Genomic DNA, 55,589 nt, shown 5'->3' on the forward strand with positions numbered 1-55,589 from the left:
GACAGATGTCAGAGGTAGGTTCTTTACTCAGAGAGTAGTAAGGGCGTGGAATGCCCTGCCTGCAACAGTAGTAGACTCGCCAACTTTAAGGGCATTTAAATGGTCATTGGATAAACATAATGGAATAGTGTAGGTTAGATGGGCTTCAGATTGGTTTCACAGGTCGGCGCAACATCGAGGGCCGAAGGGCCTGTACTGCGCTGTAATGTTCTATGTTCTATGTTCTATGTTCTACTACTGTATCAAACATCTTTTGACCATCCACGTACACCACAATAACAGTCTTGTCCTCATCTGGTCTCTCTGTTACTTTTTCAACAAAACTGCAACAATTTGAATAGACATGATTTTTCCTTTACAAATCCATGCTGACTCTTCCAAATTATCACACATTTTTGATGTGACTGTTAATTCTATACTAAATAACCATTTCTAGAAGTTTTCTCATCACCAACATTATACTGACAGGCCTGAAATTGCTTGGCTTATCTTTTCAGACTTTCTTGAACAAGGGAGTTATATTTGAAATTCTCCACTCCTCTGGCACCAACCCTGAATCCAGAGAAGATTGAAAGATAATTTACCAGGACCTCTGCAATTTTCACTTTCTTCAATGTCTTTGGATGTATCTCATCTGGTCCCTGTGTCTGTAAGCATTAACTGCTTATCCAATACCTTCTAGTGAAAGAGTTTCCTTCTCTGTCACTTTGGCTTGGGTGAGATTTGCCTCATATGTAAAAACAAATACAAAGTATTCACTTAACATCTCCTCCATGCCTTTTACCTCTTTCTGTAAATCTCTATTTATGCCCTGAATTGGCCCCACTCCTCCTTTTGCCACGCTTTATAAATAATGTGGTTATAGTAGACTTTGGGATTTCATTTCATGCTACCTGCAACATTTTTTTTCATGTGTTTCTCTGTTTCTCTTATTTGCTATTTAACCTCCCCTGTTGAACCATCTGTATTCAGCCTGGTTCACAGTTGTAACGACTATGTCACGTCTACCAATAAATCAATAAATATTTGAATATGTAAAATAATCAAATTCATAAGAATGGTTCCAAGGAGAAGAACATCTATAATATGAGTAGATTGGAGAAGCTGGGACTATTCTCTTTGGAGGAGAGAAGGGGAATTTGATGGAAATGTTCAAAATCATGATGGGCCTAGACAAAGTAAACAGGGAGAAGCTGTTCCCTTTGGTGGAATGGTTGGGAACCAGATAACATTGATTTAAAGTTTTTGAGAAAATTTGTAGCTCGGGTTGTGGACGAGCTTGTAGACTTGCTCGCCGAGCCGGTGTGTTTGATTGCATTCCTTTAAAAAACTCTTTATAAGTGTATCTGTTCTGCTTTGCGCAGTTCCAGGTTGCTGCAGCGTGTTGTAGCTTGTTTGAATAAATATCCTGATGCAGCTCTGTTTATGGGTGTTGGGGTGGTTTCTGGTGTAATTAAGAATCTGGTCCGTATGTGTGGTCTTTCTGTATACGCTGGTCTGGAAATCCCCATTGTTCTTACATTCCACCATTATGTCTAGGAAGAGTAGTTGGTTATTGTTTTCTTCTTCTTTTGTGAATTTTATTGCAATGAGGATGTTGTTTATTTGTCAGTGGTTTCTTCCAGTCTTGTGCATTTAATAAACATGAAGGTGTCATCTACATAGTAGACCCAGAGTTTGGGTTGTTCAGTGGGGAGCGCTGTCCGTTCTAATCTTTGCATTACCACTTCTGCTATCAGTCCTGATATCGGGGCTCCCATTGATGTTCTGTTGATTTGTTTGAATATACGGTTTTTGAAGGTGAAGTGAGTTGTGAGGAATGGATACCCAAAAAGGACAATCCGCTGTTACCTCTGTGACAGACCACAACAAGAAGACACAACACAGCCAGATACGCTAGTCACCCAGCCATACATCAGAGACATTTCGGAGATGACAACAAGACTACTCAGACCCCTATGTATCAGGGTAGCCCACAAACCAACAACCATCTTATGGCAGCTACTGACAAACGTAAAGGATCCCATACCCACAACCAATAAAACCAATGTAGTATACAAGATACCATGCAAGGACTGTGAGAAACATTGCATAGGCCAAACTGGAAGAAAACTGACAATAAGGATACATGAACACCAACTAGCCACCAAGAGACATGACCAGTTCTCACTGGTCTCAGTATACACGGACAAAGAAGGACATAGATTCGATGGGGACAACACATCTGTAATAGCACAAGCCAAACAGAGACATACCAGGCAATTCCTGGAGACCTGGCATTCCAACCACAACTCTGTCAACAAACACATTGAACTAGACTCGAAATACAAACCACCAAGAAACAAAACCGGAAGTGATGCCAACCACCCCAGCAAACCGAGGCATATAAATAGCAAGTGGGACAGCACACCAACGCTTCACCAGAGGCGCACTGATGATGTTACCTAACAGGGTGATGAAACGTCTGCAACCAAACACACCTGCTTGGTGACCAAGTCTACAACAATATTGATTTAAGGTGATTGCAAAAGAATCAACAGTGATACAAGGAAAAATGTTTTTATTTGTCAGTGTCAGGGACATACAGCCTGAGACTATAGTGGAGGCAGATTCAATTGGCTTTCAAATGGGAGTTGGATCATTTTGTAAAGATTGCAGAAACTTTATTTTCACTTCAGGTAACTTATGTACCTCATACTTCAATGTCCTTCATCTCGGGTGGTGGTTTGGGTAATTTTCTCTAGATTGTGCAGCACACACTTATAAAAGTTACTGCAACATTAGATAATTGAATCTAAACAGGTTCGGGAATGAGGAAACTATGGTCTAATGGACCAAAGCCTATCTACTTTTATTTAGCTGCTGTTGTACAAGGCTAGGCACTGTTATTGGCCATCAGTTCCCTTGGCAAGTGTGAAGGTTGGCCAGGATTTCTGCTCGTGGTTCTTATTGACTTTCACCTAGAAATAAGAGCCACAATGTCAAAATTAGGTGGCAGCCAATTAAGACAGAGATAAGGAGTTTCTTTGCTCAAAGAGCAGTGATTTACAAAAAGGTGTTACTCAGAGAGCTGTGCTCAACATGGAGATTGATTAAGATAACACATTGTGGAGCTGAAGGAACACAGCAGGCCAGGCAGCATCAGAGAAGCAGGAAAGCTGGCGTTTCGGGTCGGGACCCTTCTTCAGAAATGGGGGAGGGGGAAGGGGGCTCTGAAATAAATAGAGAGGGGGGAGCAAGGCTGGGGAAGGTAGGTGGGATGGCGATAGGTGAGTGCAGGTATGCAGTGATGGGGATTGGTCAGTGAGGTGGGAGGAGCGGATAGGTGGGAGAGAAGATGGACAGGTCAGGAGGCGGGGATGAGAGGGAGCATTGGTCACGGGATGAGGCCGGGGATGGGGAGATTTTTAAGCTCGTAAAGTCCACATTGAGACCATTGGGTTGCAGGGTCCCAAGGCAGAATATGAGGTGCTGCTCTTCCAGTTTCCGGGTGGCGTCGTTGTGATACTCGAGGAGGCCTAGGATGGACATGTCGTCCAGGGAGTGGGAGGGGGAGTTGAAGTGGTTCGCAACTGGAAGGTGTTGTCGTTTGTCGTGAACCGAGCACAGGTGCTCTACAAAGCGGTCTCCAAGCTTCCGCTTGGTCTCACCAATGTAGAGGAGGCCACATCGGGAACAGCGAATGATTTTTTTTTTTGGATGCAGAGGGAACCGAGGGATATGAGGATGGTGTAGGAAGGTAGGATTCAGACGTGGGATCATACATAAGCTCATTGATTGGCAGAACAGGGTATAATAGTCCGCTCTTGCTCCTATTTCTTCTGTTATTATATTTCAATAGAAAACAGTGGAATGAGCCTCAACCCATTACAGAAAGCTATAAATCTTATCTAGTCTGAAACTTTTGCCCAGGAAGAAGAAGCAAGAGGTTCTTAGGCAAGGCCTGAGAATGCATCATAAAGGAAACAATAAGACCAAGAGAATGTGCGTGGGATTGATCACATTTGTAAGACATTAAGCATGATTGAAAACGTCAGTCTTGGTCGCAATTCTACACAGCAGCCTTATACAAACATCCTGCTGATGGGAGTCCATTTTAGCATCACAAACGTCATTTCTGATCACTATCCCTCTTTTCTAATTTCTTCCTGGCCCATTCAAATGTTATTTTTAATTTATTAGACTTTGACTTTATTTTTAGGCGACCACTGTGAATCTCATTACTACTTTTATGAGTTTCAGGTCACAGCTGCTGATGATGCTGCCTCTGACAGAACTGAAACTACTGTGGGGTTTTTTTAAGAAGACTTAAAATTAAATAATTAAAATCTGGCTGAGAAATAATTTCTATGATGTGGTATTTGTTTCGAAATCACAGTCAACTTCCTGGGATTACCAGTGAACAGAAACTGAACTGAACCAGCCAAAAAAACATTAGCCTAGGGTTTCCAATTGGGTTCAGAATCCTGATTAAACAAATAAAAGTCTCCTCTAAAGGAGTTTCCGTGGAGAACTTCCAGCAGGTAGTGTTCCACGGAGTCCAGGATTCTACACAACCATCAGTGAAGGGGATAAAAATTGAAACTACACCCTTTTTTAATGGCAATTCCTACCACATTCCAGGGTTTAAATATCCTGAAGCCTTTCACAGTTACACAGAGAAGACAAATTTGTCAGGTAAATAACTCAGTCAACTAAGTGAGGGGATGGGTGCCTGTTGGGCGATAAAATAGGGCAGCACTGAAGTGGGCGAATGCTTAGAATAGATCAAGGGGTTGAGAGTCAGGTCAAGGGGAGGCAGTGCTTAATGGTCACTAGACACGTGATCCAGAGACCTAACTAATTCTTACAGCACATGGGTTCAAATCCTACCATGGTGTAAAGACGCAACCGTTTTTGGTTTTCTGCAATTTTGATTGTGGACTGAATTGGGGTAAGGACTGTTTTTAAAGCAAAGTTTGGGGAAATAATTGCAGAGCTTTTAAAAAGACAAGTTACTAAACAAATTGTAAGTCATGTTTACATTGTTGCTTTGTTCAAGCAGTTTGGGAGGTTGGTTGTAGACAGGCTGTTACCATGTGTTTGGGTCTGTGTAGGGTGCACAGGTTTCAGATCAGACTGGGTCCTGTGGAGGATAATCAGTGATGAGTTATCTTAATAGTTATCCAAGACAGGTTTTAATCCTCTAATGGTTTCTGGATAACTCTTTAGCCAAGTCCATCGGAACCCTTTGAAGTGTCCAAGTTGGAGTTAGGAACATTTTCCATGGGCTCAGGAAGCCAGGTAATTTCCCACTGAGTTCTGCATAATCCTGACACCCAACCTAGAGGCACTGATGTGACAACTGTCTTCCCTTAAAAGGATCCGGGTCACAGAGGCTTCAAGAAAAGATCAGTGGCCAGGTGTTCTGCAATGAATAACTCACCTTTTGGGCTGAATCTTAGAGTTTTTTGGATAAGTCCAGGTTGCGCTGAATTATTTGGAGAGACTTCCACCAAAGGCTGAGAGGGTTTTCTCACCATATCTTACTAAACTTGCCCTATTAACCACCTATCCAACACCTGTGACATCCATCATTTCCAATTCTAACCCCATCTTACCAGGTGTCATTCCCAGGACATCTCATCTCTCAGTGAAATCCCAATGTTCTGCATCATCCCTTGCACTTCAAGCCAACTTTAGAAGTACCAAGACAAGCACTGTCAGTGTCGAGCTGCCTTGCACAGTTCCTGACATATGTCCTGGACATGACAGACAGGGAGAAGTCAGAACCCCGCTTTGTGGGCAAGGATCTGGAGGTCCTGCTGGATGGGGGCAGGGGACTACATCAGCCTAGTCCTAGATTAAAGTAGTCTCAGCAATTTAGAGGGATACCCAATACCGTAGGAAGAAGCTCAATACCCCTTTCCACTCTGCCACCATCTTATTTCCAATATCTTACAATCACTCTATCTCTGTAACTGTGCTCACGTCCCCCACAAGGCTAATCCTCTACCACTCTCATTATTGTCTACAACATCTTCTCCACTCACCCTCATCCACAGCAACACCCCAACACCACTAAGGCTGCATGCCCCACGCAGCTAATCAGGCACTCAAGACACTTTCCCAACTGTGCCAAAAGTAACAGCTGTGCCACCCACTTTCATCTCCCTTAATACCTGCCTTTCTTTCTCTTTCATCATCATCTGGAATTATAGTGCCATTCCTTCAGTGTTGCTGGATCAAAATCCAGGTACTCTTTCCTAACAGCATTACGGGTGTTCTGACATCTCACGAGCTGTAACAGTTCAAGAAGGAGGCTTATCATCACCTTGGGCAATGAATGCTGCCCTTCTCATGAACACGCACATCCTGTGAATGAGAAAAAAACAAATTACTGCACACATTTAAAAAGTCCTCCTTTATCTTAATGAGCGCTATATATGCTTGAAATGTGTTCACCTTCCCAAAAAGACAAAAAAAATTGCTGAATCCACTCAACATGTTTAAATCTGTTTAATTAGGAAAATTACTGCCACATTAATATGTTATAGCCCTAAACTATCTCTTTCCCAAAAGGCAAATGTTAAATTTTCCCTAAACAATAAAACTTATGGAGTTAAAAAATGCAAATGTAATTTTCAGAAACTATCAAAATGATTTCTTTAATGAAATACCCTGATATAATTCCATCTAGTGCATTTATATGTGTTTTTCACCCATTTCAACACATTTATTATAATTTAATGGCTCATGCAATGTTTAATGGACCATTTTCCTTACATTGCAATTAACTGTTAATCATCATAAAAATACAATACACTTATGTGTCAAAAATGAAACGATTCATCTTTTAAATATTCTTTTGGGAATATTCTTGATTCAAAAACATGTTGTAATGATTATCACTATCACTTATCAACAAGCAGTTCATTAAACAATGTATGATTATCTTGTTGCCCAGAGTATGTTGCCTGCAAGATCGGGGCAAAGAGACAATCATTGAGTTTTAAAGGAAATTAGATAGATCCTTGCAATGCTGTGGAGTTAGAGCAGGCTTGTTCTACAGAGAGCTGGCATGAACTGAATGCCGATATCTGTGCTCTGATGAATGTATGACTCTAAGCTTAAATGTTCACAGAGGTATGGAGGCTCCTAACTTCATTCAAAATGTTGACAGAAACCTTGTTTCAGATGTCTCATGCCCATTTCCAACAGATCCTATTTTGTTCTGGGTGAAGGGTGATGGGAGAGGGATATGATTCACCAATGGCAGAGACTGAACACACCCGTGCCACTGCCTTTTAGTTATAGTGAGACTTGTTTATCAGCCATGGCAATGTTGCATTTCAGTCACAAGATTTCAGATTCACATCCCAGTCTAGGGCTTGTGCACAAATATAGACTAACATTACAACTTCGTACTGAATGAGTGCTGCGCTGGCAGGGATTCTGTCTTTCAGATGAATTGTTAAACCAAAGACATAGCTAGTGCCTGGTTGGACAGATGCAAAAGGATTTCTGGAGAGTCAGGGTTGGCAGTATGAGAAATGGTGGGGTATGTGAGGGGTGACAGCTATCAGGCCTATCTGCTTTTATTACAACTGGGACCATATTACTCTCTAGGCAGTCTTTCTCTCACTGTATTTTAAATAAATTCACCATGGTTATGGCGTACTTACAAGTTCATCATCAAATCCATTCAGGAACAGAAAACATAAATGCCACTCATTCAAATTTAGAAATCCAAGCTGTAAATAAATAACATTAAATTCTGATAATATATATAAATCACATCTTACAACACAAGAGGTAATTCCCAATGGTTTTCTTCGAACGCCTTTTACTTAGGAAGGTTAGGCCATTATGAGGTGGGAAGACATCTTTCACATCTTTACTGTATCACTGTGTTTTCACTTTTTTTGACATAGAATATGTCTGTGGGCAAGGTGACTGAACAAGTGGCTTCATCAGCTATCTCGAAGCTCTGCTTAACAAATTTGTGGGCAGGATCCCCACAACTCAGCAAGAGGGCATGATGCCACGGTGATTTTACCTGTGTTGCTTACTACATTACCAACACAGAATCTGAATGAATAGAAACGTGTGCCACCAATCCAATGTATTTTTGTGACCATGGACGGCAAGTGGATCATGCAGGTTTATGCCTTGTTTTCTAGAAGCCAGCATGATTTATTTATCTTGTGGGAGTCCTTTGTGCTACCTTAATTGCAACCAGATAATAAAGATTACAGTATGCTTCTGTGCATTTGGCCTACCCCCTTCATTCGTGGCTCACAATTCACTTACAGAACTCAGGCAGAACAAATGCAAAGCTGACATATAACTAGAAATATCATCACACAAACTGTCAACATACACAAACAATATTTCTGCTGCTTGGACAGTTTAGACAGCTTTTTCGGTACACCCTATTTTGTTGATTTGTGGCCATCCATTTCTCTTGAATACTATCAAGAACCTTGGGCCACTTCTTCAAATGTAGGTATGCTATCAACATGAACAATTACTAGAGAAAAATAGAATGGATACTAATGCACAGAACAGGCATAATTGCCATCAATAGTCTTCAGTCAATATACTTCATGCTATTTTTATATATGCAGGGTTGCACTGACAATAGATCAGACAGAGGTATCTTGCAGGAACTTAAACTCAATAATATTGTTGAAGCAGATGCTGGCTGGATCAGGTTGCAGCACGATATATTACTCTGAAGAAAATAAAATCCAAGTACCTAGAGAGGATAATTTATTTGAATTTGTTCATGGCATGCAGGCTGTGCAACATTTGTTGTCCGCTGTTAACTACCCTGGACAAGTGGTGGTGAGCTGCCTTATTGAACCTCTGCAATTCTTGTGAAGTAGGGATAGACGCAGTGCTGTTAGGAAGGGAATTCCAGCATTCGTGCCCAGGGACAATAAAGGAACAATGGTATAGTTCCAAGTCAGGATTCTGTGTGACTTGAAGAGTAACTTGCAGCTGGTGGTGTTCCCATGAATCTGCTGCCCTTCTCCTTCTATGTATTGGAGGTCATGAGTTTGGAAGCTGCTGTCGAATAAGTACTGGTGAGTTACTGCTGTGGATGGAACGTATTGCTGTTGCTTTACATTGGTGGTGGAGGGAGTGAAGGTTGAAAATTTTTAGATGGCTGTCAATCAAGCAGGCTACTTTGTTTTGGATGGTGTCAAACTTCTTGACTGCTGTTAGAACTGCAGTCATCCAGTCAAGTGAAGACTATTCCATCAACAGTCCTGACTTGTTCCCTTGTAAGTAGTAGACAGATATTTGGCAGGCAGGAGTAATTTACTCACCACTGAATTCCTAGTTTCCATAGGACTCCTGGCTGCAGAATTTGTACGAATGGTTCAGTTCAACTTCTGGTCAATGGTCACCCCCAGATGTTGATAGGGAAGGGATACAGAGATAGGGATGTCAGTGACCATCAAGGTGAGAGGGGTAATTTTTCTCTTGTTGAAAATGGCCAATTCCTGGCACTTGTGTGGCACTAATGTTTCTTTTCACTGATCACTCCAAACCTAATGTTGTCTATGTTTTACTGTAGATGGACACAAAATGCTTCAATATCTGAGGAGTAGTGAATGGTGCTGAACATGTGCAATCATCAGCGAACATCCCTACTTTGACTTTTTTATAGAGCAAAAGTCATTGATTTTATTTGAAACCACCCAACCTCGTCCACTCACCGCAGGAATATGTTAATGACAGGAAACCACAGCATTCTGTCACAGATATGATGGAGCCTGGTTTTCATGACATCTACTGCCTTATTTGCATTCAGACATTGAGCAAAAGCATTTAGAAAATAATCCCCATCTCATCTATCTTTGCTAAATTTAGGTGTGTCTGCTTTTCCAGTAGGTATAATTCCCACTGTTCAGAACTCACATCTGAAACAGACAGGAGCCTGAGAAATATAGAAGTCAAATGACATGATTTAGAGATTGACACCTATTTCTGCATTTGGTAACAACTGCTAGTTTATGCTCCTGCTCCCCAACCATGGGTTGTATGTGAAAGGCAGTCATTTACCAGCTGCTCCACAATAAAGTGGCATGGTTAGTACTGCTGCCTCACAGAGCCAGGGACCCTGGTTAGATTCCACCCTCAGGTGACTGGCTGTGTGGGGTTTGCACGTTCTTCCCGTATCTGCGTGGTTTTCTGCCGGGTCTTCCACTTTCCTCCCACAGCCCAAAGATGCACAGGGTCGATGGATTGGCCATGCTAAATTGCCTGTAGTGTCCAAGGATGTGCAGGCTAGGTGGGTTAGACATCGGGAAACACAGGTTTACAGCGACAGGGTTTTGATGGTGGTGGTTGTGGGGGCGTGGGGGATGGGACTGTCTGGGATGCTCTTCAAAGGCTCAGCATGGACATGATAGACCAAATGGCCTGCTTCCATGTTGTAGCTATTCTATGAAAACTAGATAAGGAGAAAATGCAAAAATTAAAGACATGCATTAAAAGGAACATGGAAAGTAGGAACAGGAGTAGGCCATTCAGCCCTTTGAGCCTGCTCCACCATTCAGTTTGATTATGGCTGATCATTGAACTAAGTACCCTGCACCCTATACCCTTTCTTCCTATACCCTTTGACCCCTTTGGCCCTAAGAAATACCTCTAACACTTTCTTGAAAACATTCAACATTTTGGCCTCAACCCCTTTCTGTGCCAGAAAATTCCACAGGTTAACTACTCTCTGGGTGAAGAAATTTCTCCTCAAATCAGTCTTAAATGTATCCTTAGACCATGATCCTTGGTTCTAGATTATCTGGTTATGAGCAACATCGTTCCTGTATGTATCCAGTCTAATCCTGTTAGAATTTTAAAGGTTTCCAGAAGATTCTCCCACCATTGTTCTAAATTCCAATGAATATAATCCTAATTGATTCAGTCTATCTTGATACATCAGTCCTGCCATCCCAGGAATCAGTCTGGTAGACATTTGCTGAACTCCCTCCAAAGACAGAACATCCATCCTCAGATAAGGAGACCAAAACTGCACACAATACTCCATGTGTGATGCCACCAAGGCCCTGTGCAATTGCGGTAATCATCCCTACTTCTGTACTTGTTGCACCTTTCCCTTTCCAAATCTATAATCTTATATAGTGTCTTCCACAGCCAGGTGACATCACATGAGAAGTGTAGTTGCTGTTGCAATGTAGAAAGCATAACAGTCAAAAACGCACAAATGCCCATGGAGAACAGTTTGATAACAACCAGATTCTCTGCTTGTATGATGTTAATTGAGAGAATAAATATTGCCAAGGACACTCGGGATGATCTAGCAGCTCTTCTTCAAGATAGTACCACGACTTCTTTTGCATCTGTCCAACCAGGCACTAGCTAGGTCTCTGGTTTAACAATTCATCTGAAAGACAGAACCCCTGCCAGTGCAGCACTCATTCAGTACAAAGTTGTAATGTTAGTTAATATTTGTGCACAAGCCCTAGACTGGGATGTGAATCTGAAATCTTGTGACTGAAATGCAACATTGCCATGGCTGATAAACAAGTCTTTGTTCTTGCAGAAGCATATGACTTTATTCACCTGAGGAATTTATAAGTCAGTTTCAGCTGTTGGCTTTGAGGTGTTTTACTGTTGTTTTGCAACAACGACTCTCAGTCATAAGAAACATGTTTGGTGCTGGATGAAGCTTTAGTCAAGGTGAAATTCACCATCTGTAAAAAGTTTCACTTAGTGTCGAGAAGAAGTTCATTACATGATTGTCTTTGGGCAGTTCAAATATTAGTCCGTATTAAAACCTGAGCCAAGGCAGCAGTCATGCAAAGAAACGTTATTTAAATGTTAATAGGTAATTTTTGTGCTCATTGATTTGAAAAATAATCATACAGCAGAGTCTGTATTTAAATGTAGTGTAAAAGTGAGAAATCGTGATGACTGATAGCTATAAAGCACACTAAATTATATGAATACATATATTATCAACGTAGTCCTTGTCATAGTTCAGAACACACATTGTAAGCCTGAGCTATTTGCAGAATTAGCAATTGTTACTGATATGCCAAGCTGCTCAAGAAACCTGTCTCTCTTACTAATCCTCAGAATAGAAATAGGAGCTAGTCTGTTTTCTTCAGATTTGCTGCACTGGTATGTCATTCGGAAAATGATCTGGTTAAGCATAGAATAGAAAGTAAGGTCAGACCAACCCCTCAACATCCACCTACCCACTGACCCCACTCCCCTATTCCCAACACCACCCCACTATAACAAAAGTTCGCTCCAGACTAACCAGTTTTATATTTTAAAAGAAGCTGCCTCACATCAACAACACTCTGGCAGTGATCCAAATAAGCAGTGAATGGGACTCCTTTGCCCTCAGCAAGAGGACGTCACACCCTTGCAAGCTGCCAGCCAATCTGAATTGGGCAGCAGCACCAGAACCCAGTAGTGCCCACTGCTGGGACTGCAAGATGTAACCAGGATAAAGATAGCACGTCAGGGGTTTTTAGTGAGAAGGTTTTGATCAGGATTGTAGGAAGATGAAGGGGTGGGGTTGGCACGTTTTAGAGGCCATGTGCAGAGTGGGTGAATGCTTCATAGCAGGGGGAAGGGGAGCATGGAGTATTGGCAGGACTGCCTCTGCTGAGCACAGGGCACTACCTGAATTATGAAATCCCTATCCTTTCCTGCCTTTTCAATGAATTTGGGCAAGAAAAACTTTCATCTTGTTGTCTGCCTCTCCGTGCCAACTGCACTATGGTGTGGGCAGTATAATATTTGGGCTTGTTAACAAGCTCAATTGCCCATTAATCTTTTTCAAAATGACAAATGGTCTGCTGATTTTGAAGCCTGCCCGCCAACATATTCTGGTAGCCATCGTGGTGGAGGGGAATGCAATGTGCAAGCATTTTAAAGTTTATATTTTAAACAGCCCCTGCTAAAAATACATCCATCATCCAATCATAAGTCCTGAAATGGGATGCAATCAAATTTCAAAAGGGTGTTCTACGTGCGATAAATACATTACTGTACTGTAACAGAGAATTTTATGAAACATCTGATGATTGGAATACATGACATTACTGGCTCAACAAAAAGGAGGACAAATACAGGGTAAAGTTCTGAATTACAAATCAGCAATTCATTCTGGAATGTGGATATTGAGTCAGAAAAGGAGTAGACATTTCAGTGATTATGCCTGCTAATGCTCACGAGATAAAGAACGGCCATTTGAAACAGGTGTTGTTGGTGCATATGCTTCATATCCATGGGCCAAAGATTAAAATAAAGGACAGGAGAGAAAACAGTAGCAATAAAACTGAAAAGCCCAGCAATGTGCTAATTTGAGGAGCCTGAACAGCAAGTGATTAAGTTGGATTTATTGCTAAAGTACAACTTTGACGTCAGAATTCAGTTGGCAGGGGCCTTGGATCTCAGTTTTCTCAAAGCCTCCCTTTATTGCTCTGCCCACAGCTGTCTGGCTTCATAAGGAAGACACAGCTTTATAAACAATTGCCAAGGTATCACAATTATGTAACCTGCCTCTTCGTAGGATACATGGAACAGTTCCTCTTCCGCAGCTACGCTGGCACTATCCCCCACCTCTTCCACCACTACATCGATGACTGTATCGGCGCTGCCTCATGCTCCCATGAGGAGTTTGAACAGTTCGTCAACTTTACTAACACCTTTCACCCCAACCTCAAATTCACCTGGACCATCTCTGACACCTCCCTCTCCTTCCTGGACCTCTCTGTCTCCGTCTCTGGTGACCGCCTCGAAACCGACATCTATTTCAAGCCCACCTACTCCCACAGCTACCTCGACTACACCTCCTCTCACCCACCTTCCTGCAAGAATGCGATCCTCTACTCCCAATTCCTCCGCCTCCGCCTGGTCCCAAGATGGGGCGTTCCACTCCCGCACATCCCAGATGTCCTCTTATTTCAAGGACCGCAACTTTCTCCCTCTGGTGATCGAAAATGCTCTCGACTGTATCTCTTGCATTTCCCGCACCTCTGCCCTCACATCCCCTCCCCACAACAAAAACAAAGACAGAATCCTCCTTGTCCTCACATATCACCGCACCAACCTTTGTATTCAACATATCATTCTCCTCTACTTCTGCCACCCGCAATCCGACCCCACAACCAAAGATATATTTCCCTCCCCGCCCTTACCTGCCTTCCGTAGGGACCGCTCTCTCCGCGACTCCTTCGTCTGCTCCACATTCCCCACTAGCCCCACCACCCCCGGCACCTTTCACTGCAACCACAGGAAGTGTTACACCTGCCCCTACACCTCCCCCCTCACCTCCATCCAAGGCAGCAAATAAACCTTCCACATTAGACAGAGGTTCACCTGCACATCCACCAATGTGGTCTACTGCATCTGCTGCTCCCGATGTGGCCTCCTCCACATTGGTGAGACCAAGTGAACCGCTTTGTAGAGCACCTGCGCTCTGTTCGCAACAAACGACAACACCTTCCAGCCATGAACCATTTCAACTCCCTCTCCCACTCCTTGGGCAACATGTCCATCCTGGGCCTCCTCCAGTGTCACAATGATGCTACCCAGAAACTGGAGGAGCAGTACCTCATATTCTGCCTTGGGAGCCCACAACCCAATGGTCTCAATGTGGACTTTACCAGTTTCAAAATCTCCCCACCCCCGGCCTCATCCCATGACCAACCCTCCCTCTCATCCCCACCTCCTTGACCTGTCCGTCTTCTCTCCCACCTATCTGCTCCTCCCACCTCACTGACTAATCCCACCACTGCCTACCTGCACTCACCTATCATCATCCCACCTACCTTCCCCAGGCCCACCCCTCCTCTCTCTATTTATTTTGGAGCTCCCTTCCCCCTCCCCCATTTCTGAAGAAGGGTCCCGACCCGAAATGTCAATTTTCCTGTTCCTCTGATGCTGCCTGGCCTGCTGTGTTCCTCCAGGTCCACACTGTGTTATCTCTGACTTCAGCATTGGCAGTTCTTATTATCTCTATGTAACCCATCTTGATCTGCAGAAAAGGATGTGCAGGTAGCTGTGGTTACAGATTAGGGAGCATTTACAAGACCTTTCTGTCTGACATCTCTGAAGTTGAACGCTTTGTATTCCTGGCTCCTCCTTGTAATAGAGGAACAGAAGGTGTTTACATGAAGCTGGTTTAAACTCCACCCACCCTGAATGTCACACAGTCTTTAGGTAGAAAATCAGCAGTCTGGCATGATGTTCCACTGGAAACAGACATTTCTGGTTCCTTGGTAGTCCTAAGTAATAATGGACCTAGCATTATATTTCTATTGTACAATAAATCTCTTTTTAAATTGTGTAAAGTGAGTCTCTTGTTAATACTCATCAGTGGTCTGCCCTCTCCCACTAATAATTATACAAGTCTTGACACTCAACACAGAAAGGAAGATTGATGGTAGCACAACACCCCAACAACAAGCTGACATCACTCCTAATACTTTCTTACACACCCATGGCCCCTGCCCATACAATCACAGAAGGTGTAACACTTGCTTATTCACCTCCTCCTTCCTCACTGTCCAACAGCCGAGACACACCCACCCCAGCACTTCTTTCAATCTAGCCTGATGCATTCACTGCTCGCAATGTGGTCTCCCTTATGTGCAGGTGCCAGTATTGGACTAGGGTGGACAAAGTCAGAAGTCACGTGACACCAGATTATAGTCAAACAAGTTATAGTTCAACCAGAAATTAGACCTCTGTCCCCATTGGGATGTCATGCCAGGCAGGGTGGGTGAAGTTTAAAGCAGCTTCACGTGAACTCTTACACTCAGTCTGTGTTTGATCTTGTCAATGTAAAGGAGACTAAATCAGATGTCATACGACACCAGGTTATAGTCCAACAGATTTATTTAAAGTCACAAGCTTTCACAGCGTAGCCCTTTTGTTAGGAAGCTTGTGATTTTTAATAAACTTGTTGGACTACAACCTGGTGTCGTGTGACTTCTGACTTGGTCTCCTGTACATTGACAAGTCTAAACGCAGACTGAGTGACTGCTTTGCAGAACGCATCCACACTATCTGTAGGAATGACCCCAGCCTCTCAGTTGCTTGCCATTTCAACAAACCAACTTTGCTCCTATTTTAACATTTCTGTTCTTGGTCTGCTGCAATGTCCCAACAAAGAACAATGCAGACTCAAGGAACAGCACCTCATTTTTTCCTTGGGTACTTTACAGCTTCAAGGTCTCGATATTGAATCCAATAACTTCAGAAACTGACCACATTAAGTCTGTTCTCCAATTTTCTTACATTCTTTCACAACCCCACACCCCCAAAACCTCAGCCAAAATGTGTTTGTGTCTTTGCACTTTATAGCAAGGACCACTTCACTCCCTTTCACACCTTAATTTACACTTTTTACGTCTGTTTTTCTTTCTGCACTATTAACAACTCCTTTTGTCTTTTGCACTGGATTTTTATACTATCTGTCCTCTGGTTCCTCTTCTGCCTCTGTAAAAACAAATCTATTTTCCAGTACCTTTCAGTTCTGAAGAAGTCATACTGGACTGAAAATGTTAACTCTATTCCTCTCTCCACAGATGCTACGAGACCTGCTGAGTTTCTCCAGCATTCTCTGTGTTGATCACAACTGCTCAGTGATAGGCAACCCACAGCCCAGAACGACAAAAGGAGGAATCCATCCATTATAGGAGTAAGTGAGATCCTATTGATTGAGAAGGTCCTGTATGCAATATTAAGTTTAAACCAAAACAAATAAACATTTTAGCACTTAAAGAAACTTTAAGAAAACATACAATTATAATTTAAAAACCATTTAAAAGTCCCCTACGAAATGTATTCACCTCATCTGCCAGCTGCTGCAAGTATCTTGAGGCCTTCAGCTCTGCAATGTCTCTGGCCCATAGCAAGCTGACATCACCATCTGCATTGAAATGTTCTTTTAAAGAGGCAGACCTGATGAAATTAACCATCCCAGTACAAACTGCTTTACAGTGTCATTTACATAGATTAGGCCAGGAAAGTGACAGCAAATGATATCTTAAATAATAGGCCTGCATTGTCTCCTCAGTTCCACACAAATTAAATTCTAGGTGAGGAGGCCCAAGCTGTCTTCCTGTTTCTGACATTAATTGAGGCCTCTAAATGCTTGATTAATGATAACTTTAAGACCTATTCCTGTCTCGATGGCAACTATCTCCATATCGATTGAAACAAAGGAGGGTTTGCCAATCTGATTGATAAACCAGTATTGGTAGTTGAGTTGGGTTGCGAGGCTGGAGAAGGTTCCTCAATCTGCATTGATTTGTACATGATCAAGGAACTGGTATATGCACAGGATAGCCACTCAGGGCCACCATCCACTCCCTTGCTTCTGAACCTCCGGCCCTCCTATGACTCAAAACCCCAGAAAGATATCAGAATGGTGTGTTGCCTCTCTTGTGCCAGGATCAAGGATATCTTGGAGATGGTGCAGAATATTCTCAAAAGGAAGAGGGACCAGCAGGAGGTCATTGTACACGTTGGAACTAATGACATAGGATGAGAAATGGACAATGTTCTGAGGAGAGAATATAGGAAATTAGGCAGGAATTTAGAATGTAGGTCTTCAAGAGTAGTAATATCTGGATTACTCCTGGTGCCACAAACTAGGGACGGTAGGAATAGGAGGATAGAGTAGTTGAATGTGTGGCTGAGGAGCTGCTGCAGGGGAGAAGGATTCATATTTTTGAATCATTAGAATCTCTTCTGGGGTAGAAGTGACCTGTATAAGAAGTGGAAAGTGTGTAACTGTACTGGCAGGGAGATTTGCTAGAGTTGTTTGGAAGGATTTGAACTAACAGGGGAGAGTGTTCATGTCTCGGGAGATAGTGAGAAAAGAGATCAATTTGAGACTGGTGCAGTTGGGAAAATGAGCAAGTCAAACAGTCAGGCAGGCAGGGACAAGGTAGAAAACAAAAACAGAAGTTGCTGGAATATCTCAGCATCTGCAAAGAAAAAAAATCAGAGTTAACATTTCAAGTCCGGTGACCCTTCCTCAGAACAGATTTTTTCTTCACAGATGCTGCCAGACCTGCTGAGCTTTTCCAGCAACTTCTGCTTTTGTTCCTGATTAACAGCATCCGCAGTTCTTTCATTTTTTAATAGAGAACAGGGTAGGACTGATAAATTAAACTGCATTTTTTTCAATGCAAGAGGCCTAACAGGGTAAGCAGATGAACTCAGAGCATGGTTGGGAACATGGGACTGGGATATCATAGTGATTACAGAAATGTTGCTCAGGGATGGACAGGACTGGCGGCTTAATGTTCCAGGGTAGAGATGCTGTGGGAAGGATAGAAAGGGGGGGCAAGAGAGGAGGGGGAGTGGTGGTTCTGATCAGGGATAACATTATAGCTGTACTTAGGGAGGATATTCCTAGAAGTACTTTCAGGGAAGTTATTTGGGTGGAACTGAGAAATACGAAAGGGATGATCATCATGTTGGGATTGTACTATAGATGCCCCCAATAGTCAGCAAGAAATTGAGAAACAACTTTATAAGGAGATCTCAGTTATCTGTAAGAATAATAGGGTGGTAATGGTAGAGGATTTTAACTTTCCAAAGATAGACTGGGACTGCCATAGTGTTAAGGGCTTGGATGGAAAGGAATTTGTTAAGGGTGTGCAAGAAAATTTTCTGATTCAGTATGTGGATGTACCTACTTGAGAAGGTGCAAAACCTGATCTACTCTTGGGAAATAAGGCAGGACAGTAATTGGGGTGTCAGTGTGGTGCATAATTCTATTAGGTTCAAAATAGTGATGGAAAAGGATAGACCAGATCTAAATGTTAAAGTTCTAAATTGGAGGTAGGCCAATTTTGACGGTATTAGGCAAAAATTTTCAAAAGTGAATTTGGGGCAGATATTCTCAGGTAAAGGGGTTCATTGAAAGCGAGAAGCCTTCAAAAATGAGAGAACCATTAGAACAGTCCTGAGGAAGGGTCACCAGACCCAAAACTTTAACTCTGACTTTTTTTCACACATGCTGCCAGGCCTGCTGAGCTTTTCTAGCAACGACTGTTTTCATTTCTGATTTACAGCATCCTCAGTTCTTCCGGTTTTTGTAGAGTAATGGACGTGATTTATATGGACTTCAGTAAGGTGTTCGACAAGGTTCCACGTGGTAGACTGGTTAGCAAGGTTAGATCACATGGAATACAGGGAGAACTAGTCATTTGGATACAGAACTGGCTCAAAGTTAGGAGGCAGAGGGTGGTGGTGGAGGGTTGCTTTTCAGACTGGAGGCCTGTGATCAGCGGTGTGCCTCAAGGGTCGGTGCTGGGTCCACTGATTTTTGTCATTTACATAAATGATCTGGATGTGAACATAGATGGTATGGTTAGTAAGTTTGCAGATGACACCAAAATTGGTGGTATAGTGGACAGCCAAGAAGGTTACTTCAGAGTACAATGGGATCTTGAACAGATGGGCCCCTGGGCCGAGTGGCAGATGGACTAGATAAATGTGAAGTGTTGCATTTTGGAAAGGCATATCAGGGCAGAACTCATTCACTTAATAGTAAGGTCCTGGGGAGTGTTGCTGATCAAAGAGACCTTGGAGTGCAGGTTCATAGTTCCTTGAAAGTAGAGTCACAGGTAGATAGGATAATGAAGAAAGCGCTTGATATGCTTGCCTTTATTAGTCAGTGCATTGAGTATAGGAGTTGGGAGGTCACGTTGTGGCTATACAGGACATTGGTTTGGCCACTTTTAGAATACTGCATTCAATTCTGATCTTCCTACTATAGGAAGGATGTTGTAAAACTTGGAAGGGTTCAGAAAAGATTTACAATGATGTTGCCAGAGTTGGAGCGTTTGAGCTGTAGGGAGAGGCTGAATAGACTGGGGGTGTTTTCGCTGGAGTGTCAGAGGCTGAGGGGTGACCTTGTAGAAGTTTATAAAATCATGAGGGACATGGATAGGGTGAATAGGCAAGGTCTTTTCCTGGGGTAGCAGCATCCAACTAGAAGGTATAGGTTTAAGGTGAGAGGGAAAAGATTTAAAAGGGACCTAAGGAGCAACATTTTCACACAGAGGGTGGTGCATATATGGAATGAGCTGCCAGAGGACGTGGTGGAGGCTGGTACAATTAAACATCTAAAAGGCATCTGGATGGGTATATGAATAGAAGGGGTTTAAGAGGGGTCTGGGCCAAATGCTGGCAAATGGGACTAATTTAATTTAGCATATCTGTTCAGCAAGGATGAATTAGACCAAAAGATCAGTTTCCCAGCTGTACAGCTCTATGACTCTATAACTCTCCATGTCCAAGATGGTGGAATGTTGGATATCTTCCCAGCAGCAGCTGTCATCCTCTTCAGTAGTGTTCACTGCGTCCAATTTCCATTTCCAAGGACTTGGATTTCAGACAATGGCCCACCACTGCCCCTCCAAACTGCCTGATTGGAGGAAGATACAGTTAGCTTTTTGCTTCTGGTTGGTGTTTTGCCACCTTTTCGGCAAGCGTGTGAGACACTTGATGTAATTAGTCGATTTCACCATTATTCTTTGTTTTAGTCATTCATTCCATACTTCAAGCAAACTACCTAGTTAGATGTTCATTTTAAGAAAAATGCTTTATTATAACTCAAGAAGGCAGTGCTGGATCTAGTCAAATTGCTCTGAATTGTGTACTGTGGGAAAGTCCAAGATGTGAGTAAATGTTTTACTGAGGACAAGGACAGCAAAAGAGAAAGTGAGGGTAATGTTGAGCTGATCAATGGATGGAAAGTATCAGGATGGAAGGCCAAAGACTAACCAGTAGAACACTTGGAAATGCTACTGGTAGTGAATTGAAGAAAAATGGTCTGTGATTAAGACTATGGGAACTGAGAAGCGGTGACATGACAGAGTTAAGCAATGCGTCCATGAACAGGAGTGGGAAGAGATCTAGTTTCAATGGACAGGTTAAGAGAGGGCATTAAACTCAATACAAGGAAAAGTGTGCTGAAATAGAGTTTGAAATCAATAAGAAGCCATTTAATGCAGAAACATTTCAATGGGATATTTCAATGAAAAACTTGGTCCGGTGTTCATGTTGGTGGTAGAATACAAGAATTCTAATGCAGTGGTGAAAGGATTGAAGCAAGGCCAGGAGCTAAAAACATAGGCAGAACACGCCAAAAGAATTAGAAGGACATAGGATTGACTTAAGAAATCATGACTGTCTCCCAGAGGGCTGTGGAAGCTCAGTCATTAACTAAAATTCAAGACAGTGATTAATAGGTATCTTAGTTACTGATTACACCAAGTGATACAGGGATAGTATGGGAATATGTTGAGATAGATAATCAGCCATGATACAGTGTGATGTGCAAGCTCAAGGACCTGAATGGCCTTCCTCCATGAACCCATGCTGACCAATAGAACATAGAACATAGAATACAGAACATTACAGCGCAGTACAGGCCCTTCGGCCCTCGATGTTGCGCCGACCTGTGAAACCAATCTGAAGCCCATCTAACCTAAACTATTCCATTATCATCCATATGTTTTTCCAATGACCATTTAAATGCCCTTAAAGTTGGCGAGTCTACTATTTTTGCAGGCAGGGCATTCCACGCCCTTACTACTCTCTGAGTAAAGAACCTACCTCTGACATCTGTCCTATATTTATCACCCCTCAACTAAAAGCTATGTCCCCTCGTGCTAGCCATCACCATCCGAGGAAAAAGGCTCTCGCTGTCCACCCTATCTAATCCTCTGATCATCTTGTATGTCTCTATTAAGTCACCTCTTAACCTTCTTCTCTCTAACGAAAACAGCCTCAAGTCCGTCAGCCTTTCCTCATAAGACCTTCCCTCCATACCAGGCAACATCCTGGTAAATCTCCTCTGCACCCTTTCCAATGCTTCCACATCCTTCCTATAATGTGATACTTCCTATAATTCCAATACTTACTATAGATGCAATATTTGTAACAGCATATTGATTATTCTTTCATTGTTAAAGAAACAGACGGAAAGATTATCAGAAATGTAACTTTATTTAGCACATCAAATCCAAGTTTCTTCAGTAACAAACTTGGAAGCATTTTTCCAGTTCCTGTATTTTATGCAATCTTTATTAAAACAGAGTGTTTAAAATCAAGTAATAGCAATATAGCTTTTATCTTGTTACAAATAAGGTAGACCTGTGTCTATTTAACAAACTGAGAGCTGTTTACAGTAAAGAACCACTTATTTATTAATTCAACACTTCAAGGATCTTAGAACAAAATGAACAAGTTTTGTTATGCTGCCTTTTCAAAAATGTCACACAGCTGCAGATGTTCACATATGCAGCCAGCTTTAATCAAAGAATTAAATACAAAGGATAATAAAAACCTGGCATCTGAGTATAGGATGAAGTTTATCTTTTAAGAAGTTTCTCAGATTCAATATTGAGATTTCAGATTAAATAATTTTGACTGTCAAAATTAAAAAGAATTAAAAGCAGATATTATTTTAATGTACAAGGAAGACATTTTTCATATGTATTGTAATGCTTTATCTGGTTCAGTCATTGAGTATTTCCAAAGTGGGTATGGCTCATTTGAGGATACTAATAATATATCAGTCGCATTTTGAGAAAGGGTCACTTGTCCTGAAATGTTAACTGATTTCTCTCCATGGATGCTGCCAGACTTGCTGAGCTTTTCCAGCAATTTCTAATTTTGTTTCTGATTTAAAGCATCTGCAGTTCTTTCAGTTTTTATTTATGATATCAGTTGGTTTGGGCTGAACAGGAACATGTGTAATCAGACATGAACAAAGAGAAAATCACACAACAGTGTTGAAAAGACTCATTCTGTTTATGTAGCCATGACTGGGAATGCCATTCCATTGCTTAGTTAAGTCAATGTTTCAATACATACAATTGAAGACTTGCCTACAGGGAGGTGTCATCCTTCACAAATATGCTCAAGTGTTTAAGCACCCACAAGATATCTCACCAGGGGAGCAGCTTTCCAAATATCAAGTATTTCATGACCAACCCATACTACAACTGAATGGATGAGAATTTGCATATTATAATTTTTTGGAAACAATATAAATTCCAACATGTGCCTCATGGACGCGATGTAATATGTCTGTGTGTATGTGTATATATATGTAGGTACGTACGTATGTATGTACATGTTCAGCATGCCATTCCTTTAAAATGGCAGTAAGACAAAACCCGTATACATTCCACACAAATATTTCATATAGAACAATGTAGATATTGTTTACATTTAAGCATCTGTAAAAAAGAGCCCTGCCTCAGTCTTTACAAATATAAATATCTCTACTAAGTAAGATTACGTTAATCGTGTTTGCCTATACAAAGTAGAAATGACTGAAACAAGGAAATAGTAATTACATGCTATGCATTAGAAAGATTCAGTGGTTACATCAAACAAACAGTCTTGTACTATTGGCAGTGCAGACACAATGGTAAACTAACAGGTTCCAGAAATCACAATAATGTTAAAAAAAAACCTGTATGCAGTTACAGACACCATGAATGGTTTCTGTTTTGGTTGTCATCGGGAGAGGGCCGAAGCAATCTTGACTGAAATTGTGTTTTAAAAAACAGCTTTGAAAACTGTTTAAAATACAACAGCATAACAATGGAACATAAAGCACACAGTTAGCAATGACTGTTTCTGTGCTACATAATATCCAGGTAAGTTGTATCAGTGCTTGACTTATACAATGACTTGTAAATGACTAGAGAAGAGACAATATCCTGAAACCATTAACAACATGAAAGTCTGACCAGATCATTTCTTAGCAACAAAGGTTGCACACTTTTAGCAATTTCAAACTGCGCATCGCAAGAAAATGGCAGCACAATTCAGGAATCCAGCATACAATCTGACAAGTGAGCACAAAATTTGACCCTTGGTAGTCTTTCATTATTTGAAGCGATAATCTGCAGCAATTTAATAAAATTTAACGTTAACTACTTCGACTGTAAAGAAAAATGCTCCTATTCACACACAGCATTACACAGCCATAATCACAAAGTTAGAAGTGGAACTATTTCATTATTTTTATATGCAGCTAGTTGTCATGTGTCTCACACTTCAGCTGAACAGTACAAAACTTTGCAATACATTTTGCTATACAATAAAATTAGAACAATTCATTGTGAAATATCTTTGTAATGCCATAGTAAAAGCAGAGTTAGTATTCCCTCATGCTGAATAAGTGATTATTAATAACAAATCCTTCATTACCCCTCATTTAAGTCAAGATATGGAAAATCATCAACTGAAAACAAAAGAGATATACCCACACAAATAAAATTCCAAGTCAATTTCAATTATATACCATTATACAAAGTATAGTCAGCTAAAAAAGAGTGAGATTTATCATAAATATTCTCCAGAACCAACTGAAAATTCACATGATACTTCAAAATAAAATACCAAATGATGCCCCAAAGTGTCCTGAAAACCAAAGAAAAGTTGCAGTGGTTATGCTCAATGTAAGATGTTAATTGATCCTTCCAGTTAAAGCAAGCATGAAAATTTTAACAATTCTTTAAAATGTTTAACATGTTTGTTTTCTTATGGATGACACGAACAAAAATTAAAGCATAAAATATGGTAGCTTTATAATCTACTAATGCCAAAGATAGTAAACCACTGTTTCATTTAGATAGGTTTATTTTTTTAAAAAAGCAATTAGTAAGGAATGCTTGCTGAAATTACAACCCTGCACAAGGTGAGGATAATAAATGAGACAGTTATTGGATATGATTCATACTCAGAAGGGTTTATCGACTTGGAATATTTTGCAGACGTGCACTAATCTATTATGTAGTGGTTTATACCATTGCTAAGTCTAAGTCAGCAGCTACACACAATTCGTTTTCTCAAAAATATCACCTCTGAGACTTGAGATTTACAACATTCAAAACACAAACATCTTTTGTAGAAAATTGAGAAAGTCATATCCCGTAGCTCCCTAATGCTAAATACAAATAACGTAAAATTGGATAGGTTTACAAGCTCAGAACATTCCATTACTTCACAGTAGTCTTGGAGTTAACTGAGCATAAGTGGTGTTGCTCAACATGACTATTAAAAAGCTCTTTAGTATTCATTCCAGGTACTAGAATATCCACCTTCATACAATTTCATATTTCATAAAGTACTTTGCAGCTTTGGTATCAATATTTTCTATTATGGCTTTTTCTTTGGTTAAAAAAGGCTACATTTCCTGTGATTTTTGTTGTAAAATTACCTTAAGAATTATGAATCTTAAATTGTCAGAATGATTCCTCCTAAGATTATTTGATTGTTGTAATGTGAATAAATGTGTAAAAATAGCAGTAATCTGAAGTCAACCCAGATAATGAATGAACTCTACTAGCAGAGATTGCAGTAAACATAACTGAACCTCACTTCACTTCAAATCCCCGTATCAAGAGATTTGTTGAAATAAAATATTTCCCTGAGCCCCAGATAAAAATCTCCCCTTAATTACAAAGTCTATTTTGTTGTAACAGCAGAGGTTGCACAAAATATGAAATATACAATTAGTTCAGTAATTGAATACTTGCCTGATCAAATAATCCGATACCCTGCACACTATCTAAATGCTACTCCATCCTGGTTAAATATGTATATTGCATAGGAATATTTCATGTTCCACTGAGCAGGGCACAATTTTTGCAGATTGTGGAGTGGAAAGTGCTAAGTTGTACATTTTCTTCAGGCCATACAACAGGGCAACACTAAAACAATTTTTGCAGCAGAATGGCCCATGTTGAACCTTTATGAGCATTTTGGCCACTGCTAATTCCACTGTGTTTTTTGTTTGCAAGGCCCCTTACAAAATAAGTACTGGCCCCTTGCACATGTTGATCAGAGGCCTAGCAATTATTTTATGGCCCTTCTGGGACATTGCTTCACTCATCGTGAACCAGATACTGGGCCTGCTTCACTCAGGCTTTTTTACTGGCCACTGGAACCATGGCAGAGGCAAGTTTTCAAATAAAATGCTACAATAAACATTGGCTGAGGCTTCCCTAATTCTGTAATCCATATAACTGTTTCCCCACTTCTCTCCACCAGAATTAAGTTTTGAACTACTGGCTGTGAGGTAAGTGTGTTTCTTTCAAATGCAACAGCTACCTATGGAGTCTATGTTGCAGGCAGCCATCACAAACAATGTTAATGATGCCCAAGGTTGGGATGGTCTTAAGCCTCCCACTCATACAGCTGTTGATTACGCGACTGACAATCAGACATAACCAACTTCTATACTTGTGTCCATTAGCCGATAGAATAGGTAATTGCCCAGTCCAGACTCAGAAGACTCTTCTAGCCTATTTTAATTTTAACAATGATTGTCGTTTTATGAACAGCAAGATTCATTGTGTGGTTTACTGCTTCACAGTACCACCTTCATTACTGAAGGTCAGTCAGCATGTGTAATATGTTCAGTGTTTATCTTTATCTTAACTGAAAACTGAAAAGATATAAAGTGCCTAAGAGGCTGACTGCCCTACTGTATTTCCAACTGTACTTTTTTCAAAACTGTTTGGTCATTGCTGAATATTGCTGAAAAAAATACATTTTGTTGGAACTTTGTATCTTGCACTCAATAGGATATTTCACAAGAGTACAAATAATGGGATTACTCAAGTTAAGCACTTGATGACAGAAGAGTGCTGATTAATTGCAAGTGGACTTTGATTGGTAGAGGACTTACCATGGAGCATGCAGCAGTTAATGATGACTGACTGTTAACTACCATGCTTTGTTTAGATGTCAAACCAGTTAACTTGACTCTGATTGGTTACGGCATTGTCCTAAGAAATGAACTAGAGTCAAGTTAACTGGTTTGACATCTAAACAAAGCTAGGCAGTTTAACAGTTAATCATCAACTGCTGCCTTCTCCATAGGAATGCCTAAAACAATTAGAGTCCACTTGCCAACCGTTTTGTACTCTCAATTCAGTATATAAATGTTGGATGTCCCTTTAAATTTCTATTCTTGTGAATTATTCTGAAGAGTGCAAGATGATAAACATTGATAAAATGTGTCTTTTATCAACAATATTCAAGTTTGTTGCCTTAATTGTCCATAGTACTCAGTAGTGTAATCAATTAATTATTGATTTCTTGTCTGTTTTAGCAATTCCTAACAAATTGGATCTGCTTATTTCAATCACATCAGAAACTGCATACAGAAGCTAATTCCAGGTCCCAACCCCATACAGCACGTTGGGGGCACATTCAGGAAATTTCAAATCTTCAGCCAATTAAAATTTGTGGACAGGTTTGTGTGTAGTCAGGCGCTGCAGCAAGTTCTGATGCTGGACAACCAAAGTCATGCCCCTTCAGCACCCTATGATTAATAATCCTACAGGCTGAGTCAGGAGCTGCCCATCTGAATGTCGAGACTGTGTGGGGCCGGTAAATGCAAGTTTACTTTAAAGTTTTAAAAAGCCAATCCCTTGAGTGTATGGCCAGAGACCACAGCTATGGCTCAGCAACTATTACAAGAGGGGGAGGAAGAATTGGTGGCTCGTGTTTTATTTCTCATGCCCCTCACTCCTTCCAACTTCTACCTTGAGCTCACAACATTGGCCTGGATATGCCCAGCAGGTAGCTAATACTATCCCACCAAGTGCAAATTGGTCAGGGTTGGGATCATGGTGTTGAATTGGCATGGAGGCCAGCAGTGCCAAATTGTGAATGTACGCATCTTTGATTCATATTCTGATCCATTTAAAAATCCACTCTCCTTGAGGATCAATACATTGTGTAACAGCACTCATTTTTACACTATGCAATTTTCAATTCACACTGCACCAAATGCATAAAAGTGTGTTAAGTATGTTGTACTTCATATTTTAAGTATACGTTACGAAATTTAAAAGATAATCATTTGCCAGTACAGAATCTCGGCATTGGTGAAAAAAAAGGATATATTTGGTCTAAGCTTTCCATCTTGCACTCAGCAGGACAATTTGCAAGGAATACCACAGTAAAGGGAAAATAAGACCATAAGATATAGGAGAGAATTAGGTCATTCAGCCAATCGGGACTGCTCTGCCATTTGAGCATGGCTGATATGTTTCTGAATCCCATTCTCCTGCCTTCCCCCTGTAACCCTTGATCCACTTACTAACCAAGGGCCTGTCTATCTCTGTCTTAAATACACTCAATGACTTGGCCTCCAGAGCTTTTTGCAGCAATGAGTTCCACAGATTAACCACCCACTGAATGAAGAAATGTCCTCTCATCTCAGTTCTATAGGATCGTCCCTTCACTCTGAGGCTGTGCCTTGGATCTTAGTCTTTTATACTTGTGGTAACATCTTCTCAACACCCACCCTATGCAGGGCATTCATTATTCTGTAAGTTTCAATCAGATTCCCCCCTTCATCCTTCTAAACTCCATCAAGTACACACCTAGAGTCCACAACCACTCCTCACATGACAAACCCTTCATTCTGGGGACCCTTCTCATAAAACTCCTCTGGACCCTCTCCAAGACCAGCACATCCTTCCTTAGATACAGGGCGAAAAAAGGCTCGCAATATTCCAAATAAGGTCTAACCAAAGCCTTATACAGCCTCAACAGTACTCCTGTTTTCTAGCCCCATTGAAATGAATGTTAACTCTGCATTTGCCTTCCTAACTGAACCGCACGCTAACATTAAGAGAATCCTGAACTAAGACTCTCAAGACCCTTTGTACTTCAGATTTCCAAAGCCTTTCCCTGTAGATTTCTGAAGCCTTTTCCTATTGGAAAGTATTCCAATGAAAAGTATTCAGCTTGGAGCTCGGGGACCAGTGGTGTTCCGCAGGGATCTGTTCTGGGACCTCTGCTCTTTGTGATCTTTATAAATGATTTGGATGAGGAAGTGGAAGGGTGGGTTAATAAGTTTGTCGATGACACCAAGGTTGGTGGAGTTGTGGACAGTGTGGAGGGCTGTTGTAGGTTGCAACCAAACATTGACAGGATGCAAAGCTGGGCAAAGAAGTGGCAGATGGAATTCAACCCAGAAAAGTGTGAAGTGATTCATTTTGGAAGGTCAAATTTGAATGCAGAATACAGAGTTAATGGCAGGATTCTTGGTAGTGTGGAAGAACAGAGGGATCTTGGGGTCCACGTCTATAGATCCCTCGAAGTTGCTACCCAAGTTGATAGGGTTATAAAGAAGGCATATGGTGTGCTGGCTTTCACTGGCAGGGGAACTGAGTTTAAGAGCCGCGAGGTTATGCTGCAGCTCTATAAAACCCTGGTTAGACCACTCTTGGAATATTGTGTTCAGTTCTGGTCTCCTCATTATAGGAAGGATGTGGAAGCTTTAGAGAGGGTGCAGAGGAGATTTACCAGGATGCTCCCTGGAAGGGAGGGCAGGTCTTATAAGGAAAGGTTGAGGGAGCTAGGGCTTTTCTCGTTGGGGCGAAGAAAGATAAGAGGTGACTTGATAGAGATGTACAAGATGAAGACAGGCATAGATAGAGTGGATAGCCAGAGACTTTTTCCCCAGGGTGGAAATGACTATTACAAGGGGGCATAATTTTAAGGTGATTGGAGGAAGGTATAGGGGAGATGTTAGAGGTAGGTTCTTTACACAGAGTTGTGGGTGCGTGGAACGCGCTGCCGGCGGTGGTAGTGGAGTCAAATACATTAGGGACATTCAAGCGGCTCTTGGATAAGCACATGGATGATAGTAAAATGTAGGGTATGCACGTTAGATCTTAGAGTAGGATAATAGGTCGGCACAACATTGTGGGCTGAAGGGCTTGTATTGTGCTGTACTGTTCTACGTTCTATTTAGAAAATAACCTCCACCTCTTTTCTTCCTACCAAAGTGCATAATCTCACATTTTTCCACATTGTATTCCATCTGCCACTCTCCCAGCCTGTCCAAGTTCTTTTGCAGCATCCCTGCTTCCACAACACTACTTGTCTCCACATAAATAACATTTACACCGTATGAATACAATACAAATCCAGAATAAATGTTGTTTCCCGTTTATTTTGGTACTTTTTGCAAATTGTTCTGATCAATGCGAGATGAAAATCTTCAACGAACATGTCTTTTATCAGCAATATTGAAATGAAGCATTCTGCATTGCGATGTATTTCGCCACTCCTTTTATTAAATGTCTAGATCAGTCGCAATAACTCACGTGACACTATGGCACAGTGACACACAAGTTAAAAGAATAAATGCAGCCGTACAAGTGGTATCTTAATAGGTCTCAGTGCAGAATCCTTACTCTAAAAAGGATCTTTCTTTCTCTCTGTGCTGTATCATTTGGAGTTGCTCTATTGAATACAAATAGTTCAATCGATTTGTAAAAGTTTGTAATATTGTTGCTGAATGATGCTGGAAAATGAAATGCTCACTCAGATCTCAAACTTTAGAATAGGACAATGCCTATTCTCTGGTCAGTACAGAAAATGTTATATCTATAAAAATTTGTGCAACTGAGTACTCGATATGAAAAGTTTGTAAGGTAGAATTTGTTAGTCGGCTAATGTCTGTACAAATTAACTGTCAGTGCTAATTCAGTATGGCTTACTATCCAGTTTCTTTTACTCCATCTGGTACACCCTGACCTGATCTGAGTAAGTGATAAAAAATAATATCAGACAAACAGGAGGGAAGGTAGTAATAGATGATTGGAAGAAAGATAGCAGCTGTTCCAGGGAAGTAGTGGCTCTTGGGGTTCTTTGCTCTCAGTGCAATGGAGATATCATTCAGAACAGGTTGTAGTTCACCTTGCAAATTGGCCTGCCATTTACCATACTGTTCTTTGAGTGCAATTATGTAGTTTTCACCATAAGCTGTTTTAACATCAGGAGACAGCTGCTGCATAATTTGTCTGTGCTGGTTGTTCCACTGGCATGTGGTGCCAAATAAACCTATGGAAATAAAGGAGTTTAAGACTTTAGGTAACACATACTTAGTACTTTAAAGGTGCTGTTCATTCTCATTCTGGACTTTTAAACTCTGTATTCCCATGCTAGTCTTTTTTTTCCTACTATTTCAACTCTGTAACAACACTTTAAAGTATCTGTACCTCAGTACCCTGTACCTAAGATGGCACCAAGAGGCAATTACAAACTTTTCACTGCACTCATTCAAGTGCATTGGAAAATAAAGGCTATTCTATTCTATTCCAATACCCCAAAATTAGGAATCAGCAAGGGAAAACAGGAGGTGAGCTGCAGCATTAGAAAAGAAATATGTATTCTTGATACTTAAGAAAGAGATATAATAGAAAGGGATTCAACCAACACATTTCAAGAATATGAAATCTCAAGGAAGTTGAAGATCAGTGGAATCATACAAACAAATGAATCCAAACAATGAATCAAGTCATAACAAAGTGTGAGTACAGAGCAAAATATCACACCAGGTAGATGTGAAAATTAGACATATTGCAAAATAAAGTATTCCTGTTATTTGTTTTTAAGTGTTATTCCCTGATGGACCTGAACCTGTTGGCCAATCTGTTAGCTACTTGATTTCAGCACCAAACCAATTCGTACATGTTAATTTCTCAGCAGTTTCAAACGATCAATTTCCTAACCCACTACTTTGGCAAACATGAAGCTGCAAGTCCTATATGGTCTGGCAGTTGTGTATATATAAAAGGTATTTAGGGAAATATGGCCTGCTAGAAATAGTTATGTACATTCTGTCCATTTTGTACAAGTGTTCCAAATTGCTGAACAAATACCCTTTATCACTTTTCATGCTAGGTTCTTAGCCTCCTCAATTAATAGCAGAAGTATAAATATGACATTCCTTAATTAGTACAATCAAAGCTTACACTCTAATACCCAGTGTTAATTGTTCAGATATACAAGAGCAGTTTCCCTTTTCTTTCCACATCTTTTTCCTAATCAATTTCAGATGAAAAGTATCAGCCAGATTTCTGTAAGGGATCTTCAAGCTCCCTTGCTCCGACTCATCATCCGAGCTGTCGTTCAGTTACGTGAAGCTTAATATTAAACACTAGAGGTCATCCTCATACTGTTACAGACAGGGTGGGAGCAAGTCAGTTAGCACTCAAAGTATGCATTCACTGTCAATAATCCCAAGGGACATGATCTGTGTTGCGAGTTTTTGTTCCACAACCACTAAAATAATTATTTCCCAAGTATAAAAGATGAATTGATTTTTGAGTCACAATACAATGCATCACTTAAGGACTTTAATTAATTAAAGGCATTTCATTAAAGGTGCTCAATGTACAAGTGGAACTGGTTTATTTTAAGCACATCAGAGTCGATAAAGGCTAACATCTAGTGTACCTTAAGATGGACTAAGCTTTAACTTGAGGAACCCACAAAAATCCATTCTAGATAGAATTCATAATTAAATTCAAAGCAACATGTGATTTCAATCATATTGACCCAATTTTATTTTTAGACAAGCATTCATTTATTTGTGATTTCATGCTCATTATTCACATATAATGATAACGTATGTTACACACACAGAAACACACACACACACACACGTGCTACGTGCACACACAAATCTTAGCATATGATTTGCACTCTCTTTCATTTAGGGAGTGTCAGAAGATGAAAAAAGAATAGTGAAGCTTCTAAAATTTGCCCAATAGCTTCATGGCTGTGGAACTTCTTCCTTTGCAAATACAAACCTGTTTTGAAACCACTAGGCTGGATGATAGCTACTTTGACTCCCCACATGGCAAGTTCTTGTCTCAAAACATTGGAAAACATGGTCAGGGCAGCTTTTGAGGCACCATATGCTGCATACCCTTGCAGTGGTATAGTTCCTGCAAAAGGTACAAAAAAAAAACATACAAAAGCATGAACAAAATCCTGAAGAGGCTTACTTCACTACACCATGAATGTCATTTTAGGCTTTTCTGCAAAAAAAAACAGAATTTGAAGTTTTCACTTATGTACATACTAAACTGGAAAACTAGGAAATCCTGCCCAGAAACTTAAAAAGCTCTGAAAATCCAAACGTTGGATATACCATTCCCCACCCAGTTTTCCAATATGCGATCAATATTAAAGCTAGGGGACAAAATCCTAAGGCTGAATTTCAACTCAGTCCAAAATAAACAGGTGAGTTCAGGTCAGCTGGTATTTGGAATTGTGAAAAAATGGAAATCTGACCCCAACTTGGCCACTTCAGTTATAATGGTGGTTTTTAATAAAAGTGGAAACAAAAACTGAAAACAAAACTGCTGGAAATCACAGCGGGTCAGGCAGCATCCGTGGAGAGACAGCAAGCACAGTATAAATTCCAGCATCTGTAGTAATTTGCTCCTACACTGTGCTGAAACGAAAAGTAGAGTGTATGCAGGCATTCACCATTAAATACAGTGGGATCAGAAGAAGCCTTTTCTTCTGGGTTTACTAACTTTAAACTGGCACTTCCCTGCCACCATCACTGCACCCTAACTTGATAAAATAAGATCCCGCAAGACCTTTTATTTCAGGGCTAGTATGTGAAAGCTGAAAAAGGGCACGATTGCATTGAAGGCACAAGGTTTATCTTTGAAGGAAATTGGAGCATTGAACATTTCTAACCCCCATAAGATGTTACACTTACACCTTTGCTTAGTACTTTTTCCAGTAATCTATAATGAAAATTCAAGGTGATGTTTGCAGAGGAACTTTTTCTAGAAGGTATGCGCACATGCATCTTTGCCCTCTGGCCTTCCCAGTTGACAAACTTGGGGCATGGAAAGGTTAAGTTTGTACAGTATTCTCTTTACCAAGACTGATTATTCATAATGAGAACAGTATCCACATGTCTGTGCATGCTCCACAATCGTCACTATGTTGCATGGGCAGTGACATCAGAATCAGTGAAGTGGAGGAAGAGGCTGGGAGCCAGGGGTTGGGGTAGCTGGGGGTAGGGTGGAGAGGAGTGGTGCAGCTTTCAGCTCCAGGAAGAGCCACTCCCGGGCAGCACGGCTGTTTCAGGGGAGTGCCAGGCGGTGAGACCGTGACGAGCTGAGGGCAGTAAATCAGCAGGGGGCCAAGGAGACGTATCGCCACAGAGGGCATGTTCTACTTGGTCAGACTGTGCCTTACCGAGTCTTGGATCACACAGAAATTTCGACTGCACCATCTTTGGGGACTGGCCATTGCTTTCCACTGCTTCAGAATGGTGTCAGGTTTTCACATGCATGAACTCCATATGCCACCTCGAAGAGGCACTTGCAGCATACGCAGCCTTCTTTACCTTCTAATACAGGTAAGATAGTCCTGCACCTTTGGTACTCAAGTCCCACCCCACGGAAATAATTAAACATTATCAATTTACTTCCCATCTACTGACATATTTTGTCCTCACTCCTTCTGGGTCATGCTGGTATTTCCTCAGCAATGTCAAGTAGTTATGAAGTACTTGGGTCATGCTGGTGGGCTTGGGGAGCAGGGGGGTAATGGTCCTCATCCATGACGATTTTAGTCCACAGGAATGGATTTACTGACAGACTGACTATCTTACATGTGAACAGTTGGCCTGTAGTAATTAAATACAGCCATTTGTAAGTAGGAGGACAGCAGAACAGAAGCAAGGTACTTTCAGAGACCTGATCTTTACCAGTTGTGAGTGAAGCCCTTGGAAAGCCCATAGTAGAGGACTGAAGTAGAGTCTGGGTAGAGAGGCGCACACATACACACAGCTACATAATATTCAGCTTCACTCCAATGTTTTCTTTTGTGTATGTGGATCTGAGAGGTCCATGAGGTGAATAGTATTGACTTCCGAAATTGGAAGTCACTGCATTGGCATGCCAATCAGTGTACGTGGAACCACGGAACTTAGAGGAAACACTGTTTAGGAGTCAAGCCATGTTTCTTAAAATATTCCTGAGTCACATTCAAATTATTGTATTGTCAATTATAATAAGATATTAAATGGTTTGCCAACCTTTTTCTTGAAGAGGAGAAACATGAAATGTCTGGATGAGTCCTGACCATTTCTTTAAAAACAGATGTGCAAAATAGACTTAAATGTCCTGTGCCTCACTGGTTTTAAATTTGTATTGGCCTAATTAGAGGTAAAGGACCTCAGAGGTTGCACTCAGTTCAAAGCTGAGCCTTAACTATGCAGTGTGTCACAATACTTACTGATGAAGGAACCATACCTGCTATGCTTGAGATGGTAACTAGTCTGCCTTTTGCTTGGTGGAGCAATGGAAGGAACATTTTAGTGAGTTCCACAGCCCCAAAGAAGTTCACATCCATGCAACGCTTGTAAATAGTCATGGGAAGAAGTTCTGCATCAGCAACAAATTCTAGGACACCCGCATTATTCACTAAAGCCCAAAGTCCTAAAATTAAAGAAACAGGATTTAGGCAGCAGTAACACTAATGCCTCTGGTCATTGTTGCAAAGGAAATATAAATCAAAAACTCTTTTCCTTTTAGTACGGGCAGTACCTGGATTACAAACAGGTTCCATTCTTGAATCAGTTCGCAAGTCTATTTGTACACAAGTTGGAACACAATACAATACAGGACAGTATAAAACAGCTGTCCATAAATAAGGAAGTGTTTTCATGTCACATATTTAAGATTAATATTAAATGTATCCCTGTATAGGATTGCTTTCACAAGTATGATCGTTCGGAAGTACTATCATTTGTAAATTGGGACCGACATATATGATCAAATGAAGTGTGTTATATAATTATGAACCCAAACCTAGTAATTGTTTACAGTATTCATCAGTATGGGTGGAATTTTCCTTTCCCCAGTGTGGTGCAAGCAATGGTAAGAAAGATGGGAAAAACAGAGAATGAAGAAAAGATCAAAACGTAAACAAGAAAACTGTGCTAATTTTCCTCTCATGCCTTAAATGGTGGCTTCATAATCTTGCCACTGAATAGTAACAACTTTCCTTTCATGCACTTACATATCACTAAAACCTCAAATACCATTATTTACAATGCCACATCCAGTTCTCCTCTCATTCCCTGGAAACTGCAGTATGTGCCTGCCAAGCTGCCGTTCATTGGTCCTGGCTTTCATGCAGCTGTGTCTTCAGTGTAATATCCTTGAATGCTCCACTGACACCAACCTCCTCAAGCCTTCATCCACACAAGTCAGCGTCAACAGATTACCGACCGCTCCATATCATCATGCATGCTCTCGGACCAAGTCACACACCAATTCACTCCTTCAACACTTCATTATGGAGTTCAGGGACATCTATGAGTTGCATGCATTGGAACACACATGCATTACATGCAACTACACATGATGCATTTTATGGCTCTTAGCTACATTTCCTAGTGCTCACTGAATTCTTGGAAGCTGCTAGTCCTCTGGATACTTCACATTACTTTCTTAGTGCACATTTTGCACTGACTTATGGGCTGATCTGGGCCTCAGATTTGCATTGCTTTCTTCGTGCAGTTGTCTTCCGTACTCAATACAGGCTACCAGCCTCTGGCTTTGAATGCTTTTTAAAAGAGGAGCAGGCAGAGAGCCTATCTCATTTGGGAGTGCTACACTGAACAGTCACGGGGGTAGACGTGTCATCACACGGCACCGTGCCATAGCAATGTCACACCTGAATCATATGCCAGCAGTTTACACAGCAGGTATACGACATGAGCTTCATGCAAATAGGCATGTTCAAAGGGGAGCAGCCAGTACTGGGGTGAAGGTGTATTATGTTCAGACAGGGTGTAACACCATAGCCAGTCAAAGCTTCTTCTAATCCAGTCCAGGCAGCTGGACATAGTCAAGTTCAGGAACGTGGCCCTGCTAGAATCCAGTGATCCATTTTGCTTGCAGTCTGGAGATTAGGCCCTAGTCAGAGGTGCAGGTCAGATGTAACCAGTCTGGGATTACAGGTAGGTCAGTAGGGACACCGGGACATCAATCCAGGAGGTAAGGCCATAGTAAGTCAGAAAATGGTGTCAGTGATAGGAGGTGTAGGGCCAGCAAGGATATAGGAATTTCCAAAGTCATGGGCTCTGAGCTTAAATTTGGAACATCAATAGTGTACAAAAGAGGCTCAACAGAAATGAGAGGAGACTATTCCTTCCAAAGGTGTGTGGAATCATCACTGATTCTGTACTCCAACTCACAAGGTGAATGTAAGTGTGCAATGTTGTGTGAAGCCCAGGCCCTCAACCCCTCTCTTCCCTCCCGCAACAGCGATATGGTCCCCATTGTCCTCACTTACCATCCCAGCAGCATCCACATCCATAAGATCATCAGCTGCCACTTCCACCACCGCCAATGGGATGCCATCACCAGATACATATTCTCCTCCTCTCCCTTGTCAACCTTCTGCAGGGACCATTCCCTCTGGGACACCCTGGTCCACTCTTCCTTCACTCCTAACACATCCCTCCACAGCTTAACGGCACCTTCCACTACAACCGCAGATAGTGTAAAACCTGTCCGTTTACTTCCTCCCTCCCCAGTATCCAAGGGCCCAAACACACCTTCCAGGTGAAGCAGCACTTTACCTGCACTTCACACAATCTAGTTTACTGCATCTGCTGCTCACACTGTGGTCTCCTCTACATTAGAGAAACAAAGCAAACAAACAAAGACTGGGTGACAGCTTCATAGAATGCTTGCGTTTTGTTTGCAAAAAGACCCTGAACTTCCAGTTGCCTGCCACTTCAACACAGCACTGTGTTCCCTGGTCAACATTTCTGTCTCAGGCTTGCTGCAGTGCTCTGGCAAAGCTCAGCACAAGCTGGAAGAGCAGCACCTCATTTTCCACACGGGGACCCTGCAGCCCTCCAGACTCAATATCAAGTTCAGCAGCTTTAGGGCTTGAGCTCCCCCATGTCCCTACCTCAGCCTCAATACACCGGGCCTTGTTATCATATAGTCTGCTACTACCCACAACTTATGGTCAACCACTAAAACAGTCCCCATTAATGGCTATTCACCCTCTTAGCCCAATCATTATGCACTCCTTGGTCTGTCCAACTGCTCTTCTCTCTCTTTGAGCTTTATCCCCACCTATCACTTACCCCTTCCCCCACCCTATCTTCTGCATATAAACCGACATTTTCCTAACTACCATCAGTTCTGAGGAAGGGTCACTCGACTCGAAACATTGACTGTTATTTATTTCCACAGACCTGCTGAGCTTATCCAGCAATTTCTGTTTTTGTATGATTTACAGCATCTGCTGTTCTGTTTTAAATCAAAAAAGCTGAAACTTGTAGGAGGGATAAAACTGGCCAGTCTAAAATGTAACAACATGGCAAGCACTCTAGACCACACAGCACAGAGATTTCTTTTGGCAGGAAAGCAGACAGGAATTAATAACTGGAACTAATCTGGTTTACCTATGCTGGTTTCCTGGCTTACTTATAACAGCTAAAACAAAATTGTTAATATCTCTGAATTACACTTGCTTTAAAACATGAAATTTCTTGTCACTTATTTAGTTTTGTTTTAGTTCTGTGCAGTGTCTTCAATTCTGGTCACTATTGCAATTAACAAAACACACCCAGCGTGCAACAAGCCTGCAAAGGGGAAAGGCTGTAATGAGAAAAGATTACAGAAAGGGTTCGTAAATAATTGCAAAATACTAAGTAGCATAATATGTCAAAGTATGCCAGGGAAAGCAAGATAAGAGGATATGTTGTTCAATTGTTGAAAATTAAATTTAAAAAGAATTACTCAATGAGTACTGTATATTTGGAATGAGCTGTTTAAAACATTGGTAAAGAGAAAAAAAACAATAGGTGCAATTAAAGTACTCAAACAGAAACATACAGCACAGATGGAAAACATTCAGCCCTTCATGTCAGAACTGGCTCTTTGAATGTCCCCACACTCCTGAAAAAGAAACAATTACGGTATTAGAAGGGGAGTTTCAATCTCCTACCATTCTAGCAGTGTTTTGTAGGTTTTATTTTTACTTACTGTTACATCATTTGTTTACAATACACAGTAATGTTTCACTCAGACATTGATGAAAGGAAACACATGTTTGAAGCTTTTCACTAGGATGTATGAAAACAGGCTTGAAAGAGGGGAACAAAAACAGAAATTGCTGGGGAAAACTCAGCACGTTTGGCAGCATCTGTGCAGAGAAAGCAAAGATAACGTTTCAGGTCCAGTGACCCTTCTTCAGAACTAGTTCTGAACAAGGTCACTGAGAAGGGTCACCGGACTTGAAACGTCAACTCTGCTTTCTCTCCACAGATGCTCCCAGACCTGCCAAGTTTTCCCAGCAATTTCTGGTGTTGTTTCTGATTTCCAGCATCTGCAGTTCTTTGGTTTTTTTTTCCTTGAAATGGACACTAATTCATACAACATAAAAAAAAGTGCTGAATGTTTGGGCTATCATTGGTACGGAGATGCAGCAGGAACAGTTAACTATCTCCGTTCTCAGGCCAGGCAGGTACTCTTTGAATGGTTATGGTGTTCTCATGAGAATACAACAGACATTCACGTCTGTGATTCCTTTATTTCTCACTGAGAAGGGTGAAATGTATGTGCGAGTTCTTTCTGCCTACATAAAACAGACTCCTGTGTGTTAATATATGGAACTTCTTGCATGTGTAAATACATCTCAGTGTGAACCCTACTGATAATCTTAAATTAATTTCTGGTCAAATACTTACAAGTTCAAATTATTTAATAGGTGTTATCCAATAACAAAATCACATTTAATGTTGGACATGATGTCCTAAGGCCTCCAAGCATAGGCTAGCTGAGCAAAACCAACTTACTGCCCACTGTGAATGGTCAGTGGGACATGTTGTACGATATACTCAGCTCATTGGGATGTACGTTGCATCACTGGTACTGAAACCCATATCACATTGCTCATTTCTGTTACAGGCAGAAGTCCTTTGTGGACTGATGACAACATCCTGCTAGTTGAGGAAATAACTCATGGTTTGCTGTAACATAGCAGTAGCAGACAGCTGGTTTCATTTGTTATTCATATTTTTGGGACATCTTCCCCTTCCAGGCATCCACTTTTGGCTCTCAATGGTGTCTCAAACTTACACGTAATGAGGTATTCCGGGCACCATTCAGGCCAAAAGTGGATGCCAGAGGCCCTTATATGGAACAGGCTCAAGGGGCTGAATGGCTTATTTTGTGTTCCTATGCTATATGTGGTTGTATTGCATACAGAGAATGATAAGAATGTGGGAAAGTACAGCAGAGGAACAGGCTCTTCAGCCCACATGTCTGTGCTGACCATTTTGCCATTCTAAACCAATCCCATCTGCGTGCACTGGTCTGAATCCCTCTATTCCTTGCCTGTTCATGTTTCTGTCTAGATGCTTCTTAAGCATAGTCCTTGTACCTACTTCCATCACCTCCCTTGGCAGCACATTTGAGGCACCTACCACATTCTGTGTCAAAAACTTGCCTCACTCATCTCCTTTAAAGTTTTTCTCTGTAACTTTAAACATATGCCTTCTAGTATTTGACATTTCCACCTGGGAAACAGACTTCAACTATCCAAACTATCCATGCTTCTCAAAGTTTTATATACTTCTATCAGGTCGCGCTTCAACCGCCAATGCTCTCAAAAAAGCAAACCAAGTTCATCCAATCTCTCCTTATAACTCCAGTCCGAGCAACATCCTGGTAGACATGTTCTGCACTGTCTACAAAACCTCCACATCGTTCCTATAGTGTGGCAACCAGAAATTCACACATTAATCCAAACGTGGCCGAACTAAAGTTTTATACAGCTACAACATAACTTGCCAATGTTTATACTTATTGCCCTGATCAATGAAGGTAAGCATGCCATAAGCCTTCTTTACCACCTTATGCGCTTGTGCTTCCACTTTCTGGGAGCTATGGTCTTGCACCTCAAGGTCCCTCTGTATATCAACGCTTCTAAGGGCCCTGCCATTTACTATATACTTACCCCTTGCATTTGACCTCCCAAAATGCATTACTCACACTTCTCTACATTAAACACCATCTGCCATTTTGCTGCCCAACTATCCAACTGAACTATATCTTGCTGTATCCTTTGACAACCTTCCTCACTCTCCACAACTCCAATTTTCATGTCATCTGCAAACTTACTAATCAGATCATCTACATTTTCATCCAAATTATTTATATAAAAGTTACAAACAAAGGTCCCAGCACTGATTCTTGCAGAATATGATTGGTTACACACTTTCAATTAGAAAAACACCACTCTACAACTACACTCTGTCTTCTATGACCAAGTACATTTTGTATATGTGGATCCCATGTGACCTACTGTTACCATGAGGGACCTTGTCAAATGCTTTAGTAAAGTCCATGCAGATAACATCTACTGCCCTACCCTCAATCATTTTTGTCATTCCTCAAAAAAACCCAAATCAAATTTGAGACAAGACATTCCCCACACAAAGCCATGCCGACTATCCTTAATAAGTCCAATCTTTTCCGAATGTGAGTAAACCACATTTCTGAGAATCTTTTTCAATAATTTCCCTAACACTGATATAAGACTCGCCAGCCTATAATTTCCTGGATTATCCCTATTGCACTTTTTAAACAAAGGAACAACATTGGTTATTTTCCCATCTTCTGGGACCTCGCCTGTGGCTAAAAAGGATAGAAAGATCTCCGTCAAGGCTCCAGCAACCTCCCTTGCCTCCCTCTGAGATAGATTCCATCAGGCCCTGTCGACTTATCTACCTTAATGATTTTCAAGCCATCCAACACCACCTCCTCCTCAGTGCACCTCAGAACATCAACATACTTCTCCCTAGTCTCACCATCATCCTTGTCCTTCTCCCTGTTGAATACCGATGCAAAGTACTCATTAAAAAGGACCTCACCCACCTCCTCTGGCTCCATGCATAAATTCCCTCCTCTGCCTTGAGTGGACCTACCCCTTCCCTAGCTACCCTCTTGCTTCTAATATAATATATGCCTTGGAATTTTCCTTAATCCTACTGGCCGAGGGCATTTCATGGCCCCTTTAGCCCTCCTAATTCCTTGTTTAAGTTCTTTCCTGCTTTCTTTATATTCTTTGAGGGCCTTGTCTGATTTTGGTTTCCTAAACCTTACATGGTTAGGTTAGATCACGTGGGATCCAGGGGGAGCTAGCCAATTGGATACAAAATTGGTTTGAAGGTAGGAAACAGAGGTTAGTGGTGGAGAGTTGTTTCTTCGGACTGGAAGCTTGTGACCAGCAGTGTGCCAGAAGGATTGGTGTTGGGTCCATTGCATTTTGCCATTTATTTTAATTACTTAGAGGTGAATATAGTAAGCTTGCAGATGACACCAAAATAGCTGGTGTAGTGAACACTGAAGGAGATTATCTCAGAGTACAACAGGACTTTGATCGGACAGACCAATGGGCTGACGAGTGGAAAATGGAGTTTAATTTGTATAAATGTCAGGTGTTGTGTTTTGATAAGACAGATCAGGGCAGAACTTTTGCAGTTAACGGTAGGGCCCTGGGGAGTGTTGATGAACAAAGAGACCGAGGAATGCAGGTGTTTAGTCCCTTGAAAGTGAACTTGCAGGTGGACAGGGTGAAGGTGGTATTTGGCACACTTGCCTTCATTGGTCAGACCACTGAATATAGGAGTTGGGATATCTTGGTTGAGCTGTACAGGACATTGGTGAAGCCATTTTTAGAATATGGAGTACAATCTGTATTCCGTTCTGAAGGAAAGATGTTGTTAAACTTGAGAGTGCACATAAAAAAAACTAGAAGAATGTTGCCAGGGTTGGAGGGTTTGAGTTTTAAGGAGACGTTGAATAGGCTGGGGCTTTTTCCCCTGGAACATTGGAGGCTGAGGGGTGACCTTATCGAGGTTTATACAATCATGAGGGGCATAGATAGGATGAATACCAAGGTCTTTTTTCCCAGGGCGGGGGGAGTCGAAAACTAGAGGGCACAGGGTTAAGGGGGGGGGGGGGGGGGGTAGATTTAAAAAAGACCCGAGGGGTAACTTTTTCACGCAGAGGGTGGTGTGTGTAAAGAATGAGCTGCCAGAGGAAGTGTGGAGGTGAGTACAAGTACAACATTTAAAAGGCATCTGGATGGATATATGAATAGGAAGGGTTTAGAGGGATATGGGCCAAATGCTGGCCAATGGGAGTAGACCAGATTGGGATATCTAATTGGCGTAGACGAGTTGGACCAAAGGGTCTGTTCCGTACGTGCTGTATTACTCTATAATTATGACTCTACATGCTACCTTCTTTTTATCTAATCTTTAAACACCTCTCATCATCCAGGGTTCCCGAATCTTGCCATCTTTATCTTTCATCCTCACATGAACATGCTGGTCCTGAACTCTGATCAACTGGCCTTTAAAAGACTCACATGTCGGATGTGATTTACTCTCAAATAACTGTCCCCAATATAATTTCTCCAGTTCCTGCATAATACTGTGATAATTAGCCTTTCCCCAACTTACCACTTTCACCAGAGGACAATCTTATCCTTGTTCATAATTACCTTAGAAGTTACTGAATTATGATCAATGTTCCCAAAACACTCCCCCACTGAAACTTTGATCACCTGGCCAGGTTCATTCCCTAATACAAAATCTTGTGCGACCTACTTCCTTAGTTGGACTATCTACATATTGTTTCAAGAAACCCTCCTTGATGGATCGAATAAATTCTGCCACATTTAAGCCCCTGGAAATAAGGGAGTCCCAGTCAATATTGGAGAAAGTTAAAAACACCCACTACAGCAGTGCTGTTTTTACATTTTTCCATGAATTGCTTAAATATCTGTTCCTATATTTCCCATTGGCTAATGGCAGGCCAATAGTGTAACCCCATCATAGTGATTGCTATTTTCTTATTCACGATGATTTGATAGTCCCAATGACTGGCTGACTACACCAAACAACCATTCACAGCAGGCAGTATGTCAGTTCTATTCAAACAGCCATTTACTCAAGCCTCAGAAAACCACATTCGACATTCAACATTTCTGAAGCTTCCTGAGAGGTTTTGTTGCAACTTCCTCCTTCAGGTGAGATGTGCAATTTCTTTTTTGGAATTTTTATTTAATGGGAATGGGAGCATCGCAGGCAAGGCCAGCATTTGTTTCAACCTACCTAAATTGTCCTTTAACTGAACAGTTTACTCAGCCATTTCAGAGAGCAGTTCTACTGAAACTAGTTTTCAATTTCAGATTTTTTTTTTAAATTAATTTTTAATTTAATTGGTGGGATTTGAACCCAGAGCGTTAACCTAGACCTCTGGATTACTAGTCTGGCAACATTCAGGTGAGGTGGTGGTACTGGCATAGAGTGATACCGCAAAGAAACAGGTCAAACTTGTCCATGCCAAACTGAATTCCTCAACTGAACTAGTCCAATTTGCCTACATTTGGCCCATATCCCTCTAAACCATTTGCGTTCATGTATCCAAACAAATGTCTTTTAAATGTCGCAATTGTACCCTTCCTTATCACTTCCTCTGACATTCATTCCATACACGCACCACCCTCTGTTTGAAAAAAAAATCACTGCCCCTCAGATCCTTTTCAAATTTTTTCCCCTCTCACCTTAAACCTTTGCCCTCTAGTTTTTGACTCCCCTGCCCTGGGAAAAAGACCTTGGCTATTCACATTATCCATGCCTCTCATTATTTTAGAAATCTCAATAAAGGTCACCCCTCAGTCTCCAAACCACCAGTGCCCCAGGCTATTCAGTATCTCCTTAGAATTCAAACCCTCCCACCCCGGGAACGTTCTTAAATTTTTTCCTGCACACTTTCCAGTTTTACAACATATTTTCTATAACAGGGCAACCAGAGCTGTTTGCAATATTCTAAAAGTGGTCTAACTAATGTCTTGTACAGGTGGATCATGACGTTCCAGAACCTATACGAAATGCTCTGACCAATGAAGGCACGTATGCCAAATGCCTCCGTCACTACCCTGTCTACCTGCAACACCACATTCTCGGAACTTTGTACCTGCACCCCTAAGTTTCCCCATTTGACAACACTTCCCAGGGCCCTACCATTAAGTGTATTAGTCTGGCCCTGGGTTTGTCTTACTGAAATGCAACACCTCACATTTATCTAAATTAAACTCCATCCGCCACTCCTCAGCCCATTGGCCCAGTTGATTAAGGACCTATTGTAATCTTAGATAACCTTCTTCACTGTTCACTGTACCACCAATTTTGGAGTCATCTGCAAATGTATTAACCATACCTCCTATATTGTCATCCAAATCATTTATATACACAACAAACAACAGTGGACAATGTCAATGGATTGATAATTCAAGGGTACAAGCTCGAAGTCTGTTGACTGGGTTCAAATCTTACCATGGTATTTGAGAAATTTTAATTCAATAAAAATCAGAGAAAGAAAGCTAGCCTTATAGAAACCATGTAACCACTGTCAATTTTCATTAAATCTCATCCTGTTCAGTCATTTTCTTTAGGGTAGGAAATATGTGCTCCTTACCTAGTGTGGTCCACATGTGACTCCAGTCCCACAAAGTGGTTGACTTTTTCTCTAGAATTTAGAAGGTTAGGGGGTCATCTTATCAAAGTCTTCAAGATATTAACCGGAAAAGACAGGATAGATTAGGACAAGCTACTTCCACTGATTGAGGATTCTAGAATTAGAGGGCGTAGTCTAAGAATTAGGGCCAGACCATTCAGGAAGGATGTTAGGAAGCACTTCTACACAAAAAACGTGGAAACTCTCTTCCATAAACAGCAGTAGATGGTTGATCAGTCATTAATTTTAAATCTGAGACAGATAATTTTTTTGTTAAACAAAAGTATTAAGGATATGGGCCGAAGATCAGCCATGATCATTTAAAGGCAGAACAAGATCAAGGGGTTGAATGATCTACTCCAGTTCTATGTAATATTACCACCATGCTGGGTCAAAATCCTGGAATTCCCTTGCTAACAGAATTGGGGTCTACCGACAGCAGTTCAAGAAGGTAGCTCACTACCACTTTTTCAAGGACATCTAGGGGCGGGCAATAAATTCTGGCCGCTGCAATGACATCCTTATTCTATGAGAGAATTTTTAAAAAATGCCACCATCTCCCATTAAGGAACAAATCTTTACGGTTTGCCTCGGGAAAATATTCATGGAAATAAAATCTGCTAAACGTTTATTTGGTTTGTCCTGGAAATATGTGACAGGAGGTGCAAAGTACATAAAATATTAATCCAAGGCTTTTCCGAAGAAGTCAAACATGCTAAAAATGAGAAATGAAGTTGAAGCTTGCCATCTTGAACACGTCAGGACCAGGACAAAAGTCTTATAAAAGGCTCAGCAATTTGTACAGCTTGAGAAGAGGGTGCTGGTTTGTTGAGCCATTGTTTCCATGAAGATATGGAAGTAGCAGATAACTGGCAATCTTTCTTCCCACAACAGGCAAGTACACTCTGGTCAGTGTATTGCAGAATATTAGACAATAATTAATTTACAATCATATAACAGCGTATCAGCACAACCCACCCAAGAATTGGCTTTTGAAACTTTCTCATCACTAACCTCTGTTTTTCAGTTGACATTTTACTTGTGCGTGGCTTTTAACTATCTGTTCCGAACTGGTGACATCCAGTTGCAGCACCATAAGTCTGTTTGAGCCACTCGTCTTTAAATCCTCAGCACCAGGTCCATCTAAGTACAGAACTCCAGCAAAGACAGTGAAGCCCAATTTATCGAGATGTTTGGCTAGTGCGTGTCCAAATCCTGAGTCGCATCCTGTTTAGTGATAGAAGAAAAAGATAACAATTTCTACAGGAAGCATATTCTATACAGTGTAGACCTCGTCCTGTCAGAAATATCCCAATAGAGAAAGAAACATGAACTAATTAAATGAGAAAAATATTAAGAAACATTCCCCTAATATTTTTAAACAAAAGGAAATCTTGCTTTCATACAGTACTTTACATGACCATCAGACACTTCAAAGTGTTTCACAGCTAATTAAGCGCTTCTTAAATCCAGCCACTGTTATGACGTAGAAATCACAGCAGTTAATATTTGCACAGCAAACTCCCACAAAAGTTATGTCACAATGACAATGTGTCTTTTGTGCTGTTGAATAAGGGATAAGTATTGGCTCAGTGGTGACAGCCTTTTATCTTGTCAGGCAATGGTCATGTTGTGTTAAGCATTACCTAGTTGGGTTCAGGACTCCCACTCAGTTTTAGAAGTCTGTGCTGTAGGTGTTATAGTTGTGGAGGTGCCGGTGTTGGACTGGGGTGGACAAGGCCAAAAATCACATGACGCCAGGTTATGGTCCAACAGGTTTATTTGAAGACAAGTTTTCAGAGTCTTGCTCCTTCAGGTGACAATGGGAGAGGTGGCATCAGACACAGAATTTATAAGCAAAAGATCATAGAACTGATGCAAATGTGTTGAACAAATCTAAGATGATTGTAAAATCTTTAATCAGTTAGAAAGGATTAATATGCAAATTCCGGAATTTCTCTCAAGTCACTGCCCCAAGATACCTAAAGGTTTTATCAGTTCCCTCAGTATTTCAGAGGTGACATCCCAGGTCAGACAATGCATTTTGGGTGTGAGGCCTTGTTTAGAATCTGGCAGTGTATTAACTTGGAGTCAGACTGGTTTTATTTCCAAAAATTCAAAAAGCACTCAATTTGTAGACAGTCAATGTGGCATTTATATACTCCTGCTTTGGAAATAAAACCAGTCTGACCAGTTCTATGGCTCTTTGGTCATTTGCTTATAAATTCTGTGTCTGATGCCACCTCTCTCACCGACACCTGAAGAAGGAGCAAGACTCTGAAAACTCGTGTCTTCAAATAAACCTATTGGACTATAACCCAGCATTGTGTGATTTTTGACCTTACGAATGTGTTATAGAGGCAGACAGTGGGTTGACAAGGTGGGGATTTGCTGACTTCTGCTTTCTCCAGGCTCTCTTTAGTCGGCTGAGCCTTTCATTCCTGCTTTCCTCTTCCAATGTCCTTCTAAACAAAAAGTCTCCAAAGAGGTGATGACCAACAGTGACTGCCTCCCAGCTGTTGGTATCAATTTCCGTCATTTAGTGACTTGCTGCAGGTGTTCTTGTAACAAAGGTATTAACGCTTACTAGATTGTGATCCAGTGATCAGTTTATCATATATGATGTCATCCATCCGATGAATATGGCTGCACCAGTGCAGATATAATTGGATTAGCAACAAACGTCAGCTGATAAGGACCTCTGAGTTGCTGACCTTCTTCTGTCAAGAGATGCCAAAGGATAAATCTGACATCATAAAAGTTGAGATCATTCAGCTTTTCTCCTGACTACCATTTGTTGTCCAGCTTAGTACTTTCAAGAAGTGCATTGAGAAGTGTTCTGAGGAACAGTCACTTGACCCAAAAGTTTAATTTGTATTTCAGAGGATGAGGTATTCAGCCTTCCAACAGACACAACAAGGAGTGAGGTTGCTAATAAAGAAATGCGGTCGATGGACCGTAATTGTGGACACAGAGATGGTTTGAGGTGTGCATACTTCATTGCTAGAAGTATCAGAAATAAGGCGGATGAACTTAGAGCGTGGGTCAGTACTTGGAACTACGATGTTGTGGCCATTACAGAAACTTGGGTAACTCAGGGACAGGAATGGTTGTTGGAAGTTCCGGGATTTAGATGCTTTAAAAGAAATAGGGAAGGTGAAAAAAGAGGCAGGGGAGTGGCATTGCTAGTCAGGGCTAGTATAGCAGCTACTGAAAGGCTGTTCGAAAATGATATGTCTACAGAGTCAGTTTGAATTAAGGTCCAGAACAAGAAAGGAGCAGTCACTTTGTTGGGGTTTTTTTTACAGACCCCCTAATAGTTGCAGAGAAGTGGAGGAGTGGATTGGGAGGCAGATACTGGAAAGGTGCAGAAGTCACAGGGTTGTAGTCATGGGTGACTTCAACTTTCCAAATATTGATTGGAAACATTTTTGTTGTAATAGTTTAGATGGAACGGATTTTGTCCAGTGCATTCAGGAAGGATTCCTGACACAGTATGTAGATAGACAAACACGAGGAGAGGCCACTTTGGATTTGGTGTTTGGCAATGAACTGGGCCAAGTGTTAGACCTGTTGGTAGGAGAGCATTTTGGCGGTAGCGATCATAACTCTGTTACTTTTACAATAGTCATGGAAAAGGATAGGTATATACAGCAGGGTAAAGTTTATAATTGGGGGAAGGGTAATTAAAATTCTGTTAGGCAAGAACTGGGTAACATGAAATGGGAACAGATGCTGTCAGGGAAGAGCACTATTGAAATGTGGAGATTGTTTAAGGAAAGCATACTGCATGTGCTCAATACGTTTGTCCCTAGCAGGCAAGGAAGATGCGGTTGAGTGTGGGAGTCTTGGTTCTCAAGAGAGGTCGAATGACTGGTTAAGAGGAAGAAGGATGCTTATGTAAGGTTTAGGAAACAAGGAATGGAAAAGGCTCCAGAGGGATACAAGTTATCCAGGAAGGAGCTGAAGAAAGGGCTTAGGAGAGCTATAAGGGGGCATGAGAAAACCTTGGCAGATAGGATCAAGGAAAACTCCAAGGCTTTTTACACGTACGTGAGGAATAAGAGAATGACCAGAGAAAGGGTAGGGCCGATCAAGGATTGTAAAGGGAATTTGTGCACGGAGCCTAAAGAGATAGGAGATGTCCTTAATGAATACTTTTCTTCGGTATTCACAACTGAGAGGGACCTAGTTGTTGTAGAGGAGGACAGTGTGAAACAGGCTGGTAGGCTAGAGGAGGTTGATGTTAGTAAGGAAGATGTGCTAGGAATTTTGAGGAAGTTGAAGATAGATAAGTCCCCCAGGCCTGATGGGATTTATCCAAGGATTCTATGGGAAGCGAGGGAAGAGATCGCAGGGCCTTTGGCGACAATCTTTTCATCCTCACTGTCCACAGGTATAGTGCCGGAAGATTGGAGAGAGGCAAAGGTCATTCCCTTGTTTAAAAAAGGGAATAAGGATAACCCCGGAAATTAGTCTTACGTCAGTGGTGGGCAAATTATTGGAAAGGGCTCTGAGAGATAGGATTTATGATCACTTGGAAAGGCACAGTTTGATTTGTGACAGTCAGCATGGATTTGTGAGGGGTAGATCATGCCTCACAAACCTTATTGAATTCTTTGAAGAGGTGACCAAACATGTGGATGAAGGTAGAGCAGTGGATGTGGTATACATGGATTTAAGTAAGGTATTTGATAAGGTTCCCCATGGTAGGCTCATGCAGAAGGTAAGGAGGCAGATTGGATTCAGAATTGGCTGACCCTTAGAAGACAAAGGGTGGTAGTGGGTGGAAAATACTCAACATGGTGCTCAGTTATGAGTCGTGTACCACAAGGATCTGTCCTGGGTCCTCTTCTATTTGTGATTTTTGTAAATGATTTGGATGAAGGAGTGGAACTTACTAGTAAGTTCGCAGACAATACGAAGGTGGGTCGCATTGTGGACAGTGTGGAGGGTTGTTCTAGGTTACAAAGGGACATTGATAGGATGCAGAGCTGGGCTGAGAAGTGGCAGATGGAGTTTAACCCTGAAAAGTGTGAGGTGATTCATTTTGGAAGGACAACCTTGAAAGCAGAATACAGGGTTAACGGAAAGATTCTTGGCAGTGTGGAGGAGCAGAGGGATCTTGGGGTGCATGTTCACAGTTCCCTGAAAGCTGCCACCCAGGTGGATAGAGTTGTTAAGAAGACGTATGGTGTGTTAGCTCTCATTAATAGAGGGATTGAGTTTAAGAGCTGTGAAGTTATGTTCCAGCTATACAAAACCCTGGTTCGGCCACATCTGCAGTATTGTGTCCAGTTCTGGTCGCCTCATTACAGGAAAGATGTGGAAGCGTTGGAAAAGGTGCAGAGGAGATTTACCAGGATGTTGCCTGGAATGGAGGGAAGGTCTTATGAGGAAAGTTTGAGAGAGCTAGGGCTTTTCTCTTTAGAATGACGAAGGATGAGAGGTGACTTGATAGAGGTGTACAAAATTATCAGAGGTATAGATAGAGTGGACAGCCAGAGACTTTTTCCTAGGGTGGAGGTAGCTATTACGAGGGGGCATAGTTTTAAAGTGAGTAGAGGTAGATATAGGGCAGACGTCAGAGGTAGGTTCTTAGAGAGTGGTCGGGGCATGGAATGCATTGCTGGAGAGGGTAGTGGAGTCTGCCTCATTTGGGGCATTTAAGCGGCTATTAGATAGGCATATGGATGATAGTATAAGGTAGGGGTGGAGGTTAGATAGACCTTCAGATTAGGGTAAAAGTTCGGCACAACATCGTGGGCCAAAGGGCCTGTACTGTGCTGTATGTTCTATGAACTCTGATTTCTCTCTACAGATGCTGCTGGAACTGAGCTTTTCCAGAAATTTCTGTTTTTGTTTGAGAACACAGACTCGGTAGGTTCACAATCTGTCGTTCTCAGTTACATTGCTGTTGTTTCACAACTCATACTTCGGCTTGGATATAATGACTTGAGCTTTTGTGATCCATACCTTCATTTCAGCATGAAAAGACAGATTGCTGGCAATGTGGATATGTGAAGCATCGCATTGTCAATGCCAGGGCGCTCAGTATAACTCCAATGTTCTTCAAAACAGTGCCATGGCCTCCAAGGTATGGTTAAATATAACATTTACTTTATTTACATGATTTACTTTGCTTGTGCTAAACAAAACTAATAGGCTTTGTTATAAAGATAAATACAAAACCTCTGCCCCTCAACCCTTAATCCCTCATCTCAACAATTGACTTTAACACCCAGGGATAGCTGTTGATAGCTAATAACTACGTTTGGGGACATGCTTGGGACTGCAGTGTTGCCATACATTGATTGTAAGTCCTGGTGAAGGATGATTGCTCCACCTTGCCCCACAGAGATACCTTAAAATTGACCTTTTAGTTCCTCTGTTCTTCCTCTATAAGTTTTATTATCAGTGCATCTGCTCAGATGTTGTTAAAATGCTACCAGCATCACCCAACCAGATAATAATTTAATCAATCTGACGGATCAGTCTGACAAAGGCCCCCACCTTAATCAGATGACTGTCTCATAAAAATAAAAGTTATAGCACCCAAAAGTGGTGGCTGGGCATCGAGATTTCTCCGGTGGTTTTAACTGTGCAATCACCTTGATAAAATTGGATTATTATCACCACCACAGCAAGTTTTGGAACAATTGTATTGAAATTCACTAACAATAGGGCAATTAGTTTATGATCTATCAGAAACATTATAACTTTCCTAAAAAGATTACTTCAATTTTCGTGTGCGATTTATACCAGGGATACACATCATAAAATATAAAAAGGAGAATTATTAGTCAACTTGCCTCAATATTTGCCCAAATAAGAGTCACACTACCGTTATAAAATGGGTGATATTGAATTACCCATTATATATCCCACCAGGTTAACTTTCCATTTACTTCAAAACTAAATTGTCTCACTACAAAGATGGCACTGTTTCTTTCTCAGGCTCATTTTTAACTGATGAAATTTGTCCTTCCAGTGCAAATTTAAAATTTGATTATCTGATCATTTTTAGAATACACTGATTAAAGGCCTGTGATAACAGATGTGCAACTTTAAGGTCTTAGATGTATTACAGGTCAGGTATCCATTAACTGAACATCAAAAAAACCAAACCAGACCTAAAAACCAAAGATCTTTTCAGAAGCAGACCAATTGAACCTGAAAAAAAACCCTGTGGATATGCTGAGTTCAGCTCCTTTGGGACAAAAAACCTTGCATTTAGGTCGGTTTGGGACAAATGAAGCTTGCTTTTTTGCAAAGGCTTGAATGCAGTTTGTCTACAAGTCTGTTTGGGTTAAGCAATTTTTTTTTCTAAAAGGGGCCTGAATGGTGAATACAATAGTAAAGCCTGGAAAGGGGTAAAATGGGGAATAAAATGGTTGTGACCTGGTTTACATATTGCCACAAAGATTGACAGACAGGCTCAGCTGTAGTTGCAAAACAAAAACATGGTGAACAATCAGAAACCATTGCAGTGTCTCAGTGGTGCAGGTGCCCAACCTGACTGAACTCCAGAGAAAAAGTATGGATTAAAGGCTGGTCTGCCATAGGAAGGATATTATTAAATTGGAGAGGGCTCAGAAAAGATTTACCACAATGTTGCCAGGAATGGAGGATTTGAGTTATAGGGCCAGGCTGGTCAGGGTGGGGGAGTTCAAAACAAATGGGACATATTTTTAAGGTGAGAGGAGAAAGTTTTAAAAAGGACATGAGGGCCAACTTGTTTTTACACAGGGTAGCTCGTGTGTGGAATGATCTGCCAGAGGAAGTGGTGGATGCAGCAACGGTTACAACATTTAAAAGACATTTGGATAAGTACATGGATAGGAAAGGTTTGGAGGGATATGCATCAAACGCAGGCAAGTGGGACTGGTTCAGTTTGGGAACATGGTCAGCGTGGACTAGTTGGACCGAAGGGTCTGCTTCCATACAGTATGGCTCCATGACTCTAAATGGACACAAAGGGTGAAGTTTCTTTTTCATCTCCTTTCTTCCTGAGCACAATACCTGTTGCACAGTTAAATTCAAATTCTCAGCCTCCAATGCACAGCTGTTTGAAGGCACGTGGTCCAACTGATCTTGACAATTTGAACAGATCAGAAAAGATCGGAAAGATCTTTGAACGGAAGTTGTCTTTCCAGTGAATATTAATCCCAAAGTAGATGAGAGTGTGAGACAAATTCAGCATCTGCTGAGAAGAGTTCCTCCTGCCTTCAAATCCAGCCTGAAAAATGAGAGAAAAGTGGGAACAGAAGACAGTAATCAAAAGAGTGACAACTCCGATAGTCTGGATTAGCAACATGCTGAAAGGTAGTGAAAGAAAACAGGCAAACCGAGAATACGCACAGATGTACAGGATCTCCATTCAGCTTTGAAGAGATCACACCTAGCTCATGCCAATGACTGAAGAACATTTGCTACGACCTGTCAAGGCAATGTTCTTGATTATCCATCTGATGAAGGATGGGTACTGGCAAACGAAGCTCAATGAAAGCAGCAGTTTTCTAATTACATTTTGGAGACCATTCTGTAGATACAGATGGTTGCACTGTGCTCAAAAGATTCTCAATGCAGGCAGCACAAGATAGGCAGTGATTATTCCGGGGTGGATGGTCTACTAATCTATGGATATAAGCGGAAAATGGAAGAAGCCAAGTAAGACACAATCAAAATCTAGTTGACTGCTGGGGAAAACACACCAGATAAAGCTGAAGCTGGACGAGTAAAAGATGCAATTGAAAGTGCCTGCAACCAACTAAATAGGTCGCATATTGATAGCAAAAGGACTTTGCCTGGACCCTGCCAAGGTGAATGCAATAACAGAGATGCAGTGACAAAAAGACACAGAAGCAGTGCAATGATTTGTTGGATTTGTAAACTATTTAGCAAATTTCACGTCTAAAAATTTGACAACTTGATCATGGCATTGAATAGCAGTTCCGGAAGTCGCTGTCACACACAGGTCTTACAGGCTCATGCAGTCAGTAAGAAAATTAGAGGGAGCACTGATTGGGGCACAGAACAAGAAGCAGCTATCACTGAAATGAAACAACAGGTGATGACCATGTCTGTGCTGAGGTACTACAATATCAGTGAAGAGTCACCTTGAAGCTTGTTGCTAATGAAATAAGTCTTGGAGCCAACCCGTATGCAGCAAAGCTAATCAGTTGTATTTGCATCCAGGGCAAAAAACACAAACTGATTGGAGCTACATTCGGATTAAGAAAAAGTGCCTGGCCATTGTCTTTGTTCATGGGTATTTTAGTCCATACCAGTTTGGGAAAATAGCAGTCAAGTCTGACAACAAGCCACTTCAAAGCATCTTCCACATTGTGTTTTTAGCTGCTCCAAAGCATTTACACAGAATGTTACTTAATTTGCAGACAGATCAGCTGGACGTGAAATACAAGCAAGTAAACAGCTGTATGTTGCCAACGTGCTGTCAAAAGCTGCACTCCGAGTGAAGAAAGTTGAAGATGCTAAGACAATGTGTGAAGTCTTCCAGATTCACTGGGAAGCAACAATGTGAGATATTCTGGAAGTCATCAAACTAGAATATGAAAGACCAGCATCTTGCTCAAATCAAGTAAACTATATAACAAGACACAACTCTGAATGCTGCAGGAAGTAGTGACGAAAGAATGGCCTGTAAACATCAAGGACATATCTACTGCTGCAGAGAGTATTGAGCAAATAGAAATGAAAAAAAAAAGTGATACCCAAGCTGGCATCTTGTACAAAGGAAATACAGTCATTATCCCCAAGGAGATTAGAAAAGAATGCTGCTGTATCCATGCAATCCATTAAGGGACTGAGTCTAGGCTGAGGAAGGCAAGAAAAGTGCTCAACCATCCAAAAATGAGTAGGAGATTAAGGATCTCCACCGCCGATGCAGTGCTAGAAACAAATACCAAGCTAAGCAAGATAATGAGCTGATTTAAACTGCGTGATATCCCAGAGTCCTTGGATAAAGCTTGGAATTGGCTTCTATTGATGTAACTGCTAGGAGTTAAATCAGCTGTGGTTAATGATTACAATGAGATGGTGGAATGTCTGAAAGTATACATTGGTTGTTATGGCATTCCAGACATGTTGATGAGTGACAATGGACCTCAATGTACGAATGAGGAATTCAATTTC

The 55,589-nt window shown here is 41.2% G+C and overlaps 1 protein-coding gene across 1 annotated transcript; it reads right to left on the reverse strand.

Annotated features, from left to right (window-relative positions):
* Window positions 1-29,903: 29,903 nt before the first annotated feature.
* On the reverse strand, window positions 29,904-48,067 carry hsd17b2 (hydroxysteroid (17-beta) dehydrogenase 2). The gene is made up of 5 exons (XM_048605961.1): window positions 48,022-48,067; window positions 46,449-46,661; window positions 35,127-35,312; window positions 32,652-32,789; window positions 29,904-30,897 (listed from the first exon to the last, which is right to left on the reverse strand). The coding sequence occupies exons 1-5, from the start codon at window positions 48,065-48,067 to the stop codon at window positions 30,554-30,556; spliced, it is 927 nt and encodes a 308-aa protein (XP_048461918.1). The 3' UTR covers window positions 29,904-30,553.
* Window positions 48,068-55,589: the final 7,522 nt, after the last annotated feature.

This window comes from Rhincodon typus, chromosome 15, assembly GCF_021869965.1.
Source record: "Rhincodon typus isolate 14 chromosome 15, sRhiTyp1.1, whole genome shotgun sequence".
Taxonomy (NCBI): Eukaryota; Metazoa; Chordata; class Chondrichthyes; order Orectolobiformes; family Rhincodontidae; genus Rhincodon; species Rhincodon typus.

Coding starts and splice junctions, on each gene's coding strand:
- hsd17b2 (XM_048605961.1), bottom strand. CDS start 48,067: ATGGATGACATCATATATGATAAACTGATCACTGGATCACAATCTA. Junction 32,790..35,126: donor TACCATCTCAAGCATAGCAG/GTATGGTTCCTT, acceptor TACCTTTTGCAG/GAACTATACCACTGCAAGGG. Junction 30,898..32,651: donor GCCTAGTGGTTTCAAAACAG/GTTTGTATTTGC, acceptor TTATTTCCATAG/GTTTATTTGGCACCACATGC.